The following is a 72,089-nucleotide window of genomic DNA, read 5'->3' as shown; positions in this document are numbered from 1 at the left end:
TCGCCCGTATCACTGTTATATCCACACCAAAATCAATTCGCGTGAAACAGGGTTTGTCCTCCAGGAAAATGTCAAGACATGGGTCTCTCATCGGTGAGTTTCTCATGACGGCGGGTGTCGCGACGGTGTAGCTCAGCACTCAAATGACCGCTCATTCTGGGGAGCTACGCATAAAAGTTCTGCTTTATCAGCAGCTGTGTCACGTGAGAGCTCACAATCCCTTTGGAAGTGACCCTGCCGCGCACATCGAAAACAAACTCCTGAATTAGGGTGTAAGCTTGCGCCAGTGAGCTGTTTAGATTGCGCCCTATAATTTTGCTCTATTGACGTAGTACCACGGCAGCTCGATTGCGCAAATCCCTGCCTGCCGCTGTCGAGGCTCTCTTCAAAATTAGCGGATAACTCTGCAATGTCCTTGGCCTTCAACCAGCCCTTCACTTCCTGCTGAGTGACCAGTGAGCGGAGATCATTTGGCATTAACTGCTTTAGTATATCAGCCATAAGCAACTCCTGAAAATTTCAAATGTCTCCACGTCTCTACTTTAAATGTAGTAAGCAAACATACTCTCTAGACGTGCCGTCACTTGGCTACAAAACTAGCCTGCTTCTCCTTTGATTTCCACAAATATACGGTGGTACTCACTCGGCATCATTCTCAGCTCCTTTAGCACTCTTGTTTGTAAATCTGAATTCAGCATTACCCCAGATTCTGCTTGATTGGCAACGAACGTACGCATTTTGTAATTTAAGAATGGTCACAAAATCGTGCCCTGTATTATCTCGTGTATGCTCAATGCCACAAAAAGAGCGTCAACATTCTTGAACTAGGCTGGAATCATAGGCTCATTAGTGGGCACAGGTGCTACGACTGTCTTTAGCTTTTTCGCATACCACACAACACTGCTCTGCTGGATCCGGTTGTCCAAATCTTCTGATGAAGTGCGTGATGACCTCATTTTTTCTAACTCGAGCTTGACCATCAACCCTTTGATCTCGAGCATCAACTTGCGGGTGCAGTACGAATCATTAACACTGTCACCTTCTATCTCCTTTCTATCTATGTCCACCATCTCCCACCATGTGGCTGAACGCAAGTGCATTCAATAAAAAGATTGGCAGCATATTCACGGAGTGAATGATGGAAAGTGGGGCGAAGCATTCGTCCGTCCATTCGTTCTTGCTTCCATCCGTCCACGCGTCCGTCTGTGTGACTGTCCATGCGTCCATCCGCCCGTCCGTGCGTGCGTCTGTTCGTGCGTCTGTCCCTGCGTCCGTTCATGCGTCCATCCATGCATCTGTCTGTGTGTCCGTTCTTTCATCTCTTCAACACTTCAAGTACCACCATCTCGCATATTTTTATGATATATTCCCCGTATAGAAGCACCGCCATCCAGCGGACATTTTAAGGACTAAACGAGAGGTGGCACACGCACACTATCTTACGGCTTGCGCTTCGGGTCTACTTCCCACCTTTAACTCCTCGAGTTCATGCCATATACTAGTTCACTGTATTCATGGCACTGTGGCCCAACGCTCGCTAAATCTTTCTAAAACTAAGGAGGTTACGCCCAGCTAGTAAAACGTAGCAACCTTTTCCTGTCAGATAGTGCTCAATGTACATGCCAATGCCTGCTAATGGAGAGACAAGAGAATTCGGCTTTTACTTTCTACGGCTTGCGCTTTGTATCTACTTCCCACCTTTAACCACCTCGAGTTCATGGTATATACTAGTTCATTGCATTCAAGGCACTGCGACTCAACGCTCGCTAAACCTTTCTAAAACTAAGGAGGTTACACCCAGAGAGTATAACGTAGCAACCGTTTCTGGTCAGATAGTGCTCAATGTACATGCCGATGACTGATAATGGAGAATGAGAGACAGGAGCAATCGGCTTTCAGTTAACGCGCACGCCGCGAACGTTTTATTGTTCAACAAAGCACAGGAGAAGTCTCCCACCGGCACTAATTTGCAGGTCAAAATGTTACACTTGTACACACTACGACTACGAGGGACGAAAGGGTGCCGCTTTAAGAAGCTTCGCCCCTAAAAAAAATGGGGGCCCCGACAGAGCACAGAACAGGCCTCACCTTGCAGTGATGCGTCGCCAGGTGGCCATGTCACTTGGAACTGCGCCCGTCTCGTTGCCAGCCCTGGTTGTAACGAACTCTTTCGGTGCTCCATGTGCTCGACCGGACGATCTCTGTCGTTGCCTGAAGTTAGCCTCGCCGATTGTCCCTCCTGGTCTGCTTTCGTTCGCTGACGCGTAGCGCTCTTCCCTGCCCAACTCCTAATTCAAAAATTGATCAGCAGGCTCATGAAGGGTGGAAATGCTGCTTTTCACAGACAACCAAAAGGTTCCAAAGCAGCGAGCGTCTTGATGCTGCTATATCGCAGTGTACCGGCAGGTCTGAAAAGCAGTGTGCGTCTTGTCAGTTTCCCTGACTTCAGCGTCTTCCTCGCCGCGGGCTCTCCAGTCCTCGTTGACGGCGCCAGTTAATTTCCTACTATTCGGTGAGCTTCTACGCTAACTAAGAAGCGAGGGCATTGAGGTTCGGAATGAGTCCCCTCGATGACTCGAGTGCTTGGTGGCAGTGCAAAGAAAGAGCTGCAGTCCGGTGAAGAGACGCTTTATTGCAGCCTCAGGCGTCTGCCCGAGTCCAAGCCAGGACCTCCACGCTTGACGTGATTTTTGCAAAACGCACTTCTGGGTAAGCTTTCCTCCTTTTCGTCCTAAACTGGGGCGACTTTGACGGCGCTGCCCGTGAACCCTGTGAACGAAGGAGTATCCTTTCTTTTCCGTGCACGGGCTTTCTGCGTTCGCCTTCGCGGAACCGATCGGCGTCGTATGTTGACGGGTCGAGAACTCCCTCCGTGCTCTGCAGCAGCTGCATTGGTTGCGCCACACGCAACAAGCCGCTAACGAGTGCCTCATACTAACTGAGCTTCTTATGCATTTTTTTAGAATGACTCTAAGGCGAAATTCATCTGCTTTTTTTCACTCAATGGGTTTGTCCTATGCCGCCTCCTGAGAAAACTCGGGAGCCTCATGTGGTTTTCCGCTGCCTCTGAGATCAGATTCAGGCTTCCTGTGCATCACCTGGTTTTGTTCTGGCTCCCTGATGAGCCCACTCATCATGAAGGCCGTTATTGCCATCATTAGAAATCACAGACATCAGCTATTTCGACGTCATGATAACATTATATGGTGACGTCATAACAAGAGGATCTCCGCACGACGTAGGTTGACGCCACTGACGCCGTACGCCGGTGGTGAAATTCAACGCTTATTTGACGTCGGACGTTCTCGCCTTTAAAATTCATATATCCTAGGCATAGACGGCGGACTATTGGGCCGCTAACTAATAGGCCGCTAACAAAGTAAGCAGCCTAGTAACAAGACACTTCACGTGGCGCACCCTAGCAGAAGAGAATCGAAGCTGGACTATGAAACATGGAGTCGATTCCTTTCCTGCACGTAGTAGCATAGCCTGAGGTTGGCATGCGTGCCAGACCTCAAAATTACAGTATATGTATTGTTATGCAGCTGCGCTTAATTCCACGCTGCTTACGACATAAGAGGAATTGCACGGGAAGAAGCGGCACTGCCGTTGCGATCACCAGTGCACCAGGTCGCACCTCTGCGCATGTACGTGGAGTGTACACAGACGCAATAAACCACCAGGCTCAAACGCAAACCATTCCCATGCGCACTGCTTGCAGCAAGTGAGCATACGACTTCATATTCGCTGTAGATAGAAAAATTCAGAAGTAAAGTTTTTGCGGCGTTTTGCACCTATAGCCATTTCGTGATTAGATTCACTGACCAGTAAGCTTTGTGTTTCGCTAAAAAATTACCTGTAAGATCTTGGTAGTCTGGTTTCTTTAAACGAATTTCCAAATAGCGAATATTTCACTTGAATAAACTTGATCTGCGGACCCGGGTGAATTCGTTAGATATATTCAATGAACTATTGCGCTCTGCAGTATCCGCATAGCTCGTGCGTGCCGCCCCCAATCTGACCATCTATTGGTGGTAGTGATAAATCGCTTGCACATGCAGCGCCACCGATAAAAAGCGGCCATGTAGATGACAAACTGACCCACGTGCGCTTTAATACCTGCGCAGAAGCATGAGACATAGAAGGTGTTTCCAGTGTTCATCCGGAGCCGAAGTCAGTAGAGTGCGATGATGAAATTGAGGCAGTTTCAAATGCTGCATGTATAACCGATACTGTAGGATATATTAGATAGTTCTAAGACTTCGTGTAACTGCAACAAGCTGAACCAGAGGCAGTGCATAGAAACGTAGAGACTTTCAACAGCTTTGCGTTTCCTTGTGATTAAGGGTGCGAGTCCGAATAAATGCACGGTATCTTATTCAAAACAAATTATGAAAATGAGTTTATATGCGAGAGTCCAATTATCTTGTTAGAAACAGTCCTAATCAGAGTTAACAGACAAGGACGCCGAGAGGCAGTGATGCATTATTGTGTGTTTGTTTTGATCAGGATTGAAAATCTATTTCCTAGTTTTCGTTCTATGTCTGCTCTGCCAAATTAAGTTCCGTGTTTCAGTGAATATTGAATTTAGTGATCTTTCAGGTAAGTGAACAACTTTTTCGAACCGCTTGAAGTTCACTCAAGTGAGAGTTCACCTAAATAAGAACACTCACATTCACTTTGCATTCACAATCATATATGCATTCACTCAAGACAACTCGAAGGCGAAAGTAATCTTTTTTTTCTCAATATGGAAGTAATGATGCCGGAATCCTTCGACAGCCTTCTGTACCGAAGTGGTTTCGCACTGTCTTCTGTATGAGCGGCACTTGACCTGGTTTTGCATTCCCTCTATGACTGAACCACCGAAGACGAAGCTACGACGTGATGTGAGGACGTCATAGTGTCAGGTCCTGTCACGTCACGTCATAGCGCAGTCATGCGCATCTTGTATTGCTGATAAAATGATGGCAACTTGTGACGTCATCAAAGCGTCATACGGTGAAGCAATATCGTGATAATTTTTTGCAACACGCGTCCCTGACACCGTGGTACGCAAGACGCCTCCGGCGCGAGACACCGACAGTCAAAAGCATCTCGGGATTCCACTGTACTATTTATTCAAGCCAACACTGGCTGAAGTAGCGCAACCTTATTTTAAAGATGAGATGTATTTATTTACAGGATGAAAAGATTAGAGATGCGTTGTACAGCGCAAACGACAGAATGGTCAGCCCCACAACTGCTCACTCTTCACACCCCTTCCCCTTCTGGTTTTCGTGGCTTCAGCGCATTTCTGCCACGTGACAATTTTGCCGGGTGCAGACGAAGCTCTCTGAGCGAGCCACGTAGACTGGTGGTGGCAATGCTTGAGCCGGGCATCGTACAATGGTTGGGTTGGACGTGATAGCCGGTTGTCAGAGGTCACTTTAGCAATGACAAACGTTACGTCATCTAAACGCTGCAATAAGACTTATGGTCTGGTATACTTGGGCAAAACCTTTGTGTATAGATCTTTTTCCCGCACAGGTGTCCAAAGCAAAACAAAATATCCCAGGGCAAATATTACAGGAATGTGTCGGGTGCCATAACAAGTTTTGGCAAGGTGTTGTGATAAAATAGTCTTCAGGTGAGCCAATCGACGAGCTTCCTCTCTTAATAGAATGTGCGGGGCTCCCAATATTGTAAACAGCCCGCCTGTTTTGGGCGAGCGATCTCTTGCACGACTTCTAGACCCAATCCCGTCCATGCACGTAGCTCATGGCAACGCCTTCCGGTGAAAATCCGGGCAATGGCTTACTGTGTCGACGGTATGGCAGAGCTCGGTCGTCCAGGGTGACGTACCCAGCACCTCCACCAAAAACCGTAACGCTGCGATGTGTTTATGTACACGATGAAAAGGTTTGACATGCGTTGTGCAGCGTAAAGAACAGGACAATCAGCCCCACAACTGCTTGCTCCTCACGCCCCCTTCTTTCCCTTCGTCTTCGTGGCTACAGTGAATTCCTGTTACATGACAACATTATTGAAGTCGACTAACTAGGTTAGCCATCTTAAATCGTAAAATCTAGCATATGGTGTGGATTATGACAGGTCCTATTCTCCAGATACTTGACTGAAGCTAGAGCGATTGTAGTAGAAGAAAAGTATTGTTATATTAGTCTTGTTTGCTATGCGTATCGGTGTCATGTACACAAAAACAGCACACCATGCGAGCTTTATGAGAGGAGAAACAAGAAACAGTTCAATTAGCTTGAAAATATTTTATGCATAGGTACATCAAGTTTAATAGTGAGTGTGATGATGTGGATTGTGTGGCACGTGACGGGGCGAAGAGGGAACGGCAGTTCTGCTCTGCGGTACGCCTTGGAGGCGAAGACGAGGAAAAGGAAGCGCGAGCGGGGCGTGCGGCTCGGGCAGTTGGAGCGTGACACAGTTCGAACGGCAGCTGCTGGTCGGCGGTTCGGGTCGCGACATCGCTCAACCAGGTGTCCGGCAGCCTTGCGGACCTGGTGAGCTGGCTTCCCGCTCTGTGGCCGGCGCTGACACGGGGACCAGCAGCATAGTCTGTTCGTGGCCTGAGGTCCTGGGGCCAGAGTGGTGGCACGAGGTGGCCGCGGCTCATGTTGGCGACGGGCCATTAACCTGCACTGCAGTGGCCTGGTGATCTACCGGCCTGCAGCACCACCATCACCACCACCACCACCTCACCACGGTCAAGGCAGCGTGACTGCACAAGGAACACCGGTGACGACCGACCTCGCCGCAGCGGCAACAGCCATAACGGCGAGTAGGACAGTTCGTGTGCCGAGGCGCGTAGGACGTTTGGCATGTAAATAAGGAACGCTATAGTGTGTTGTGTGTGAATTGTAAGAGTTATCGGTTGTGTTAAAGTCTGTGTTGTGTGTACAGAGTTACCTGACTGCCGGTTGATTTATTCCGGATCCTGGGCCCACATTACACCATAACAAACTTTCATAGCAAGTGTGTTAAGTTCGGTCACCCAATAACTAAAAAAGACACTTAATACAAGAAACTTGTTCATTGTAAACTTTATTTCTCCAAACACTGGTGGATGTAATCAATAATACATTGGTGCACAAATTGCAATACAGCGGTAATAGCATGCCTTCAAACAGTCAACAGTCATTTAAATGATTGATGAACAATATTGATATATAATTGCTTAGGGGCCAGCCTTTTCATTGCAATTTCGTCTGAGAAAGGTGATCTTGGGTCAAGCCGCTGCTGCCACTGCTACTATCGAAAGATGACAGACTGTCTCCACTTGATCTTTGTAGACCTGAAGTCATGCCTCCGTTTGTACCAGATGAAACTCCTGAATAACCATTGCCACCGCTTCTTGAGCTGTAGTAGTATCTCGTTGTACTGCTGGCACTGCCAGGACTCGCCGTAAAGCTGTTGCCTGAAGCAATGCCACTACTGGATGTGGTTCCACTAAGAGACGAGGTACTGGGTATGTATGCGCCAGTTGCCTGGTTTGTGCCTACTGAGCTAATAATTCGGCTAAAACCGGTGCTTGCAGCAGGGCCATGAACGATATAGTGCGAAGTGGATCCTCCAACTACTGGTATGCCACTTAGGCTGGAAGATCCCAGAAGTCCCATGGCTGGATTGCCAGAAACGTACGAAGCGTAACCAGACACACCCGGTATGATGGTAGACACGCCTGGATGATTGCGCCACACTTTCAGTTGCCAACGAGTTCCAGGAGCCTCATGACCTTCAACTATGTAGTGTGGGTGGGCGCCTATTTGAGAACTTCCCAGGATGTATGGATGTGAAGTAGTTGTACCCGACACGTATCCCGTAGTTATTGGAACACCAGCTGTGTAGGCAGCCGTAGTTATTGGTAACCCTGTTTGCCCGAGAGTACTTCCCAGTATTCCATTTGTTGAAGAGACAAACTGACCATTAACAAACGCAACAGGAGTGCTACTTACTGATGTTCCAGTGGGGAACAGGGGGTGAGGAGCTGAAGTTCCATAGAGTGGAACTGTGCCACTGGGCATTCCTGGTACATTTCTTAGTCCTAGTAGGGCTAGTGCCGACGATGGTTGAACCGTCTGCTCCATGACGTGTAAACCCGAGGTAACGGGAGTAATCGACGATGCTATCGTTGGTTGTACCCTGGATGAGTACGTATTTGAAATAACCTGCGTTTTGGGGGTAGGTTGACGCGTAAACGCTGAAGTGTACAGATTTGAAGGACCTACCGTTTTTGTGATTACTTCTTTCATTCCTACTGTCGTCTTTTCTGGTCCGACTGCTTTAAACAAGGTGTCAGCTATGCGAGGTTGCGTATTATACGTTTCCGGACTGCTGGCGTAATCTGGAGTAAGAAGATTGTGACGTGAGTTTACACGGCTTAACGGATCCTGTGTGCCTAGCAATAGCTTGTTGAGGGTGTCGTAAGGACCGCCTTCTGTAGGCTGGTGAAGACCTTGAAGAAAGGCTAGCGTTTTTGTGGTGGGGTCTAAAGTTGTTTTAGTTTTCGAAGTAAGCCCCATTGTTTCTGGACTTATTCCGGCTAATCGGGCTAAAAACTGACCTGCGATATCATTCGGATTGGTGATTGCGCTGCGAAGCAGGGAAATCATTTTAGTGGACCCATCTGTTTCACTATCTTTTCCATACACGTTGTCGAATAATGAACTAAATATCCCTCCTGGCCGCTGCTGAAGTATAAACTGCTTTACAATAGCGTTAACCACTGGAGACCGGGGATTTGCACGCAACAAATTCAGTAAAATGTCTGGATATGTGGCACCAGATCTTATCAACTGATCAAAGCTAGTTTTTGATGTAGCTGTATTCTTGAATAGATTGTATAAGGGGTTGCTTGTGCTTCCTAAAAGCGAAGAAAGTGGTCCGGTTTCATACAGGGCACCCCTATTGTACAAAAGTTCTCTGTTAGGACTTAGTGTGTATTGACGAGGATGTGTAAACGCCCTCATCAGCCTCTCGGTAAAAGTTGTAGAGCTTCCTGGCACAGAGAAGTCATTATAGCCTCTATTAGTAGCAGTTGAGAACGGGTCAATTAGTGACGAAAGTGTTCCGTCAGGTGCCATTACGTAACGCATGCCAGTATTTCCACTGTTTACTCCAGTAATAGTGCTCAGTATGCTTTTGGTCACTGAACTTCCATCGTAACCTGGAAAACCAGGGTACGACGATCCCGATGGAACACCATATGTACCTAAGAAAGAATAAGGCCCCAATCCTGGGGCGTATGGTGCGAAAGGTGCTAGCGGACTACTGCTATAGTAGGGCCATGCATTTCCCGAAAATGGTGCATGGGGAAAAGTCGACCATGGGCGGCCGGAGGTACTACCATATGCGCCAACATTTGAGCTGCTGTATGGGGAACGAAACCGTCCAGTGTAAGGGCTTCCGAAAGAGAATCCGTAGGGGTCACTACCAAAGAGTGAGACCAAACTGCTCCAAATTCCTGGCTGAACTGAGGACGATTGTGAGCCACTCTGGAGCAGAAGACGCTCTATGGGAGACGCCCCTGATGAACCTGACGTTTCACTTGCTATAAGGGAAGTCAGCAATTTTGTTTGGTTCGTTTTATGAGCAAGTTTACTGCTCAACAAAAGATTTTTCAAAGCTGTGACTCTCGCAATTTTTCGAATGATATCAATCAATGTTGTGGAACTTCTGCGCCCATAAATACCGCTACCAGCGGGTTGAACGGGGATGTTGTTAAGGAGTCTCTGCACGGGATCTGGAAGTACTGGGAGACTCGGGACCTGGTAACCAAGTTTAAAGTACAATACTTCAGGATCAATTGCTTGGATGTATGGAGGAAACATACCGGTCCGGCGGGCGAGCACCCACTTCCATCTTCGGTCAAGTCCCGTTGTTAATCCAGGCACTTCTACTTCCAGGCCACTTCCTGTGACACCAACTGACGGAACGGCGTGAGCTGGAGAAACAGTACCAGGGCGTAAATTGTTCACTCCCGTTATAACGGCCGAATGAATACTTGAAGTTCTGGAATTGATCCCAGATGAGGCTGGTACATTGTTCACGCCGACTATAGCCTGGCGAATGGTGGAAGGTACAGAGATTGGCGGAACCTGCCTTCCACTCGGCATAGTAGATCCAACAAATGTGTTCGGGTTGAGCCCTGCACTTGTCAATATGCTCGAATCGCCAGGTGCTCCCGGAATAGTAGTTCTTGGACCAAGGGGTTGTAATGTAACTGTACTGCCACTAGTTGGCTGAGTGGTTGAACTACCGGTGTTGGTTATTGATAGGACGTTATTCGTTGTCGTTGTTGTCGTAACACTTCCGGTGCCGCTTTGAGCAGGGTTCAACGCTCCTCTTCCCCCACCTGGAACATTAGGCACTTCATTTTCGTTTCCAGGTGATAAAGGTGTGCCATTGTTGACGTTTGATGGTGGTACAGGAGAGAGCGCGAAAGGGTCGATGTCATCGGGAAGATTTTTAGGACTAGGTGGAACAGTCCCCTTCAAGAAATCACTAGCAGCTGTAATGGATTTGACGCCGATCCCCTTGACGCCCTTTACCCCACCAGCAGCAGAAGGCGCACCCGTTTTTATGCCATCTTGACTCTTGGTGAGTAGGGGACCAGTAGTTGGAGCTCCGAATGTGTTCACTAGAAAGAAAATAGGCCAATTTTAAGTAGGCTGCATATAACCAAGACCTCTTCTGTAAATCTGAGAACTCCTCACTTAGAAGCAAAGGTAAAGGTTACAGTTTTGCCGCTGTATCATTCTAAAAACTGAGGCTTATCCGGGTAAATTCCTGACGCGTTTCTAACTAATGCAATTTTCAACTAATGAACAAAACCGATTTTTAGTAACCCACGAATCGTTATACATGTTGAGAGGATGAATTTGCACTAAGTGTGAACTACTTTGCTTCAATACTTATAGTCAAATGAAACAATTTAAAGTGGGCAAACAGCTGGTAAATGTACGAAGACTAGCCATATGTTGTTTGTAGATGGTTTGGGCAGCTCGACGTATTTGATTAGCATAGTTTGGGTCTAGGTCAACTACTAATTTGATTCGCTAAGGGACGTAAAGAGCAGAACACATTATACAATCTAAATGAATTTGATCCAATATGACGACAGATACGTGCCTATGAATGTAACGGCATCTTGCACTTGACAATATAGCATAGACCAAGTGAAGTATTACATCTTATTAGATCAATTATACGTTATTACGAGGCAGTCATCATCGTGTTACGTTTATTGCGAGACAAATTACATGGAGACTTTTGGCGGGCATTCGTCGTTGCCAGCAGCGTCTTTGTTGTCTCCACCGCCATGATCTGCTGGAATTCTAAATCAGTAGCATTGTCCATCACATCTTATGTTTTGCGTAAAAGTAAAGTCAAGAATATGTCGACGGGCGCGGCTGCAACAAAGAATAAAGGAGCTTGCCGTCTCTCTTTCGCATGAAGGGTGCATCATATCATAAACCCGCGCGTGAGCCCTCCCATCAACTGCTCTTCAAGCAGAGAGGAAACGCCGTTCATCGGGCAAAGGATTGTGAAGGGGTGCCATGGGGTGGAGGGGTGTCACGTTGCTTGAGCAGAATTCGTAAATATAATTAATAAGGGTGCAGACGCGAACGCTATCTCGGTAAATATGGCTAGATGACCCACATACACAATATGCTCTCACTGCCTATTTTGAGTTAAGGCAGCAGACAGCACGAATCCTGAAACGGCCGCGTTTGCTTTAACCAGTGTTTTGTAAAATCATGCGTCATCGCATTCAATTTTAGTGGATTTTAGCCAAACTTTGTATTATGTCCTAGTTTGTAGCTATCACATGTAGTGTTTTGTCTTTGTGGCAAAGTTTCCACTTTTTGTCTGTTACATGTCAGCCGAAGATTGTATTGATTATAAGCTTGTGGGAAAAAGCTGGCTGCTATACACCGATGACCACTTTGCACTTTTTCTGCAGTGCGCTAAAACGTTCAATGAGAAACTGATAATAATGCTCTCCATGCTTTTTTTGGAATAATAGTTTAATTTGTTTGCATAGATTGATAAAATAGACCCCTCACTCGGTTGTCCCTCTTTTAAGCAATTCAAGATTTTCAACATAATAAGCCAATAGACAGAGGCAGTACTGACTAACCATTATTTCTGTATTTGGTATTGTTTGTTGGAAGGCCACAGCGACTCCGTCATGTCAAATACCAGAAAATTCGGAAATACGTTTGTTGTGAAAATGGCCCCATAACCTCCATGCTTCTTTACAGAAGCTTGCCACCGCCTTCAATTGGTAATGTGCAGTGCACTGTATTAAAAAAGAGGATCTAGTTTTATAACAGTGTTTATCTAAATGCATAGGTTTTTGCTTAAAGAATCTAGAACTTGCTAATAGGTGGACGTTTTCTCTCCGCAATATTACCAAGCGAGTCACTGTGAGCAGGAATTGGTGACATCCAAAAACTCAGTGCATCATGTGCCGAGAAAAAAGACAAATATTCACGGGCATCAAAACAAAAAATTAGCATCCTTCAGAAGTGTTTTCGAGCAGAGCATGTTAGCATGAAGTATATAAATAGACGGCCAGTCAGAGAAAATACCAGTTAGTTGCACAAATTTGCCTGAAGCATCAAGAAGTAATATCATACAAATGAAGGACGCTCCGATAAATTTCTGGTTAGATTAGTTTCCGAAAGCGTTAGTAGAACCTTTAGACACACAAAAATGAGCAATTGTGAAATGAACTAATTGCCCTTCAAAAGAAAAAAAAATTCGTGCAGACTCACTGCTTCATCGTTTTCAAGCAAGTTTTTTCAAAGCGAAACAAGCGAGACAGAATTTCGCGAAACGAAAAAAAAAAAACAAGACACGATGGTTACTCACACATTTATGTTATTACGCTCAGTTATGCGACAGGTCATCATCATTATGCTTTTACGAACACGTTAGTGTTAAAAAGTTCTTCAAATTGCTGGTCTGCATTGATGACATGAGCGCAAATTCGTGGTTGATAATACTCGATTTGTAATAAAGAGAAAGTCAGAGGCCAACTCGTTCAAGCATGTACCCTGGTGTTGAAATTCAGTTACTAAACTGATGCGAAAGAATATGACGCCTATAGTGTTAGCTTTATATGTCTGTACTTGTACATTTATGTATAATTATCAGGCCCACAGGTGCACCCAGAGGACTCTTGAAAATCATCACTGACTGTGTCGTATTGCTGATTGCTCACCACCTGTACAAAAGTGTCTCAATGTAATTGTTTGTTAGAATTCACAAAGAGTTCATAAACAAATTGTGAATCTTAAAAACAGCAGCAAAAATGGCTTATAAAAGGAAGTCGTTATGCTTGTGTATTTAAAAACACAAAGAAAGATTTGAAATAGCTGGTTTTCATCTGTCATTGCGCACTAACTATAGAAGAATGGCATGAGTTCCGTTGTTCCTCACAAAATTTTCATACATAAATAACCAACTGTGGCGTACAAAAATACCGAAGCAGTACGTTATATATGACCGCTATTTCTGTGGTCAACTCACGAGCTGCCTTTGCATCAGTGAAGACTCGAGGGCCTACAGTGTATCAAGTTATGTCCTGAGGAATATGTTATGAAAACATTTTATATACTCGTATTCAGACTTCTGATTGCATCATTGTGTTGTTTTATTTTCTCTAGTAAAGCGTTCTCGGTTTATCTGGCATTGTTTTTCAATATCACAACTCATACAACCCCAGATCATAAGATGACGTAGTACTCAGACAACCAGAATGTGACCACCACACTTCAATCGCATATTGGTTCAGTTACTTTTTACCGCTTTCATGCAGTACGTCTTGCGTGTGGCATCGGTCAGACCTAATTGGTTGGGTAAAAAAAATTGTTTCTTAGTAGACGAATATTTACCAAATACTGGTGGTGCATCTAAAGATATATCTAATGCGTTAACGTGTGCTATTTAAATGGGCAGCAAGAAACTGTAGTGTATTTTTTAGTTATATTAGGAAGTTTGCATTCTTAAGAGTGTTATGTTGAGTCGTGTGGAACGCTCTTGTCTCTACAGCTGTAAGATAAAAGAAAACATGGGAAATAGCAGTGACTTCTACTGTATGGATGATGAGAACCGGTGTCTTTAATATCTGTGTAGTCATTTTGGCGATATCACGTGCAAATCTAATTCATACTACGTGGAAACTGGAGCCACATAAATTGATTTTTTTGCAATTTAAGCGTTGCCTGCTAAAGCAATGTTAGCATTGAGCTGCAATTTAATGATAGCAAACAAGAAAATAGTGTTTGTTTTTATCTAGTCTTTGATCTTTTAAGTTTTAAGTTTAAGTTTTAAACGTGAGGGCGTGAGCGAGTGACACTTTAACACCTTATTTCCGGCTTTAAAGGTGGTAATGTATTCTTTTTCTGTTCACACTGCGCTATAATCAAGTTAGCCGCTTACCTAACAGCACTAGGAGCGGGAGATACCAAGGTACGGAAGCCATAGCCCGTCTGGCTTGAGGCGTCTCTTCGCACTGCAGCTTAGCGTGAGCGCAGGCCCTTATGGGTAACTGAATCACGCACGCGCCACGCAGATCATGACCTTGAGGACCATTATCGTCAATTTTGGAAGTGCATTGTCTGGAGCTCACCTCCAAAGAAAACAACTTGTTCTGAAATGTCAGTAATCTGGCGTCAGTACGCCCCGCTCACTCCCGCCAATGTCCTTGCCTGTGGCATACAAAGATCCATCACAAAGACGTCTCCGAGCTGCTTTTGTCTGGAAGAGCAGTTTCACTAAATTGTCTTGCTTTCTTTTGTGTTTCGTTGAATAGGTAACCACCCTTCACATGCTGTGGTAACTCTGTGTGAATGCTCCGCATCGTGGAGTTTATCTTTCTCTTCAGGCGGGATTTGACGAAAGGAAGCCCCGACACCAAGCTGCAGTTGCGTCAGAACGAGCGTATGGCAGACATATAAACGCCATGAAATATCAGCACTATACGCAATGTTAAGTCTAGTCTACGCATTCGCGATGTTCCTTGCCTTGTCGGGCAAGTATGCGCAAACGAAGCTTGCTAGGTGCAAGCCTGACGTCGCATTTTTTGTAGTCGTTCATCCATTTTTCTGGCGTTGCGCAATACTTCCTCGCCACTGTTTTTTTTTCATGACTGCGCAAAATCGGTGTCTTTCATTTTCCGGTGGGGACCTCTGTTGGCTTGGTAGTGCGTTTTGCAAGACACCGGAGAAACACTAAATATTGCCAGAACCCCACGTCTTCATGATGAAGAGGCGTTTCGCGACTTTTCCGCTGAGGTAAGGGCTCATGCGCCATGTCATCATGGACGAGAAGGATTGGAATTTCATTCCCGTGTTTAGCATGGCAACATTGTTATCAAGCAGCAATGACGGTCATTCGCTCATATCCAGGCGACAGTAATACATGTCAACGTGAAAGCCCAAGTCACCTCGATAGCACTGCAGGAAGACTCGTCCAGTGGCTCTGCCTTTGTTTTCAATATTTTCTTCTAGGGAGAAGCACCTTGGAGTCGAGCCTTGTCCTTCTGATGTGCGTGGCTTGCACACGCTGCGAGCACCGACCGCGAGTGTGCCGACCGTAGGGGGGAACGGTGAAAGTTAAGACTGCCGTATGCGAAACGACTGATCGTCGAGCAGCCCATGAACATTGTGGAATCAATAATTATTAGGAAAATCGGTGGTCTAGTGGCTAAGGTACTCGGCTGCTGACCCGCTGGGCGCGGGTTCAAATCCCGGCTGCGGCGGCTGCATTTCCGATGGAGGCGGAAATGTTGTAGGCCCGTGTACTCAGATTTGGGTGCACGTTAAAGAACCCCAGGTGGTCTAAATTTCCGGAGCCCTCCACTACGGCGTCTCTCATAATCATATAGTGGTTTTGGGACGTTAAACCCCACATATCAATCAATCAATTATTAGAAAAATGAAACACAAATTACGCTTGGCACTGGTACACTTTTGAGAGCCTCATTTGTGCACGCTGGCGTTCATGCACCATAGAAGACACAGGGTCTTTGTTGCTCACAACTAGACGACCTTTTTGCATAGGAACTTATTTAGCAGTTTAAAAAGTTGACAAAGAAAAGGGGGAACTCTCCAGATTCGCCTTAAAGGTCCACTCACCACCCCACGTTCATAGACGAGGGGGCGGTTTTTTCCTCTCCTTCGCTTCGCACACGTGATGCGTCCTGCTCGCACCTTGGTTCTTAAAAGCACGTGAGCAATATTAGCACTAAGCGCGAGAGCTTATCAAGATTTCGCTCTTCTTGTCCATCTGCTGTTATTGCCACGTGAGCAGTTGTAAACGCACAAAATTAAGTGTGACCGCCTGATCGTGCAGCATATTTGGCGAGACCAGGAAGAGCTTATGAGCGGCTACATGGCGAAGCAGTGCAGAGGACAAATCAGATCTGATATTTTCCACGAAACAATCGAGAGCATATATACTATACACGTCACGGGAACTTCTACAAACGTCAAAGTGCCCAAAAAGGACAAGTGTCATGAAATACTATTGCACTCGTTATTTTTTGTATTTCGAGAGCCTGGTGAGTGGCCCTTTAGGAGTTAGAGTCGATAGCGATATCCTGTTCATACTGCGTCCGTCAACAACTCAGTCCATACTTTTTATTGCGATAGCAATTCTATGGACGGTCTCCGCTGGATTTTGCCGCTGGTGTCAGCATGGATATCGCCGTCGCCGCCGTCAATCACCGTATATGAATACGTACCTATATATATATATATATATATATATATATATATATATATATATATATATATATATATATATATATATATATATATATATATATATATATATGTATATATATATATATATATATATATATATATATATATATATATATATATGCGTTTGTGTGTGTGTGTAATATATGTATGTAAACGCAAGAAAAAAATTGGCGCGAAAAAGACTCCGGCGCACGGAGTCGAAAGTGGGACCTCTAAATTGTGACTGCGAGGCGTTAACGACTGAGCCATGGAGGATCACGTCCTTGAACGTTCAAACTGCAAGCTATTTATATCTACCGCTTACCGCCGTTGACGGGCATCTCGGGGAAAAATATCGCGTCTTTAGCATTATTAGCAAGGTGGCACAGTGAGTGCGCGTCACCACAACGTCACGGCGCTGTGGCCCACGCTCTCGTCCCACACGCGTACTTTGCCCCGTGGAGAGAAGAGGGTGGTCGCGAACTCGCGCGCCCCCATCTATGTCTTGGCTGGCTTTCGGCTTTCACTGGAACGATTCTGTTGTAGTTACCGCGCGCACAAAGGTCACTGCAATCGTTGCACAGTCTCTGCTTCGAAAAGGGCGTGATTTTCAGAAACAGCGAAGTAACTACTGAGTCGCTTATATTCGCGTTTATCTCTACCTGTGCGTACGTTACGTGCGTATTTGTGTGTGAGCCTATAATTTGTTGCTATCGCGTTCATTTCTTCGTCTTTGCGACAAAGTTGAGACTTTTTATTCTGTGATGTAAATCAAGAAGTTTAACTGCAATTGAAAGTGCCTTGTGTCAAAGGAGCTTTCATGTAAGGCGGCATTCCGTGTAATGGATAGCATAATTTAAACCACGGGAAATCATGCGCATGAAATGTTTTCGAACTAGCTATGCACCAACTACGTGGTTTCAAGGAAATACGAGCAGTAACATATGTCCCATTGTAATGGGTAAACAGCTTGAAACCATGATTTTGGTATGACAATACCAAGTTTTGCTGCCCGATGGATAGGCACGCTTGTACCACTTAATATTACATGTAATATTGTGAAGCCTACTTCTATACAGGACAGGTCTGTTTGTAGAAAATGAAAGTTATTCTCACTGCGTTTTGAAGAAAATTCACTTTATTTACAGACTCATGGCTGTAAGGCAGAACACGTGCTTTTTACGTAAATGGCCTGGTTTTGATCCTCATTCGCAGCAGGAAGCTTTTATTATTTATTGTTTGGCATATTTCTTGATTGTTCTGTCATTGAAATGATGAGAATTTTTTGCTCCAAACCATGAAGCTGACGCCATATCTTCTGTGGAACAAGTTCTTTGACACTGTCGCATTATTATTAGACGCACTATTAAAACCTATCTGACCTAGACCACGGTGTACACCATGGCTCAGCCACAAGCTGCAGTGCATGCTCACGGTTTCTAAGAGGAGTGGTCTACCTATTAGATACGGCTCTATTGCCATTACCACACCGCCTGAAGCCTATCTCCAATTGATTATTGCTCAATATTTTGAATCCTACACCCATTATTAAACTACGCCATATTTCTTCACATATCCTAATCTGAGCATGCACTTCGTTCATCTGCCGTCGGCACCTTCCAACTTTATATATATATATATATATATATATATATATATATATATACTGAAGAAGTTTTTCCAATGATCCTAACGTACTTGGGAAGAGAAGAAACACAACTTAGCGGTTGTAATAATTTCATTACTAATGGTTTCGACCAGGGTGCCAGGGTGAACCGGTCCACCGGTCTAAACCGTTGGTAATAAAATTAAGACAACCGCTTATATATATATATATATATATATATATATATATATATATATATATATATATATATATATATATATATATATATATATATATATATATATATATATATATATATATATCTCTGGGGCTTCATTGTAACTTGAACGTCATTTCTGGGCGTCCCTTTTCTAATCATGGTGTCGTCGATTTTATAGACAACTTTTTGTTTAATTGGTCAATGGTGCATTTAAAGCGTTCGCTTTTTTCCCTTCATTTGACCGCTGGTGTTCATGTTCACTATCGCAGTACCAGAGAGTATCTATGGAAGATCAATGTGGCAAGCTCTAGATTTGCAAGTAACGAGGAACATTGAACGAAGCAGTCTTTAGGCGCATCAGATACGGAAGAATTAAACAAAACGAAACGATCTTTAGAACGCATGAGTAGCGTATTCTGATGCAGACACCACATCTTTGTTTTTAAAATACGATCGGGGCCCTGATTGCCTAATGATTTGTTTTTCTGGGGGGACAAATCATGTTTCCTGAACACCTCGGTGATAGCTCTGGTTAGTGTGCGTGTTATCTTTACCAACGTATTTCTATGAGCTGGGAAGTGTAAGCGTTGGTAGTACCTTCACATTTTGATAGTGCCCAATGCTCTCAAGACTCATCTTTTGTGTGAACAATACGCTTTACATACTACGCAAAACGTAGACTAGCTCGTAGTCTATACATAGGTTGCAGGCATCGTCATATATACATTGTTTAGTCATCCTCTAGACGGCCGGGCCATTCCACTGCCATACGGTTATGCCTTTATGCTACTGGGGATTACACTATCACCGTGGGAGCACCATCACGTTTTTCTTGTTGTTATTTGGTCTCGTTGTGTACGTTCTTATTTCGGCATCGGGACATGCTCATCATTCGTCTCGTAATACTATTTCAACATAGCCATTTTGTCATCCCAATATAGTCACCCTCCGAAACTCTAGCGCGGCTGTTTCATTTTATGTTATGCGCTGGGCTCTATCATGCTATGCCCGCCAAAATGGTGTACACAGCCGTTACACGTGCGAACGGCTGACGACTCAAAAGTTGAATTCAATTAGAATAAAAATGGACGCACCGCTTACTAAAACGATGCAGACGGTGCCAACAGGGTGCGGAAGTTTTCGGCACCTGTTTCGTGGTGCAGATGCTAAGCATTAGCAGCGCCAATGCTAAAACGTGAATCTAATGTGGAGGTGCAAGCCTTTCGTCTGCTGCGGCGCGCGCACCAGGAAGCGGTCGTGAGTTATTTCAGTTTTGTGTCCGAAAATTTGCACGTGATTCCTTACCGTGGAAGAACTCCAATTTTCATGGAATCGGTTGAATCTGACAGTGAAGACGAGGAGCTCAACGCAGTGTAGTGCCCAATTGTCTCGCTGCAGCGATCGCAACCGCAACCTAGATGCTACGAGGAAGTTATGCATGACCATTTACTTTAACTACAAATTCGAGCGCCTGTTTCCACTGTAAAGAGGGACGTTTGAAACACTTTTGGGGCGCTTCAAGTCATCACCCTTTTTTTCCTAGGCCATGGGAAGACGCTCCCCAATCCCTGTGAAGGAAACTTGCCTGTTTACTCTCAGCTATTCGGTACGCAGAATGACATGTATATATTCGCTGATACGTTTGATGTCTCCGAGTAATCCGTGTCTTTGTGATTGAATATAGTTCTTTACTTTCTATTTAGCATCAGTGATGAAGTGGCTGCTAGGCCCAGCGATGTAGAGTGAACAAAAATCCAAGTAGGCTTTGCTGCTAGGAGTGACGGTAAAGGTCTGATAATTACTATTGGGTGTATCGACGGTTGCCGCATAGAGATTCCGCAGCAGAGTGAATAGCCGGCATCCCACTACAATGGAAAAAAAATACGTTCAATCATTCATAAAGGAATCTGCGATGCAAACAGGTGTTTCACTGACATTTTCAATGGTTACCCTTGCAGCGGACACCACGCATGTGCACTGAGAAAGAGCCCTTTCTGCGGCACTGAAGAATCTAAATTGCGTCGGCGATTGTTTACTAGGGGAAGCAGCGTAACCGCTTCTCCCATTGGGTCTGCCTCCACACAAAGATAACAGGGTCACGTTTGAGCGCTACAAGCAAAATTTTAACAAAAGGCTCAGCCAGCAACGCGTAGCTATAGAGCATGCCTTTGGCATTTCGAAGCAGCGCTTTAGATGGGTATATCTTGTGGACGCAGACACCACTGATCAGTGTCGCCTCATTGACACAGCAGCGTGTGTGCTACAGAACCTATGTAGCAGAAGTCGCGACACATTGAGCAACTTCGAGGGTTTACTGAGGGAAGACGAAATTGAAAATGACAACGCTGGAGCCATCACAGGCACTGCAGCTCTTAGATGTGTAAACGACGACGCAAGAAAATTGCCGAAACGCCGTGCTGGAATTCACATTAGGTGTTTCATATGCTTCAGTGAAATACCTCCCAAGAACATTGCTCACTGAGGCTATTAAATGTTTTGCATACTTGGGTGAAGTACTATTGCCGACACGCAGTGCGGAGACTTCCGATTAGGCGTTTCACATGCTACGGCAGACGACTTTGCAAAAACATTAGTAACGCGCAGTCATGAGACTTCTTAGTGTCCGAAACATTTGTGTGAACTGCTATGCAATAACATTGCCAACACACAGAGTCAGGACTTGAAATTGTGTGTTTCGCACGCTTTGTTCCTTCGATTTTCACCTTCCTATTTGATTTATACCAATGCCAATGCCATAAAACGAGACTTGTTGAGAAGAGGAAGTTTATTTTTTCGCTTTATACGTTGTCACAAAACTTTACAGCAGGGCCATTTTCTTTTCATGTCAAGCAGACCTATTTTTTTCGATCTCTTCAAGTTTCTGCAGAAACTGCACCAAAGGCGAATCTTGTCCCCTTACACTTCTGCACTACCGCTGTTTCCTGAGAACTAGACTTCTGGCTGGCAAAGGCGGCAGCTTGCACTGGAGTCTCTGGTTCTCTGTGAAGAATATACTCAATAGTAGTGGCGCTTTTGCTTTTCTTTGATGACCGAACCTCCTTGTCTTCTTGAACCATTTTGCGCCCTTGTATGCAGTCAAAATAGCGATAACGTGATGTAGTTTATCCATGATGTCTGCCATCCTTCTGAAAATTGAATTTATCACAGCATTAGTACGTATATGGCGAAGTGCCTTCCGCCACCACTGCCACTCGTACTTATAAGAACGTTTAGAAGAGAAGAGAGGATTGCAATGATGTGATCAGTCGAACAAGAAAAGTGGCTTGAGCCAAAATTATCTCAAGAAGAAAGAGAAGCCCTGTTAAACACCAGCCTTGACATCATTATCTTTCAATTATATTTTATGTTAAGTAAGGAGAAAGGCAATAAGGATTCAATCAGTTTGAGTGGTTAATGCATTCTGAACCGGCAAATAGTGCAACAAATTATTTCTGGGCTGATGTAAACAAACAAAGTTGTGCTACTATTGTATAATTCATTACAAACAAATTGTGGGCGGAGGACACGACTTGCACGAACCATAAGTGCACCCTACAGCAACGCAATCACGTGTCTACAGTTCCCATAAGAAGGATGACCACAATAGCTGAAGCTGCAGACTTGCTAAATGTGTACCCTCCGACTTTCCTAACACTTTGAAGTATTGTGACTTTAAGCGAATTTTTGCATGTAGTGCAAAAAAATAGAGAAAGGGACAGATGCACGCTTGCTAACCAAATTTGTGTGCACAAGCCCTGCCACGTTCAGGACAAAAATTAAAGTTTTCACAGTGTTTTTAAACTCACAATATTTTTTTGTGGTAGCATGTAGGTTGCTTTGCATGATAATGTTTTTGGGGGTACATTGGTGTTCATGTAGGGAATACTTTTTGTGCAGAAAAAAGTTGAGTAAGGAAGCAGGCTGCTTCAATGATCTGTTTGGAGTGAAAAAAAAACACCACTTAAGGGAAGTGCGTACTACTGTGCAGGTTATTAGTTTTTAAATCCAAAGCATTTCTTAGCAATATTCGGTGACTTTGAGCGTATCTATCTTTCTATCTGGCCACCTACGACTTTAGGCTCTCTCGGCCGTTTGAATAAATGTATCAATACGAAACTTGGTATGGCATAACACGACTGTATGAAGAGCATATTTCACTAGTCATAACATGAAAATCATAAAACGTGTGTCATTATTGTCATACTCTACATTTCATGGTCTTGCTGCTCTTGCGGTGGTTTCGTTTACATGACATGTTGCAAAACTTGCATGGTATGACCCGATTGCATGGCAAACACAAGAAACAGACCTTAATATGAAGATCATGACATGCGTGTCATGTAACAACATGTCTACATGCCACGCTCATAATGCGCTCTCAGCTTTTCGCCAGCGTCACATATACGGAGTCTGGTATTACGGTACGTGAATGGATGACGAAAGTATCTGATTGTTGCAAACATGATAATCATGAGATGCCTGTCATGTGAAAACATGACTACATGCCACGCTTATGATGCGGTGGCGGCCGTTTCGCTTGCTTCACCTATACCAAATTTGGTATTACGTGACGCGAACGGACGAAAAAGGCAAATGACACATCCAAACATGATAATCATGACATGCGTGTCATATAACAGCATAGGTACATGCCCCACTTATGAGGCACTTGGGGCCGTTTTGCTAGCTTCACATATGCCAGATAGCGTATTACGTGACGCCAATGGATGACGAAGGTATAGGACTGGTGCAAACATAATAATCACGTGATGCGTGTCATGTGAGAACATGACTACATGCCACAATCAAAGCGCCAATACATTCTGACGTGATCCGGAGCGTATGCGTGCCGGCGTTCGTTTCGTCGCAACCCACCGGCGTTGCCACGGCAGGCACCGTTCCTGCCATATATTTATGGGCACGCGCCGCGCTGCGTTGCTTTGACATATTCGCGTTTCAGCGCGTCCGGCGTCTCCCCGTCTCGAAAAGATGCAAACGCAGTGCTGTCATGGTAACGCATCAGCGTCAAATGGAGCTTGTCGCATTTCGCCCCGGTTGCCGTCGGGCCAGCCAGCAGACGCTGGTCGCGCCGGCCGCGCCTGGCGTCAGAGTATTGAGTGCTCGCGCTTTGTTAACGTAGCGTCGCTGTTCCCAGCGTGCGCGCGCGGTAACTTTACGTGGGAGTATACTGGGTCCTTCATAATGCACTCGTGACCGTGTAGCTAGCTCCACATATACTAAATTGGGCATCGCGTAATGTGAATAGATGACAAAAGTGAAAGGCACACCCGAACATGATAATCATGACACGGAAGTCGTGTACGGCATAATTTACCTCCACCTCGTAACATTGTGGTGGTTTGAAAGTGATAAACCAACCTTCCTCATTCGTGCTTCGCATATCATCGATTCCGACTGTACGTGGGATGTGCCAATTTATTTTCTACGCATGAAATAAAAGTTGGCCATGAACAGAATTAGGCTCTTAGAAGGAAGATATAATCAGTACTGAAAACTTACTATTCAAACCTACACTCCTAATTTCCGCTGCCAGACTTTCGAATATTTCATTGGGCTCTTTTGTAAGCCCTTACAAAATGATTTCCACTTATTTTTTTTACCTGCAGCACACTCAAGCTGCACTCGAACTTCCCACTGAGGGCATCCGTGAAGTATAGAAACAGCTCCTCTTTGTTCCTATGTGCTGAACAAAATAAACAAAATATTGCACACATGCTTTTTACGAACCTGCTAATCACCACCTCACTTCAGTCCTCCTTTTTTGGCAATGTTTCTGAAGATCTCCTTAAATTAAAAAAATCTGGTCCTTTGACCCCTTCGAGTCGTCGCGACGCGCACAACCCGGAGAAAGCACAGCAGCTGCAGTGCCGCACGCCTGCGTAGTCAGGTCAGCATGGCTTTGCGATGTTGGCTGCGTCGTAGACGTAGCCGGCATAAGATGCTCGTTTGTCGGGTAAGAATCGGCAAGACGACGTGACGCACAGACTACCCGCACTTGTCTCCATCTCGAAAAGGCAAAAACGACAACCACAAAAGAACAAACAAAAAACAAAGGGTAATGAAGATTTGTTCTCGTCGTGTTAGTGAGCAGACAGATGGTCCAGCATGCTGTTCCAAAATTACCTGTGGTAGTACCTCCATACTCTTCCACGATGGGAAAATTTTGGTCTGGACGTCATCGAAGTATATACACACCGGCATATCACTGTTCTCGTCTGCTGGTCACGTTGTCTGCCACGCATGCGCCACAAGTGGGGTGCGTGCACCCAAAATGCTGCCCCCCTGTCCTAGGAGCTTCAAGGGTTCGCGGCACGGCGGGAGCATGTTACCTGCACCCAGCACAATTGAGGATGGTGGTGCAGGGGTTACCGCTGTACCTGCGGGAATCGAGGAACGAGGTGCAGTGCGCCGTGAATAAGTGCAGAAGGTGCAGAGAACCTATAAGTTGAATCGGATAGACCTGAAGTTGATGGATTAGATTGCGGCAGTGGTGGACGCATTTCGATGAAGACGGAACTGTACTGTGCAATGTTGGTGAACATTCAATAACACCACAAAATAAAAATTTCCGAGGCTCACCCCCACGGTGTCCCTCATAACTATATTGTGGTTTGGTGGCGTAAAACCTCTTATATGGTATTTACTATGAAGTTACGAAGGTCTACAAAAACTCACACACATCTCTTCGTAAAAAAACCTGGACAGTATGTGAAGCAGACATGGGTCGACTTAACATTCTTCAAGAGGTGCGTTTTATTATTCACCGTAGACGTTCATATTTGCGCACACAGATGCAATGCGAACCCTCGTCTCCAGCGCACTCATGCTTATGTCTTTATTCATACAACCATGTGTGAGAGAAAAAGCCTGCTGCACCGGGGTGTCAAGACGGCTGCAGTGCAGGCCGGGAAAGGTCCAGAGCAATAGTGTCCCATGCTGTCATATCTAAGATTTGGGAATGAAAAAATGGGCATGCTGGGCCACATGGGCTGCGCTAAGTTCGCGCCCAGTTTGCGCCTAAATATTGGCGACAAACGGATAAGCGTAACCCTAAACAAAGTCTGCGAAAAGTCACCACATCTCGGTGGCTTAACAACTAAATAAATGACATTTTATGTGTGTGATTCTACAAACACCATATTGCTGTGAAGATAAAAGATTATGGGGCTGCTTAGTTTTTATGAATGAGCAAACTGGCCCTATAGTTTAGTAACTTATCGAGAAAAATGTCAAGTTTATCAAAACGTTTGTGAGAGTCATAAAACGATACTTATATTCGTGTTTTTTCTGCCCATAACCATGTCGTAAAATACGTTCAAATTCACAAATAATTTTTCGTGACACCACACTAAAATTGGCAAAGGGTCTCTTAAATACGCCATTCCCATAACAAATCTTGTAGGTTTGTAGGTCGCTGTCGTAGCACAGCATTATTGAGAAAGATAGAAAAAGTTCCTATAGCGTTCAATAAAACAAGCTCCTATTGTTCGCTGACATGGAGCGCTTCACAATAAAGTGATCAGTCTTAAACCAATAATGGCACAATAGAGCTTCATTCTCAGGCAGCTGTGCTTAGGTGAGCAGAAAAGACATGCAGTGACGGCAATGTTTCATCATTTGCGGCGACATGTATATTGATAATATTGTGTGAGCAGATGTTGTGCTAAACTTTGTGCGTGCTTTTTCTACGCTATCAGTAACTTATTATTTATTTCTATTCACATGTGTCACTTACATATCAGTTGTAGGAAACGTCGCAGTGAATGTTTCACGGCTCACCTGGGTAAATATCCGGCGACAACGTCATTGCTCGACGTACTCGCATGCGTATTATTTTATGTGCATGCGCACTTAGGATACCGATGTCCCCACTTACTTGAACAGTGCAGCAGCCAGTTGTGCATCCAGTTTGTCTTTCGAGAAGCTCACGAAAAACAGTACACTGGGAATTACTTCACTTGTCAATAAACGTATCGCTAAAAAAATTTGTCTACTTTTTATGTCGCCAGGTAGGCTTTGCACCCGTAACGAAAGCGACGATCGTGAAACGTTAAGTCAAAAACGAATATTTCATTCAAGAACCCTACCATGACCGCAGGCGTTATGCTTCGCATACTCAGGAATTCTCGGTCAGCGCTCTTCGCATTGATGATATGTCTGGAAAGGAACAACCCTCTTTGTGAAACTACCGCCGTGGTTTGCGTTTTTACCGAATTAGGCACTTGTTTCTTTTTGTTACACTGAGCCACCGAATTTTTTTAGGTGCGGCGGAAACAACACGTCGAGAATCGCAAATTATTCTGCCACAGTCAACTATAGTTTTCGCATCGACTAGATTTTGTTCGAGACAAAATTTTTCGTATAATACGACTTTTTAATTACCAGTTTTAGGGAAGTAATGGAAACAAGCGGGGTTGTCATAGATGTCTGGGTTGTCTGCGCGAAAATTAAGTGTGTCGATAGACGGAAGTCTAAGTCTTGACTCATTTATTCAGAACACGGGTTATAAAGTACGAACTGTCACACGTGAACTTCAAAGCACTGTAACGAAAGAATTCCCGGCTGAAATGCTACTAATAAGACTGCAGAACCCACAACTGAAATTAAAATACTGCTTGATCTTGCAGGTGTAAGTAAGAAATCTTTTAAGAAATTCAGCTGACTATGCAGAAAATGATCTCTCTCAATTACTGAAAAAAAAACTAATAGAAGTAAGGTTGGCTCAGCTCATCATTCAGAGCTGAACTTGTCGTAGTGGCTTTTCAGGCCCAGTCGATGGTTTTAGGTGCGTTCACAGAGCTTTGCCGGAGGGTGACTCCTCCCACGCTGAATGCGGTTTGTTCTCATCACTATGGGTGTCCTCCTCACCTAGACGCGACGGACGCTGTTAGACTTTTTTTTTTGTCAGTGGTGGAGTCCCTTACTATCAGGGGCATTCACCTCGCTACTGCACGCAGCGCATGTTGGAGCCTGTAAATATAGGTGTGTGTTGGTTTGCATTCGTGCCAGTCCATAATATGTCATTAGTTTAACTTCAGGTTGGTTGGTGTGGTCCCTGTTTTTGAGCTTCGGGGATGACAGCTCCTCTGATTGGTCTGTCTTTGTTAGCAGCGTACGTTGACTAATCGAATATCCGTTGCTTATATAGTGTGTAGTAGTGGGAGGAACACGGTCAGCGCATTCATCCCCAATATTCCAGAGCTTGGAGTGTACCAAGTGAGGCCCTGTTTTGATACGACTCGTGAGGGCACAATTTTATTGACAGTACAATCGGCATCAAAGGAAACGTAGATAGTGCAAGCATTGAGAAAGGTCTTTTGCACGCCGTCTAGTCCTCACCATAGACAGGCGCACCCATTCGTCTTAACAGAAATTCGCGATGCTACCATAGAGCGATAATACCCCTTCAGCTGTTCGGATTAGAACGTTTCAAAGCAAGAAAACAATAAGAAAAATAAATAAAACTGAACAAGTGCTCAGCATGTCGAAGCCGTCCACCATTATTGTCACACCAGAACTGGAACCGAGGGGAAATATTGCACAACGGTGTCATAGCGCATTTCTGGCAAAACAAGTATGTGCTCCTGTCAGTAATGATTACTGGACTATGAGTATTATAGCGTCGATAACGTTCATAATGCTTGGCGTTGTTCGTGTTTCTTTTTAACTTGACACCGGTAAGTGGTAGTGTGCTGTGTAATTCTGGCATGCAGCATGTGTGTGCGTCAGGATGAATTGATTATTAAACATACGTGGTTTGACGTCCCAAAACCATGATATGCGAGGTTGGAGGAATAACCAAGTCGTTTATATGTATTGTTGATGGCCAGAGTGGTTGCAGCCGCCGAAGCTGAAATCGTGGAAGAGGTGCATGTCGTTGCTGCCATCAAAAGCTTTTGCATATATTTGTGTACATGTGGGGCATACTGGCAGTGGTACCTGACGGACAGTCGCCTGTGCAATTCGATGTGGTGCACCAGCTGTAAAGCTTGCACGGATTTAGTGGCGTGCCTGCACAGCCTCTAAATATGTCCCGAAATAAAGTGCCTGCTTTGGAGTGATTCCAGTTCCTAGATTGCGGCGTTAACCGCCATTTATCTCGAAATAGGTGTCGCAAAAAAACAAAGCAGTGGGGTAGACATTTCCGTACTTTTCTGAGTGACTGACGTTGTAGGAATCGAGGAAGCTCGTCGTATGCTTCTGATAATTTATATATATATATATATATATATATATATATATATATATATATATATATATATATATATATATATATATATATATATATATATATATATATATATATATATATATATATATATATATATATATATATATATATATATATATATATATATATATATATATATATATATATATATATATATATATATATATATTACGTTACGGGAAGGAGACTGACTCAGAGGGGTAGTCACCGATGTATTTTCAGCCGGTTAGGCGAGCAGCGCCAGCCACACAGATTAGCTCGTGCCAGTCTATCTGCTTTCTCTTCTTCAGCTCCATGCACTGGCACGTAGCATGATCCCCGGCGGCGGAGGCACCGTCCCGGTGCTTTAAAGGTCGTTATCTGACGCATTATTGTAGGGCTTGATCCGCGAGACGTGTATGATATCACTAGGCCGCATAGTATATGACGATAGACAGTTGGGGCTGATCGCGTAGGTGACAGGTGTTACTTGACGCAATATACGGTATGGTCCCGTGTAATGAGACAGAAGTTTTTCGGATAGGCCCAGCTGACGATGAGGGGACCAGAGTAAAACGAGGGTACCGGGAGCGAAATGTACGTCTCTATGTTCCGCATCGTACCGACGGCATTGGTTGGTTTGCGACGCCATCAGCCGAGCGCGAGCGAGCTGACGGGCATGATCGGCTCGCGCAATCGCGTCGCGGGCGTACTCGCTGGTGGACGAGGTGTGAGCTGAGATGACTGTGTCCAGTGGTAAAGGCGGCTCTCTTCCGTACAATAAGTAGAACGGCGAAAAGCCCGCTGTGTCGTGACGGGATGAATTATAATACGCGAAAGTTGCGTAGGGTAAGGCAAGGTCCCAGTCTTGGTGGTTGGGCGACACGTATATAGTGAGCATATTTGTTAAAGTGCGGTTAAATCGTTCCGTGAGGCCGTTTGTTTGAGGGTGGTAAGCGGTTGTCAGTGTGTGTTGCGTGGAACAAGAACGCAGAATTTCGGCGATGACTTGGGATAGAAATGCACGGCCACGGTCTGTGAGAAGCTGTCTCGGAGCACCGTGAATCAATATAACGTCCCGTAACAAGAAGTCAGCGACGTCGGTTGCACAGCTGGTCGGTAGAGCTCGCGTAATAGCGTAGCGTAGACTGTAATAACGGCTATCCATTTGTTTCCCAATGTGGACGTGGGAAAAGGACCAAGCAGGTCTAACCCAACACGGTAAAATGGTTCCGCGGGTATGTCAATTGGTTGAAGATGGCCAGCGGGTATCAGCGACGGTGTCTTACGACGTTGGCATAGGTCACACGTGGCAACGTATCGTCGTACCGAACGAGCAAGGCCTGGCCAGAAAAAACGGCGCCGGACGCGCTCGTACGTGCGGGATACACCAAGGTGTCCAGCCGTGGGAGCGTCGTGAAGTTCGGTGAGAACACAGCGGCGCAAACGCTTAGGCACAACAATGAGAAGGTCGGCCCCGTCTAGTCGGAAATTGTGACGGTATAGCACACCCTTTTGAATGACAAAGTAGCGGACGGAAGCATCATTTGTGGAGGATTCCATACGGCTGATGATGTCAAGCAGCTCTGGATCACGCTTCTGTTCTTCCCCAACATTAGAAAGTCGGACACTGACAAGATAGAGTTCTCCGTGGGCTCGTCAGTGTCCTCAGAATCGTCGACAGGGTACCGGGAGAGGCAATCAGCATCACAGTGTAGGTGGCTAGATTTGTAGGCCACCGAATAGGAAAACTCTTGCAGGCGCAAAGCCCAGCGACCAAGACGGCCTGATGAATCTTTCAGAGAGTTGAGCCAGCAGAGCGCGTGGTGGTCGGTAACTACCGAGAATGGGCGTCCGTATAGATAAGGTCCAAATTTCGCCACCACCCATACAAGAGCCAAGCACTCACGCTCTGTTATCGAATAGTTACGTTTAGGGGCGGATAGGAGGCGGCTGGCCTATGAAATAACGCAATCATGGCCATGTTGTTTCTGAGCCAGCACGGCACTAATGCCATGCCCACTTGCATCTGTACGGATTTCCATAGGGGCAGCAGGGTTGAAGTGTGCCAGAATTAGAGGGGTAGTGAGAAGAGCGACGAGAGTCGAGAACGCAGAAGCCTCTTCGGAGCCCCATGAAAACGGGACTTCTTTCTTGAGGAGCAGCGTAAGCGGCCTCGCTATGTGCGCAAAATTTTTCACGAAGCGTCGGAAGTAGGAGCATAGTCTGATAAAGCTACGTACATACTTCGCAGATCGTGGTACAGGAAAGCTTTTGACGGCGCTTATTTTTGCCGGGTCTGGTTGTACACCGTTGGCGTCTACTAAATGGCCAAGCACTGTGATTTGATGGCGTCCAAAGTGACATTTGGACGAGTTGAGCTGCAGGCCAGCGCGACGGAAGATTCCCAGGATGGCTGAGAGGCGCTCTATGTAAGTTTCAAATGTTGGTGAAAAGACGATGACGTCGTCCAAGTAGCACAAACAGGTGGACCATTTGGATCCTCTGAGCAGGGAGTCCATCATTCGTTCGAAGGTGGCTGGAGCAATACAAAGGCCGAAGGGCATGACCTTGAACTGATTTAGGCCATCGGGGGTGATGAATGCCGTCTTATCACGGTCTATTTGATCTACCTCTATCTGCCAGTAGCCGGAACGAAGGTCTATGGAGGAAAAATAGTGGGACCCACAGAGGCAATCAAGCGCATCATCTATTCGTGGCAAGGGGTAGACGTCTTTTTTGGTAATTTTGTTTAGGTGTCGATAATCCACACAGAAACGCGATGTACCGTCTTTCTTGTAGACTAGCACTACAGGAGAAGCCCAAAGACTGCAGGATGGCTCAATGATGTCCTTGGCGAGCATTTTGTCGACCTCACTTTGGATGATTTGACGCTCAGCCGCCGACACCCGATATGGACGCCTATGAATAGGATGCTCCTTATCAGTGTTTATGCGGTGGCTCATACCTGTAGCTTTCCCCAATGGATGGCCGCTGGTGTCAAAAACGTCGATGTAGGACAGCAGAACCCGGTGGAGCTCATCAGTCTGCTGCGGCGTTAAGTTGGAAGCGATCATCGAAGTAATAGCGCAGTCGGAGCAAGTGACAGATTGATGTTGAGCATGGGGGTCAGAAGGGGCGGCCATCGCGGAAACATCTACCGTATTATCTTCTAAGGTGCAGAGCAACGCCGAAGAGATCCTCTGTGGCAAAACTTGAGGTGTCAAGGTAAAGTTGACAACTGGGAGGCACGTAGAATTTCCTGCGACGGACAGAATGGTGTGCGGTAATGTAATGCCACGGCTTATGAGAACATCGGTGATAGTGGTCAGAACATAGTCACCGTCGGGAACTGGTGGTATTGAGAAGAGCTCTATGTAGGTCAGTGTCTGTGGAGGGAGGCGCGCGTGTCCCGTTGTGCAGAGGCGACTCGGCCGTTGTGTAAGAGGTTCTGTTGCGGGCAAGTGTAGACGGAGCGTACTGGACGAACAGTCTATGAGGGCGGAATGCGCGGACAGGAAGTCGAGGCCTAAGATTACGTCGTGGGGGCATTTATCAAGGACGGTGAAGAGAACAACTGTGTGTCGATTCGCAATGCTCACACGAGCGGAGCACATTCCAACGATAGATGCTATTCCACAATCCGCAACACGGACGAACTGAGTGGTTGCAGGTGTGAGAACCTTCTTAAGCTTGCGGCGAAAATCACTCGTCATCACGGAAAGTTGGCGCCGGTGTCGACAAGAGCAGTGACATGTACGCCGTCTACTTTAATGTCTATGAGGTTCAGTTTTGTCGGTATCGTCAAAAGGGAATTTTTGGTCAGTCCGAGCGATGCAGCGCCACCTTTGGGGTCTGCAACGCTTAGTTATCCGTCGGGGAACTTCGTGGGAAGGCGGGGGAAGATGGTCGGCGGGGCTGTGGAGAACGACACTGGCGACGTCGGGGGGATGGAGAGCGGGAGTAGCGGTGTTCAGAAGCAGGTTCCTGGGCAAAATGGTCGCGGCTGGTCTCGTGGCGATAGGTAGGCCGTGCATAGAAGGGACGAGAGGACGGTTGTGCAGGAGGACCCCAGCGACTTCTGCAATGGCGAGAAATCTGCCTGATTCTGTGACAGGAGAAGCATAGCGGCTTGTCATCGTGTGTTCGCCATGCGGACGGATTACGGAACGTTGAGGGAGAGCTGGTCGGGAAGGGACGTGCAGGCGTGTATCGGGGCTGGTAGTCGGTGCGGGGAAGCGGTGAGATAGAGTGAATTCCCAAGCTGGCGATTTCCTGCCGGACGACTGCTTGAATGAGAGGCAACGTAATTGGCGGAGAGGGGTCAGGGGACGTTGGTCCCACCTTAGCTAGAGCAGTCGCTTCAAGCTCGCGCCTGATGATTCGCGTCAATTTGTCACAGGTGTCTGGTGGATGATATGTGTCGAGACACGAGGACGTCGCAGTGGTGTTCGGGAGGCACTGGAACTGATGGGAGATGCGTCTGCTTTTAGCTTGTTGGAACCGGCGGCATTCTTGATTGATTGCATCAACAGATGACACATTGTTGAATACCAACAAGTTGAACGCATCGTCGGCGATACCCTTTAGGATATGCGCAACTTTTTCAGTTTTAGACATATTTTCGTCAGCTTGGCGGCATAGTGAAAGGACAGCCTAAATATAACCGATGTAGGGCTCCGTGGAAGATTGTGCGCGAGTCGACAACTCATTTTTCGCAGCTTCACGACGACCAGAGATGTTGCCAAAAAGCTCACGGATCTTTGCCTTGAAGCTGCAGCTATCGGAAAAAAACGAATGGTGGGCATGGTGGAAACCACCACCCACCATTATAGTGGAATAATGTAGTGGGTGAATGGTGGGAAACGCCCACCATGGCGCATGGTGGGTATGGTGAGTTCTGCAGTGCCGGCAAAGCTTGAGCGCGAAATGACGTCAGAATCCCCGTGACGAGCTGCCACAAAAAATAAAAAGAATTCTATAAAAACGGTATAAAAAACTCCCGTCCCGTAAAAAAAAAAACAAGGCGCCACGGAGGATCGAACGTGCAACCTGCAGATTCCCATTCGAAGACGCTAACCACTGCGCCACACCAACACGACGTCAATTGTTTGTTAAATACTTATTTGGCATACAACCTAATGCTCAACTTATGTTTGTCGTGTACACAACATAGACAAGATATACACCTGCTACTAAAAATTGCACATTTATTAAACACAAGCAACTGCGGCCTGTAACAATTGCCACTATGGTAATGGCACTAGTGCTATTTTTTTTTACAATTCACAACTTCAAGAAAAAAAAACCAAGTGGACTGGGGAGAAGCAACAGTTTACCGGCGGGGTCTTCCAAGTTTAACAACCGTTTCGCGCTCGTTCTAAAGGGCGACATCTGCTCACGCTTTATGACGCTTCTAGGCTCATTCCATAGATACGCCCGCCTAATTTATTTGATTGAGTATTGGGATGCTTTTCGCGCAATGTCGAGGGCGGTCGCGCCAGCGCAACGCTGTAGCTCTTTCACTACAGCAACATATACATAACGGCCTGGCCAAAACGAATGCAGTGTGCCGGAAACATTACGCTATCATATTGGTTCACCAAGCACACGAATTGCCATTGATTGATTGATATGTGGGGTTCAACGTCTCAAAACCACCATATGATTATGAGAGACGCCGGAGTGGAGGGCTCCGGGAATTTCGACTACCTGGGGTTCTTTACCGTGCACCCAAATCTGAGTACACGGGCCTACATCATTTCCGCCTCCATCGGAAATGCAGCCGCCGCAGCCGGGATTTGATCCCGCGACCTGCGGGTCAGCAGCCGAGTACCTTAGCCACTAGACGACCGTGGCGGGTCCACACGAATCGCCATGTCTGAGTTCTCGTACAAGAGCTAGAGAAGTGCCGGCGAGTGCGACCGGCGGCTGTCGGTGAGAAGACAATTATGTTCTCTGGGAGTGCTTTATTCGCGTCGCTTCGATGTTTGTTGCTTCTTGAGAGGACACCATACACAATGAAAAATGCTTCATTTAGGTTAATTGATGCCATATGGCTGCGCTGTATTGTCATACTTAATCGTCGTAATCGTGTATTCTGAAACCCGGAAGCACGGATAACATAATTGTACGGACTCGGTCACTAGGCCTAACCTTTGGTGGAAATCATGGTGGTAGAACATGTAGTGTACAGATCCCAGCTTGGTACACTATATAAATTGCCCGCCATTATAAGCCCACCCATCATCTGCTTACTGCTTACCAGCATTATCGCGATGGTGGGCAGAGCTTCTCAGCTTGGTACACCATGTGGCCCACCATAACAAGCAGCACCCATCATCTGCTTAGTGCTTCCCAGCATTATCGCAATGGTGGGAAGAGTTTCTCAGCTTGGTACACCATGTAGCCCACCATAATAAGCGCCACCCACCATATGCTTAGGGCTTCCCAGCGTTATCGCGATGGTGAGAAGAGTTTCTCTGCTTGGTACACCATGTAGCCCACCATAATAAGCGCCACCCACCATATGCTTAGGGCTTCCCAGCATTATCGCAATGGTGGGCAGAGTGTCCCATTATTGCCCACTGTCTAGCTTCTGCTTTCCACCATCATTTCCACTTTACCCATCATCTGTACACCATACCACCCAGTATGTCCCGGCATAACCACCATATTTTCTACTACGTCCCTTCATAGCCATCATAATTTCCACCATGCCCACTATTATTTCCACTACGCCCACTATGTTTTCCAGTATCCACCATGGCAATTTTTCCAATAGGGTGTCCTAGCCTGTTATGTCATGCTCGTGGTTATCAAACCAAACACGAGGGGTTCCGTCGAGATAAAAGATGACGTTTGTGAGCACAAGAGTGGGATCCCACCTGTAAGTGGCGCTGATGCGCTCGTAGAGGCGTAGCCACTGGTCGACGTCGGAACCCTCGCTGCCCGAGAACCCGCCGAGGTCTTTGAGCGCGGGAAGCGTCACGAAAGTTGTCGCGGGCGCTGGGTTGACAGGTTGGGCAGAAGGAGGAGCGACCGGAGAGGATGTAGCCGAGTCTTGAGTTGTCATGTTGTAAGCCGCGAGGGAGCGTCCGCTTCGAAGTTCCGTGGCAAGGACGGGGATCGCACAACTCAACCAAATATGTTACGGGAAGCAGACTGACTCAGAGGGGTAGTCACCGATGTATTTTCAGCCGGTTAGGCGAGCAGCGCCAGCCACACAGATTAGCTCGTGCCAGTCTATCTGCTTTCTCTTCTTCAGCTCCATGCACTGGCACGTAGCATGACCCCCGGCGGCGGAGGCACCGTCCCGGTGCTTTAAAGGTCGTTATCTGACGCATTATTGTAGGGCTTGATCCGCGAGACGTGTATGATATCACTGGGCCACAGAGTAGATGACGATGGACAGATGGGGCTGATCGCGTAGGTGACAGGTGTTACTTGACGCAATATACGGTAGGGTCCCGTGTAATGAGACAGAAGTTTTTCGGATAGGCCCAGCTGACGATGAGGGGACCAGAGTAAAACGAGGGTACCGGGAGCGAAATGTACGTCTCTATGTTCCGCATCGTACCGACGGCATTGGTTGGTTTGCGACGCCATCAGCCGAGCGCGAGCGAGCTGACGGGCATGATCGGCTCGCGCAATCGCGTCGCGGGCGTACTCGCTGGTGGACGAGGTGTGAGCTGAGATGACTGTGTCCAGTGGTAAAGGCGGCTCTCTTCCGTACAATAAGTAGAATGGCGAAAAGCCCGCTGTGTCGTGACGGGATGAATTATAATACGCGAAAGTTGCGTAGGGTAAGGCAAGGTCCCAGTCTTGGTGCTTGGGCGACACGTATATAGTGAGCATATTTGTTAAAGTGCGGTTAAATCGTTCCGTGAGGCCGTTTGTTTGAGGGTGGTAAGCGGTTGTCAGTGTGTGTTGCGTGGAACAAGAACGCAGAATGTCGGCGATGACTTGGGATAGAAATGTACGGCCACGGTCTGTGAGAAGCTGTCTCGGAGCACCGTGAATCAATATAACGTCCCGTAACAAGAAGTCAGCGACGTCGGTTGCACAGCTGGTCGGTAGAGCTCGCGTAATAGCGTAGCGTAGTCTGTAATAACGGCTATCCATTTGTTTCCCAATGTGGACGTGGGAAAAGGACCAAGAAGGTCTAACCCAACACGGTAAAATGGTTCCGCGGGTATGTCAATTGGTTGAAGATGGCCAGCGGGTATCAGCGACGGTGTCTTACGACGTTGGCATAGGTCACACGTGGCAACGTATCGGCGTACCGAACGAGCAAGGCCTGGCCAGAAAAAACGGCGCCGGACGCGCTCGTACGTGCGGGATACACCAAGGTGTCCAGCCGTGGGAGCGTCGTGAAGTTCGGTGAGAACACAGCGACGCAAATGCTTAGGCACAACAATGAAAAGGTCGGGCCCGTCTAGTCGGAAATTGTGACGGTATAGCACACCCTTTTGAATGACAAAGTAGCGGACGGAAGCATCATTTGTGGAGGATTCCATACGGCTGATGATGTCAAGCAGCTCTGGATCACGCTTCTGTTCTTCCCCAATATTAAGGAAGTCGGAAACTGACAAGATAGAGTTCTCCGTGGGCTCGTCAGTGTCCTCAGGATCGTCGACAGGGTACCGGGAGAGGCAATCAGCATCACGGTGTAGGTGGCTAGATTTGTAGGCCACCGAATAGGAAAACTCTTGCAGGTGCAAAGGCCAGCGACCAAGACGGCCTGATGAATCTTTCAGAGAGTTGAGCCAGCAGAATGCGTGGTGGTCGGTAACTACCGAGAATGGGCGTCCGTATAGATAAGGTCCAAATTTCGCCACCACCCATACAAGAGCCAAGCACTCACGCTCTGTTATCGAATAGTTACGTTTAGGGGCGGATAGGAGGTGGCTGGCATATGAAATAACGCAATCATGGCCATGTTGTTTCTGAGCCAGCACGGCACTAATGCGATGCTTACTTGCATCTGTACGGATTTCCGTAGGGGCAGCAGGGTTGAAGTGTGCCAGAATCGGAGGGGTAGTGAGAAGAGCGACGAGAGTCGAGAACGCAGAAGCCTCTTCGGAGCCCCATGAAAACGGGACTTCTTTCTTGAGGAGCTGCGTAAGCGGCCTCGCTATGTGCGCAAAATTTTTCACGAAGCGTCGGAAGTAGGAGCATAGTCCGATAAAGCTACGTACATACTTCGCAGATCGTGGTACAGGAAAGTTTTTGACGGCGCTTATTTTTGCCGGGTCTGGTTGTACACCGTTGGCGTCTACTAAATGGCCAAGCACTGTGATTTGATGGCGTCCAAAGTGACATTTGGACGAGTTGAGCTGCAGGCCAGCGCGACGGAAGATTCCCAGGATGGCTGAGAGGCGCTCTATGTAAGTTTCAAATGTTGGTGAAAAGACGATGACGTCGTCCAAGTAGCACAAACAGGTGGACCATTTGGATCCTCTGAGCAGGGAGTCCATCATTCGTTCGAACGTGGCTGGAGCAATACAAAGGCCGAAAGGCATGACCTTGAACTGATTTAGGCCATCGGGGGTGATGAATGCCGTCTTATCACGGTCTATTTGATCTACCTCTATCTGCCAGTAGCCGGAACGAAGGTCTAAGGAGGAAAAATAGTGGGACCCACAGAGGCAATCAAGCGCATCATCTATTCGGGGCAAGGGGTAGACGTCTTTTTTGGTAATTTTGTTTAGGTGTCGATAATCCACACAGAAACGCGATGTACCGTCTTTCTTGCAGACTAGCACTACAGGAGAAGCCCAAAGACTGCAGGATGGCTCAATGATGTCCTTGGCGAGCATTTTGTCGACCTCACTTTGGATGATTTGACGCTCAGCCGCCGACACCCGATATGGACGCCTATGAATAGGATGCTCCTTATCAGTGTTTATGCGGTGGCTCATACCTGTAGCTTTCCCCAATGGATGGCCGCTGGTGTCAAAAACGTCGATGTAGGACAGCAGAACCCGGTGGAGCTCATCAGTCTGCTGCGGCGTTAAGTTGGAAGCGATCATCGAAGTAATAGCGCAGTCGGAGCAAGTGACAGATTGATGTTGAGCATGGGGGTCAGAAGGGGCGGCCATCGCGGAAACATCTACCGTATTGTCTTCTAAGGTGCTGAGCGACGCCGAAGAGATCCTTTGTGGCAAAACTTGAGGTGTCAAGGTAAAGTTGACAACTGGGAGGCACGTAGAATTTCCTGCGACGGACAGAATGGTGTGCGGTAATGTAATGCCACGGCTTATGAGAACATCGGTGATAGTGGTCAGAACATAGTCACCGTCGGGAACTGGTGGTATTGAGACGAGCTCTATGTAGGTCAGCGTCTGTGGAGGGAGGCGCGCGTGTACCGTTGTGCAGAGGTGACTCGGCCTTTGTGTAAGAGGTTCTGTTGCGGGCAAGTGTAGACGGAGCGTACTGGTCGAACAGTCTATGAGGGCAGAATGCGCGGACAGGAAGTCGAGGCCTAAGATTACGTCGTGAGGGCATTTATCAAGGACGGTGAAGAGAACAACTGTGCGTCGATTCGCAATGCTCACACGAGCGGAGCACATTCCAACGATAGATGCTATTCCACAATCCGCAACACGGACGAACTGAGTGGTTGCAGGTGTGAGAACCTTCTTAAGCTTGCGGCGAAAATCACTCGTCATCACGGAAAGTTGGGCGCCGGTGTCGACAAGAGCAGTGACATGTACGCCGTCGACTTTTACGTCTATGAGGTTCCGTTTTGTCGGTATCGTCAAAAGGGAATTTTTGGTCAGTCCGAGCGATGCAGCGCCACCTTTAGGGTCTGCAACGCTTAGTTATCCGTTGGGGAACTTCGTGGGAAGGTGGGGGAAGATGGTCGGCGGGGCTGTGGTGAACGAGACTGGCGACGTCGGGGGGATGGAGAGCGGGAGTAGCGGTGTTCAGAAGCAGGTTCCTGGGCAAAATGGTCGGGGCTGGTCTCGTGGCGATAGGCAGGCCGTGCATAGAAGGGACGAGAGGACGGTTGTGCAGGAGGACCCCAGCGACTTCTGCTATGGCGAGAAATGTGCCCGATTCTGTGACAGGAGAAGCATAGCGGCTTGTCATCGTGTGTTCGCCATGCGGACGGATTACGGAACGTTGAGGGAGAGCTGGTCGGGAAGGGACGTGCAGGCGTGTATCGGGGCTGGTAGTCGGTGCGGGGAAGCGGTGAGATAGAGTGAATTCCCAAGCTGGCGATTTCCTGCCGGACGACTGCTTGAATGAGAGGCAACGTAATTGGCGGAGAAAGGTCAGGGGACGTTGGTCCCACCTTAGCTGGAGCAGTCGCTTCAAGCTCCCGCCTGACGATTCGCGTCAAGTTGTCACAGGTGTCTGGTGGATGACATGTGTCGAGACACGAGGACGTCGCAGTGGTGTTCGGGAGGCGCTGGAACTGATGGGAGATGCGTCTGCTTTTAGCTTGTTGGAACCGGCGGCATTCTTGATTGATTGCATCAACAGATGACACATTGTTGAATACCAACAAGTTGAACGCATCGTCGGTGATACCCTTTAGGATATGCGCAACTTTTTCAGTTTTAGACATATTTTCGTCAGCTTGGCGGCATAGTGAAAGGACAGCCTAAATATAACCGATGTAGGGCTCCGTGGAAGATTGTGCGCGAGTCGACAACTCATTTTTCGCAGCTTCACGACGACCAGAGATGTTGCCAAAAAGCTCACGGATCTTTGCCTTGAAGCTGCAGCTATCGGAAAAAAACGAATGGTGGGCATGGTGGAAATCACCACCCACCATTATAGTGGAATAATGTAGTGGGTGAATGGTGGGAAACGCCCACCATGGCGCATGGTGGACGAGCGGCCACAAAAAATAAAAAGAATTCTATAAAAACGGTCTAAAAAACTCCCATCCCGTAAAAAAAAAACAAAGAGCCACGGAGGATCGAACGTGCAACCTGCAGATTCCCATTCGAAGACGCTAACCACTGCGCCACACCAACACGACGTCAATTGTGTGTTAAATACTTATTTGGCATACAACCTAATGCTCAACTTAAGTTATGTTTGTCGTGTACACAACATAGACAAGATATACACCTGCTACTAAAAATCGCACATTTATTAAACACAAGCAACTGCGGCCTGTAACGATTGCCACTATGTTAATGGCACTAGTGCTATTTTTTTTTTTACAATTCACAACTTCAAGAAAAAAAAAAACCAAGTGGACTGGGGAGAAGCAAGAGTTTACCGGCGGGGTCTGCCAAGTTTAACAACCGTTTCGCGCTCGTTCTAAAGGGCGACATCTGCTCACGCTTTATGACGCTTCTAGGCTCATTCCATAGATACGCCCGCCTAATTTATTTGATTGAGTACTGGGATGCTTTTCGCGCAATGTAGAGGGCGGTCGCGCCAACGCAACGCTGTAGCTCTTTCACTACAGCAACAACTACATAACGGCTTGGCCAAAACGAATGCAGTGTGCCGGAAACATTACGCTATCATATTGGTTCACCAAGCACACGAATTGCCATTGATTGATTGATATGTGGGGTTTAACGTCTCAAAACCACCATATGATTATGAGAGACGCCGGAGTGGAGGGCTCCGGGAATTTCGACCACCTGGGGTTCTTTAACGTGCACCCAAATCTGAGTACACGGGCCTACATCATTTCCGCCTCCATCGGAAATGCAGCCGCCGCAGCCGGGATTTGATCCCGCGACCTGCGGGTCAGCAGCCGAGTACCTTAGCCACTAGACGACCGTGGCGGGTCCACACGAATCGCCATGTCTGAGTTCTCGTACAAGAGCTAGAGAAGTGCCGGCGAGTGCGACCGGCGGCTGTCGGTGAGAAGACAATTATGTTCTCTGGGAGTGCTTTAATCGCGTCGCATTGATGTTTGTTGCTTCTTGAGAGGACACCATACACAATGAAAAATGCTTCATTTAGGTTAATTGATGCCATATGGCTGCGCTGTATTGTCATACTTAATCGTCGTAATCGTGTATTCTGAAACTCGGAAGCACGGATAACATAATTGTATGGACTCGGTCACTAGGCCTAACCTTTGGTGGAAATCATGGTGGTAGAACATGTAGTGTACAGATCCCAGCTTGGTACACTATATAAATTGTCCGCCATTATAAGCCCACCCATCATCTGCTTACTGCTTACCAGCATTATCGCGATGGTGGGCAGAGCTTCTCAGCTTGGTACACCATGTGGCCCACCATAACAAGCAGCACCCATCATCTGCTTAGTGCTTCCCAGCATTATCGCAATGGTGGGAAGAGTTTCTCAGCTTGGTACACCATGTAGCCCACCATAATAAGCGCCACCCACCATATGCTTAGGGCTTCCCAGCATTATCGCAATGGTGGGCAGAGTGTCCCATTATTGCCCACTGTCTAGCTTCTGCTTTCCACCATCATTTCCACTTTACCCATCATCTGTACACCATACCACCCAGTATGTCCCGGCATAACCACCATATTTTTACTACGTCCCTTCATAGCCATCATAATTTCCACCATGCCCACTATTATTTCCACTACGCCCACCATGTTTTCCAGTATCCACCATGGCAATTTTTCCGATAGGATGTCCTAGCTTGTTATGTCATGCTCGTGGTTATCAAACCAAACACGAGGGGTTCCGTCGAGATAAAAGATGACGTTTGCGAGCATAAGAGTGGGATCCCACCTGTAAGTGGCGCTGATGCGTTCGTAGAGGCGTAGCCACTGGTCGACGTCGGAACCCTCGCTGCCCGAGAACACGCCGAGGTCTTTGAGCGCGGGAAGCGTCACGAAAGTTGTCGCGGGCGCTGGGTTGACAGGTCGGGCAGAAGGAGGAGCGACCGGAGAGGATGTAGCCGAGTCTTGAGTTGTCATGTTGTAAGCCGCGAGAGAGCGTCCGCTTCGAAGTTCCGTGGCAAGGACGGGGATCGCACAACTCAACCAAATATGTTACGGGAGGGAGACTGAGTCAGAGGGGTAGTCACTGATGTATTTTCAGCCGGTTAGGCGAGCAGCGCTAGCCACACAGATTAGCTCGTGCCAGTCTATCTGCTTTCTCTTCTTCAGCTCCATGCACTGGCACGTAGAAATATATACTGTACTGTGACAGGGAAGGTTTATCCTCAGAAAGCGGGTGTAGTAAAGGCAGTACAGAGCGAACACTATTGCAGGCCAACCGAGCAGATCGAGAGTCGAACCCACAACAACCATACTGTCGTCTTCCTCCTTTTGGATGTCACCTCAGCGCTTGTGGCGGAGGGACCGCTGCATACACTTGACAGTACTGCGGCTGGTAAGAGACAGTCTTGGTGCCTGGAAAATAGGCGAGTCACCTTAATAGGGCTTAAGATGAGAAAAGTGGACTACTTCAGTTCTGGGTGTAGCAGCCGATAAGTTTTTTGTCTCGGAAATCTCGTAGGTCACACGTGTGACCTGATGAAGGACTCGATAGGGCCTAACGTATCGCGATAATAGTTTCTCGCAGGGCACAACACGCCTACAACGAAGCCTCAGGAGAACAAGAGAGCCCATAGAAAAAAATGGCCCAAATCTACACGTTGCACTGTAAATGTCATCGAAAGACGATAGTCTTGGGTCTGGAGAGAGTGTACAAAACGTTCATTCGATGTTCTGCGCAAGAAAATCGGTGAATGGTTTTCTAAAGGCGCTGCGTTTAAGTGCCTCGAGCGTGTAGGGGAGGCGAACAAGCGCATCAAGGTACTTTAGGCACGAGCGCAATCTGGCAGTTATCTTGGAAAACGAAGACATGCGCGACGGCGGAGAACGATGTGTGCCAGTCTCGGTGGTGATCAGGTGTAGAATGCAAAGCGACGGGCAGGTGCCACCACCGTGTCGTCGTAGCAAAGCGCTGGAAACACCTTCTGGGGCATCGTGTTGCACTGTCAGTGCAGCGCGATAAACGCTACAGTCTTTAGAGTTACTTGTGTGTGCCTCTTCCAGTATAAAGGCTGACATACAAAACATAGACATGTTGTTATGGCGCCTCAGATATGCGCAATATTTGCTTGACAATCGCACATTTACAATCGCACATTTGTGAACGCTAAACCTTGAGCAATATTGATGGGCGCTGCGAATGGGATTGGCAGTTTGGTGCCGTTTGAGGTATTGTTAGGGCGGACAAAGAGACAATTGTACAGACAGACAGACACACAGACCAACATTTTTCTGTCGAAGGTCCCCAAGAAAGACTATCGTCTTTAAAAACGGCATCCCTCTGTCGACAGACGTGAAAGAGACTTGTGCGCACTCCGCCCTGACTATAACTGAGCGTGGGCTAAGGGCATGGATTACGGCCTCTTGATTAACGAAGTGGCCTTGTGGGCATAAATTACGGCCTTTTCAGCGTACAAAATGGAAGATGGTTGGTCAGACGAAAGAATTCATTGATTGATATGTAGGGTTTAGCGTCCCAAAACCACCGTATGATTATGAGAGATGCCGTGGTGGAGGGCTCCGGAAATTTCAACCACCGGGGGTTCTTTAACATGCACCCAACTCTGAGCAAACGGGCCTGCAACGTTTCCACCTCCATCCGAAATGCAGCCGCCACAGCCGGGATTCAAACCCACAACCTGCGGGTCAGCAGCCGAGTACCTCAGCCACTAGACCACAACGGTGGGGCGGTCAGACGAAAGAAGGGCGTCGAAGGGTAGTAAGAGATTACGGCTGAAGATTTGATAAAACAGTGAGTAGCCGGCTGTTTCATGACGCGATGAGTTGTAGGCGAAGGGGAAGAACAGCAGAGCTATGTCTCAATCAGTGTGGTCTCTGGATACGTACGTAGAAAGGATGTCTGTCAATGTACCCTTGAGGCGCTCCATAAGGCCGTTACTCCGAGGGTGGTGAGATGTAGTGAATTTGTGACGGGTAGCACAAAAGGGGCCGATGATCTGTCTCTATAATAAATTTGCGACCATAAACAAAGAGAAAAAATTTTTCTCATTCAAGCTGATTGCAATGGCTTCTTTTACTATGTGCGAATACACATGTGCTCGCCGTGCGTCATACCACGTGAAGCATAAGCTATCGGCCACCAGTTATCCTCATAATGCTGCAGAATGGTGCTGCCAGTATACTTTTCGATGCATCCGTTGTTAATTAAGTTGCCCTCGCTAGGTTAAAGATAGCGAGAACCGGCGCCGTATGCAGCATGTGGCATAACGCTTTCCACTCGCTAGCGTGGTTGTCAGCGCATTGAAACACCAGGTCTTTTGTGATGGGAATGCGCAGAAGCTTTGTGCTTTCTTCCTGTTTTGCAAGTAGTTTCTGGAGACATTCACGACGCCAAGCATTTTGTGGACTGCTTCCTTGAATGTTGGAAGCAGTATTTGATTGAGGGATGTGTGATTGAGGGAGGCCGGATGAAATAGCAAGTTAGAACGTCACCGAAAAAATCTATATAGACTGATTGATATGTGGGGTTTAAAGTACAAAAACCACCCTATGAATATGAGAGACGCTGTAGTACATGGTTTCGAAAACTTCTACCACATGCCGATGTTTGCGTGCACCCAAGTCTGAGCACATGGGCCTACAAAATTTTCCCCTCAATTGAAAATGTAGCCACCGAGATTCAATCCCTTGACCACCAGGTCAGCAGCTCACTACCGTAGCCTCTAGACCAGCAAAAGTGTATTTCAGTTGGCTAAAACTTTCCCTTGTTTAAACTTCAGGCCTGCCTTGGAAGACTGTTGCAAAGTAGTTCGAAGGCAGGCATCGTGTTTGCTGCGGGTACTCCTCAATATAGAATGGCATCGATGTGTACAGCTGTACCTGTGATATTGCCAAGAAGGTTGCTCAGCATATTTTGGAACACTTCTGGTGCGGACGTAATTCCAAACGGAAGCTTCGAAAATTGCTACCGGCCAAAGGTGCTCCGAAAGTGCATTTTTAATTTTGGATGTGGCCTCGTGCTGTGGGGTTTGGTGAAAATATGAGGCGCATCGAGGCGCAAAAATTACCTTGCCCCAAATACATACGCATCGATACCTTCGCGCCTACACGTCTGGTAACGCTCGCGCTTTAAGCTTTTGTTAATCTTCCTTGTATTCATGCGAACACGCAACCTTCCATCCTTTTTTCGAACGACAACAAGAGCGATTACCCAGTCTGTTGGCTCCTGGACCTTTTAGATAATTGCCGCTTGCTCCATACGCCACAACTCCTTTTGCAGAGGCTGTCTTAGCGCCAGGGGCACTCGTCAGGACAGTTGCACCACAGGCGTGCCCACTTTTTTTAACTTGGATCTTATACTTGCGAGCAAGCCACCTAGTGGCACAGGACAACAGCGGGAACTCGTTTAAAGTGTCGTTCAACTCTTTGATGTTCATGACGCCCACTGAGCGAGACACTAGCCCTACATTTTGCTTACAAGTAGTCCCAGAATGACAGTTTTTCTTTTTTTTGACAACGAAGAAGTCGATATCGCTGGCCCGGCCGTTTCTGACAACGCTCAACTTAGCCACGCTGATATGCTTAGTCATGCTCGCCATAGGCGCGAAGGACCGAAGTGCTGGGGTTCATGCTTCTTTTTGCTCTGCATCTTTGATAGACTGAATTAGGCAGCACGTTCTAAGAGCATGTGTCTATTTTAAACAGGGCAAATTGACCACCCGTATGCGCATTGATTATTCATCCTGCCTCGCTCCCCAAAGCGTGGACACTGCACTACCCACTATTGCGTTAATGCTGGGAAGCAGTAAGCAGATGATAGGTTGGCTTATAATGGCGGACAATATATGTGGTGTACCAAGCTGGGCTCTGTGTACTACCATCATGATTTCCACGAAAGGTTAGGCCTACCGACCAAGCCCGTACAATCGTGTTATCCGCGCTTCTGAGTTTCAGAATACACAATTTCAACGAGTAAGAATGACAATACAGCACAGCCATGGCATCAATTAACCTAAATAAAACATTTTTTATTGTCTACAGTGTCCACGCACGAAGCAACAAACATCGATGCGATGCGATTCCAGCACTTCCAGAGAACGTACGTCTACCCTCCCCGACAGACACCGGTCGCACTCGCCGGCACTTCTCTGGCTCTCATGCTAGAACACAGACTTGGCAATTCGTATGCTTGCTGAACCAATATAATAACATAATGTTTCTGGCACACTGCATTAATTTTGGCAAAGCCGTTATGTAGTTGTTGCTAACGACAGAGCTACAGCAGTGCACTGGCACGACTGCATTCTACGTTGTGGGAAAAGCATACCAATACTCAATCAATTAGGTGGGTGTACCTATAGAATGAGCCCAGAGGCATGATAAAACCTGCGCAGATGTCACCCTTGGGGACAAGCAACAACGGACGTTAAACTTGGCAGACCCCGCCGGTAAACTGTACCTGCTCCTCAGTCCACTTAGCTTTTTTTCTGCGGTTGTGAATTGTTACAAAAGATAGCGCTGGTGCCATTATGGCAGTGGCAATAGTTACAGACCGCAGTTGATTGTGTTTATTAAATGTGCCAATTTTTTTTAGCAGGTGCAAATATCGTCTACATCGTGTACGCGACAAACAAAACTGAAGTTGAACCGTCAGTTCGTAAGTGAACTAGCTATTTAACATGCTTCACGTTGTTGTAGAGCAATTGTTAGTGACTTCAAATGAGAATCCGCAGGTTCCACGTTCGGTGGTAGCCTGTTTTTACATCAATTTTTATACAATTTTTTTTTGTGGCAGCTCGTCGCGGTGATTTTGGCACCATTTCACGCTCAAGCGCTGCCGGCACTGCAGCATCCCCCATATCCCACCATACACCATGGTGGACGTTTTCCAGCATTCACCCACTACATTATTCCACTATTATGGTGGGTGGTGGTTTACACCACACCACCATTCGTTTTTGTTTTCAACAGGGTGACGCTCAAAATACTGAAATCGTCGTCATCGCGCACATCGTGCACCTGAGGACTTTTCTTGTAGTACACCACAAAGCAGTTCGTTGTTTTGAGCAAAAAAAAAAAAACACCTTTTTCTAAAAGCAGGGCTACTTCAAAGTTCGTGGAACCTGTTGCATCACCTGCATTTCGCCCCAGCTGAATGAGGAAGTCGCTTCGCTGTCGCCACTTGGCTTTACGGCTGTGCCTTTGCTTGGTGGAACTTCTGCAGTTTTACACAACTGTACTGCCTTTGACACTTTAAAAGCCTTCTCACCAATCATCTCTCTCGTAATATGAACTCGTTAGCGCCAAAAACAATTTGGTCGTGGATCACTAAGTCGAGCTGTAGCCCAAAGTCGCACTTGCGGATTTGTCTCAGTAATAGCTTGAAGAATTCTCCCTGAGCTCGAGTCGTTGAACGAAATAGTTATCGTTCATGAATCTCATTCTGCTGTGCTTGGCAGTACTCTTGAAATTTCTTGACAACTGCGGCATAGTTTTGCTTTTTCTCGCCCTCCCTAAATGTGAAATTGTTAAATACCCCCAGTGCTTCATACCCTGCAGCACTCAGCAGCAGAGCTGTCTTCGCGGCTTCCAACCTCGGCGCGTTTTGAGATTCCGTCGTGGTAAGAAACAGGTCAAAGTTCTGTGTGAAACAGTCCCAGTTTTTTTCGAAATGTTGCCGGCTAGGAGCAGAGGATCCCGAAGCTTCCCCAGTTTTATCTTCTCGCTTTCCCGCATTTTACTGACGAGTCAAGTTCTTACCCCAGAACATTGATTTCAGTCACTTCTGAAACTAAATATCAGAGGTGAGTGTGACCGAACAAAATATGTTTATTGAGATAAGGCTTCGGCTTATAAAGAGATACCATGGCTGATACGCATGCGCTCAGTTGCAGTTGCGCATACACGCTCGATACAATTAAAGGAATAGTAGCGAAAAAGCACTTGAGTTATGCCCGAATCAAAGCATTAGCTTGGTAAATATTGAGGGCGGGCGGAAATAAAAATATCCCTCTAAAACGAATTGTGCAAATGTGAAATATGCTAGGCAGTTCTCCCTGCAGGAAAAACCGTACAAATGTCCTGGCGTCAAGTACGTCTGAATCCATGGAAGCACCTGCATTTGGATTTAGCCGAGGAAAAGGACGTTTCTCCTCGCTATAGAGACCTATTCCAAATGAATTGAAACTCAGATAATGAGTGTAACAAGCACGGCGAACACTGTTGAATTAGTGCGTTGTTGGTTCGCGGTACATATCCTTCCTCTGGAGGTAGTGAGGGACAACAAACAACCCACAGTTTCGCACAGTTTAGTTCAAGCTGAGTTCAAGTATTTTCATGCAGTTAACGTTGTGAGGCACACGCTAGTGACGCCATACTACCTGTTGTCTAGAGGTGCAGCAGAGCACGCTATTAACACAACTAAAGAAAAGCACTGTTCAAACGGGTGCTAGAAGATTCAAAAGAGACCAAAAAAAGAGAACGTTGCAACAAAGGTCAGAAAACTTCGCATTATGTTATACTGAACTACACCTCAAACTTTCACGTAAAGAACACTTGCTTCAATATTTGGGCGAAGAGAGCGGCGGACGACGTAACAAATACGAAGAGTGCTCAAACATAAATGAATAAAAATCACAGCATATCCATGGAACGAATGATGATGAGTGGACCGAAGCGTTCGTTGATCCGTCCATGCGTCCGTTCGTTCGTACGTGTGCCCGTTCATGTGTCCGTTTGTGCGTCCATCCATCCGCCCGTTCATTCGTGCGTCCATGCGTCCGCCCGTCTGTTTGCCCAAGCGTTCATCCGTTCATTTAGTGAACACATCAAGGACCACCATCTCGCTTCTTTCTATCATATATTCGTCATATACAAGTACCGTCAGCCAGTGGATAATCCAAGGACTAAACGAGAGTACGTACCACATTTACTCTGTCAGCGCATTGTTAACAGCGAGAGCGAGATAACGACGTCGTGCTACGTTTTTCTGTAACATGTGAAGATACGCATATGTGGGCAAGGGCGGGTATGTGCCTTTGGTAGGCGGGTACGCGGCACAGGTTACGCAGAACGACAACGGGGGACGCACAAGCGACGCCATAAGGAGCTTCGCCCCTAAAAAATCACAGCATATCTACGGAGTGAATGATGATGAGTGGGGCAAAGCTTTGAATGATTTTATCTGCAAGGCGTGAATAATCCGCTGGTCACGTCTGTCACTCCGTCCGTCCGTCTCTCTGCCTGTATGTATGTATGTATGTATGTATGTATGTATGTATGTATGTATGTATGTATGTATGTATGTATGTATGTATGTATGTATGTATGTATGTATGTATGTATGTATGTATGTATGTATGTATGTATGTATGTATGTATGTATGTATGTATGTATGTATGTATGTATGTATGTATGTATGTATGTATGTATGTATGTATGTATGTATGTAAGTGAATGCATACATACTAGGTGGCTACTACATACAGGGGACGCACGACCCAAGCCTTGAGGATCTTTACCCCTAAAAACTGCTAACAGGCACTGAGGTTTACCTTGAAGCTTAGCTCTTTGTGATCAAGTACCGGTACTTCTGTGCAGGAACCAGTTTTGAACTAGTGGCCTACAGATGTGACGTGTGTGAAATCGTCTTCAACGTATTTAGTGAATATGCGAAACACATTGCGGCTGGTTCATGCGGACCACCTGCGACCATGGGACATTGAACTAACAGCACAACAGGACCCATCACTGGAAGTGAAATTACCACATGCATTGCACATCACCACTACTACGCTGACGACCAACCAAAACTCAGAGCCATCGCTATCAACGGCACTCTCACTCCCGACAATTATGAGCAGCCGGTTTCCTTAGAATGGACAGCAAGGCAACGGCGCCCACCAGAGTGCATGACTTCTTATAGTTTCTAAAATTGTGCCTGAAGAAAGTATTTTGGCTTCATTGGTGTTGTCTATGTGCGTGTTCTCAAGCTATATGCTGGCTGCGTATGCGTCAAGAGATAGCTTGTGTATATAGACTGTTCAGAGTATCACTGTTCCGTACTACTTGCGTTGAGGCTGCCAGTCTGCGACTCAAGAATAAAGGCGTTTTCATATTATACCAAGTGTAATCACAAACTTTACTTATCTGATGCATACCTATATTTCAACCCGCCTAGACACCTCTCACCTGATGTTTGCACTAATACATTTTTTACTATATTCTATGGTTATCCGAGAGCAAGAGGTTATTTGAAAGGTTCAAGTCGCTGAGACCTTCTTCGGTGAGCGTCATTCTTTTTTGTTGCCGATATTAGCGTTTGATTGCTTCTTCAATGCGTGTTGTCAACAACAGCGCAGAAATATTTTTTGTTCAATTCATTTCACAATCGCAATTTGTTTCTCATTCCTTGTGGAGGAACTTCGTAGCTGTAGAATATTTGTAGATTGGAGCCGTAATGCACATGTAAATCTCAATGACTTCTTCCCTACGCACTGCTTTCAGAACAGGTGACCCTGAGGTGAATGCCTTTTTGTAGTTGACCGTATAAAAGAGTTAGTGGTACTGAGCACATTTCTCCATTACATGATTGATTGTCCAGCTGAGATACATAGTTCCTCGAGGAAGCCAGCATGAGAATTAACCTAACATATGCAGGTAGCGTCACAACTACGCGGTGGCAGTGGCGACCGGCTCTAAATGAAAAAAAGCAAACAAAATGACAGCTGATAAAAACGCAAGTTGTGAAAAAGGAGTCCCGTTTGGCTACATCAGAGCCTCGCTGAAGCATTGAGGGAAAATTACAGTCCCACTACAAATCGTGTGGTTTTCCAGAGTTTAAATACTCCATAAGGCACCTCCGTGTGTGGGTGAAGAGAGGAGTGTCCTCAAAAAGGGCTGCAGAGGTTTTGTATTTTATTGTCATCAACCTCAGCTCCTATCTTATTGTGCTGGGAAACCAGGTGCTTCTTATTGCGGTTATTGATTTATCTGCGCGTTAAAGAGCCTTAGGGGGCCGAAACTTTCGAAGCACTCCATTGCGGTATATCTCATAATCATATTGTCGTATTGGGTCTTTGAACTCCCACAGTTATTGTTAATTCTGTAGAAGAATAGAAAATTTCGCGAATACGGCCCAGTGAGAATCTGTTTTTTAGATCTGTAAGACCTTTTTGATATTAGCTTTTGTTTGTTACATATGATTATATTTAGCTTATTTCGCCATTACTTGCGGCCGGGCGCTGTTGCTACCGCCGAGAGGTAGAGCCACGTAATGGTGTCCCTCGGTCATACGAATGCTTACTTTTGAAACATTTTAAACTCAGCAGCATCTTTTAATCTAATAAAACTTAGATTTGATAAACATTCGAGCAGTATTGAAAGTGAAGTGATGGTTCTGTACCTTCTCAGCCCTTTGTGCGTGCCTTTTTTGTGACATTTTTGTTTTTCCGGTTGGTGATTCTGGTGAGGTGTTGACAAATTAAGTGGTGTATCATAACTTTCTTAAAAGTAAATTTTACTCTGCTTACTCTTATTTTATAATTGCACCATGGCGTTGAACCAACTTTTATGCTTTCCTCTCCAACTGCTTTATCATGACATATAATTATGTGAAGATGGTGTCGTCATTTTCTTCTTCCCATAATCATTATGATCTTTGTCAAGGGCAATCCTAAAGTGCAGGTTCCGTTCTCCAAATAATATTTATGTTTGACTGCCAATAATCAAATTGGTTCTTGTTTTCTCCCAGCTGAGGTTGATACTCATGCACACTAGCCAGTGATCACTACATTTTAGCTCTCCTAATGTTTCTACTTTCTGTATCTTGGCTGCTTTATGCACAATATGAAGCCTATATTTTGTTTACTTTGTTTTTCATACATTTTCCAAGTCGACAAGATATTTATATTCTCTCTCAACTAGGTACGTCGTGCTCCTGGAAGAAAGCAAACAAATATCTTTTTGCAACATTTCAACCGTCATGTCCCATTCATACTCTATCTCGCCAGCAGGCATATTACCTCGACATAAGGGTGTTATCTTTAATGACGTTAGTTGGCCGTCATAAACACATAAGCAGGCACAAGCGAGCGTCTTCGAATGCAAAATCTTGTGGGCTGAAGAGCTATATTTATTCAAAACGTTGGTAAATGCACTGTCGTAACGTAAGCTGTCTAGAAAAAAAAACTAACAAGTTTAATTCTTCTACTTCCTTCTCGACTGTCTGTCTGCTTTTCGAGTGTAATGCAGACAGCCCATCCGCCTTACAGCCTCTGACTTATACTTTTATTACCCCTTTCTTATAAGATATGATTGGTGTTTTGAAGGCTCTGCAGTTTCACTGCGTCAATTCACTTTCTGCTATGCTGGGGTTAGGGTGCTCATTGCGCTAATTGACAAGGGAAGACATTCGGCTTGTTGCCACAACAACAGCATACTTCCTAAACCTACTAGTGAGATATGTCGCATGAAGGAAGGACAGGCCACGCAAATGGTGTTACCGACAATTTCATCTATTTTTTCATGAGATTCGTGAGTCCATTAGCTCAGATATAAACTCGTGAGTCAGCCCAGAATTCTTTTGAGGGTGTTTCAATGCTCTTTCACAACAATGTTTTATATACTTGGTGCTTTTCTTGGCTCCTTTTGATATATTACCTTTGAATAGAACTTATGAGTGATTTTTAAGCAAATAAGGTTATTTTGTTGACAGCAATGACAGAATAAGAATACTTCATCAGGAACACACATTCAAGACTTAGCGGGTGGTATTTCAAAGCACCTGCAACGTAATGCATGCCTCTGTTCAATTATTATTGAAATTTTATATGCACGGCACTACTTGGAAAGGCGTCTAAATATGAGTGTAAACGTCAATCCCCGTAAGGCTGGTAATATTACTGAATATGAGTTGATAGGATCATGGGTCGTTAAAAAAAAAGTAGAGCTCGTTCAGACTCACTAAAGCAGTATATCGCGTGCTGTGATCTCGCATGAACTCAGACTCACTAAAAATTCGTGGGTCGAACTCACTCAGCCTCACATTCACGGAAATATTTTTCAACCAGACTCACTTACACCCATGCCTAGATTTGAGCCTGATTTGAGTTACAGTGAGTCGAATTATGAGAAAGATTGTCAATCTACGGCTGTATACAACTTTAATCAGTTACGTGTACTTTGAAGGGCACGTTTTTTCTTGTTTGACTCAATATTAAAGATATCTTGAGCTACACATTTAATAAATCAGTTACAAAAGTTTTGCAATACTTGGCAATGACATGGTGCCTTTTATAATAAAAAAAGTACTTGCCCGTACTGTCTTATTATTGTGTATATCAGCAGTGACGAATAAACCATGCGATATCACAAAAGATGTTTAATCTAAATCAACAATTGGTCCTAACCTTTATGATCTAATTATGCGCTAGTGGGTTCAAAACTTACAATACATACAAACGCTAACTTACAAATGCTAACTTACACTTCGCAGCTTCGTTAAATGAGGTGGAGAGGCAGCCTTCCATATTATGCGTTGTGCTGCCGCTGGCTCCCTAAATCAATAGCTTCCACGAATTTCTATACAAATTATCTGCAACCTACCTAACACGCATCTGTAGCTTTAAACTGCACTTTTAAGGTGCTGCTGAACAATATTCATCCACTTGGGCTTCTTCACCAGCAGCATTTGCATGCTCATCTGTTGTGCCACTCGTGGTAGACGTCAGTGCTGCAAATTCCGTTGCTTGTGTTTCCTCCTGAACGCGTGTGTCATCGGGACCTGTGCTCCCAGCTGTTTGAATTTCAGCGATAGAGCTCCCTGAAGTTGTCACTGCGTCCTCAACAAAAACAGTTGTAGAGGGAACGCCCGGCGCATCAGGCGTCTTGTTTGCGCCGACGCACTTGCCATTTAGGCACTCTCCGTTAGGCACTGACAGGGTCTGAAATCAATATTTGTTTATTAATAACAGTGCATGTTATAGATCGTGCAACTACCACTTTCATGCGCATGCTCGTAGTAAACTGAAAAAGCGCTAGTAAATTGGCTTAGTATAAAATATGAAATTCCCGTGGATAGATATATAGAGTAAAGGAAAGCACTCTATGTCATTTTGGATCGCTCACCACTGCTCCTAGCTTGGTCATTATGTCACCCTGAGGCCACCGTTAAAATCACGCACCTCATCAAAATTTAGCATGTACAGTGCTCTCGTGCTCAGTGATCATTTAAAATACGAAGATTTTTGTACAAAGATGAGGTACCAGAACGTGAACGATATCATGTATATTATATATGTCGATGTAGACATCACTAATGAAGCAAGAGGTTGCTTAGAATAAACAAATCACAATACTTCAAGTATCAATTTTACATCAAATTTTACGAAGCACGCTCATATTGTGGAGATATGCTTATACATTAGGTTTGCGCCATTTTCGCAGGCCACGCAAGTACTCGCTGCAAATATAACAAAGTAGTCCAATGCGGCAAATAATTTCACCCAAAAGCCGCACGATGAAAGAAACCTGATACAAAAAAAAGGTTTTCCTCGACATGTTTGTAGGGTAAAACCACAAAGTAAATCAACTGCGATTTGCCACATGAAAGCCTTATGTCCAAAAATGTTTTCTCGGGCAGCGTTAGAGTCCGAGAATACCGTTACTGGGTCGTCGCACCGCAGTCAAAGCTAGCCAGGCGTCCAGCAAATGCGAGCATGACGGTAACGTAATTGGTAACACTATACATATGGGTATTATGTAAAGCAGGTGCCCGTGTCATTAAAGGTATTTGGTTCCTCCGTGCACTCTTCTCGAGGTTACTTGCTTCCGGAATACTGGAACGAACCTGCGCGTGCTGGTGTGTACAGAACGTCAACAACATTCGGGAAATACTTTACGTTTACGGTCTTATTTCGCTAATTGACACTGAATGGGAGTATTCGTGAATTTCGCTTCAGGGATCCTCATCTGCCAACCTGCACAAGCTCAAGTGCGAGCTCCAGTTGCTACTTATTTGTCTGTGCTGCGTTACTTTAGTAAACGTGAGTGGGGTGGATAGGTGGTCTCATCTGGGAGGGTCGCGATGAAAAAGGCAAAAACAAAATCATTATTGCTAAACATGATGCATACTTCCCTGCCGGTGTAAATTCCTAGCAGCAGCGTAATTAAGAATAAATTGTCCACTCTGTGTTTTTGCCGTAGAAAATATTAGGCAAGAACAACCATGTCTGTAATTATGATTGTCCGAAGTATCACAAGGTTCCTACGCCGTTGTCCGGTAACCCGTTATTCTATACACACTTCGTATACCGAGTTACCCTGCGTTATGTCTGTTTTTGCCCACAATTTTCTGAATTTCTCGTTTATTGAATAGAGTGTAAATTCATTTATTACTATTTATCAGTAGTGTGTCCACTAAACACGCATCATTATGCACGCATGTGATTGTTCATGCATAGGGAGCTAAACAACTGCTAAAGTATGCTTTCTGGTAGCACTGGAAACGCAATCCGCGTACCAGTAAAACAGTGAAAAATTAAAAAGGCATACAGATGTGGTAAGAAATCCTCTATTCCACATTATATTGTCTATTATTTGTTACCGCATAGATACACTAGCCACTTGAATAATCAAAAATGTAGGAGAAAAATCTCGAATTGCGTTTGGCCATGGTTCAAGTGTGAGAGAGCAAAAGTTTTTTTGCCAAATAAAGGAAGCATAGCGTGGATTTTTGGCTGCTACTTCGACATCAGTCAAGTTATGTATTCGTTAGCGAATCAGAAAAGCAATCTCACCGAGCACGCTGTTCCGTCATCTTCGTTCTCGAATACAATGAAACCTCCGGCACAAAGATATTGACATGGCTGGTAGATACGTCTCCAGATGAACTAAAAAGAAATAATAAAAACAGATGTGGCAACTATGCTGTGCAACTTGAGGAAGTGCGTCGCATTGTAACGTAGCGTTTCCTGTTCGTAATGTTCCCACTACTGCCGATGTTCCCAAAACGCCGATTACGTTATTGTTGGCGGTTAACTTATTATTTATTATTAGTATTTTATTTGCATACACAGATACACAAGGGCACAGAGAAAAGAGGGAGAGAGCAAGCTGGCAACTGCCACCTGGAGGGGCACAACGCCTGCTCACTCTTTCGGGAGGAGGGAAGAAACAGATGAAACAAAGAATAGAGGGGAGAAATAGGAAAGAAGCTGAGGAAGGAAAAAACTGACAAAGACTTCATTGAGTATGAGTAAAAATAAACATAAATAAAAATATAAAAAAAGAAAAAAAAAGACCATCTATAAACGGGTGGCCAGGTTCGTTTGGTTCATAAATGTAAGGAGAGCTCAGTGGGCCTGGTCACGTCGGGAAGCACTACCACTCGGAAAGAGGTAGTCGTCTAGCGTTGCGAACTTAAGTCCTAGAAAATTATATTCCTTAATCAGCAAAGACCGCTGCGTAGCAAATGTGAAACAGTGCACTATGATATGCTCAAGTGTTTCGTAGGAGCCACAAGCTGCGCACAACGGGCTGTCCACACGTTTTTGACGGTGTAATCATTCACGCACCAGCACAGAGCCCACTCTTAGTTTGTACAACAGCGTTCAGGAACTACGAAGCAAGCCACGGCCACGAAAACCGAGAGGGAACGATTTATTCGCCACACGTTGGTCAGGATACTGCTTTAAGAAGTGTCGGCGTATAAGGAGACGAGTGTTGTCCATCGTACATAATAATTGATACGTGGGGTTTAACGTCCCAAAACCACTATATGATGATGAGAGACGCCGTAGTGGAGGGCTCCGGAAATTTTGACCACCTGGGGTTCTTTAACGTGGACCCAAATCTGAGCACACGGGCCTACAACATTTCCGCCTCCATCGTAAATGCAGCCGCCGCAGCCGGGATTCGAACCCGCGCCCTGCGGGTCAGCAGCCGAGTACCTTAGCCACTAGACCACCACGGCAGGGCGTCCATCGTACATAGAATTTCCAGACAGTCACAGTCATCATTGTTGCATGACGAAGGAAGGCGATCCGCTTCTTCATTGCCCGCAAAACCCACGTGCTAAGGTACCCACTGTGCAGCTAGGCATACCCCACGTGACCGAATACTGTTAATGGATTCCATGATGCTGTTCAGAATAGGGCTGTTGTCTCCTTGCTGGTGAGCCTGCTAAGGGCACCACGATAGTCGGTGAGGATGACAACCTTCGATGCTGGCAACCTTTCTTGTACGCACTTAAGGGCGATATCAATCGCTGCTAGCTCGGCCGTCACCGGCGATAAGGGGCGTGCTATTTTAAACAACCGCCTGATATCGGTTGAAGGGCAGAAGAAAGCTGCAGATGCGCTCAGGCCATCGCTGCGTACAGTAGCGTCCGTAAATACTTTTAAATACTCTTCGAAGTTTTCAAATAAACGTGGATAGGCTAATGGTATAGTTCCGAAACCGGTTGGTTACACTTTTTGCGTATTCCTGGAATTGACAGATTGGTAGGGAAGGCACATGGCCTGTGCTATGTCGATGTTGGCAACTCAATAGTTTCACCGGAATTGCCAGTAATATCATCGAACAAAGCCGCCATTTTACTTATTCGAGAAAGTGGGCGCTGTAACAGCCTGTTAAGGAGTGTCTTGCTATGTGGGGCTCGGTTCAGGCACTCAATATGATGTAGTGCTCTTTGGTCAGCTTGCGGCCTTACCGGCAACTGGTGTGCTTCAGTCAGTAGTAGGACGGATTGTGCTTCACGAGGTAAGCCAAACAGTACTCGGAGGACAACATGATGATCCCGTTCCAGCTGAGACATTAAAGCAGGCGGTACATTCAAGACAGGCAAGGTATACATCACGCAAAAAAGTACGGCTGATTGATAAACCTGTAGTGCCGTCTTCTGATCAATGCTCTTACCCTTAGCAGTCAAGGCGGCTACATTGTTGAAAAGGGACAGCGATGTTCACCTCATATTTTTAACAGCAGGGCGCCAAGAAAGGCGATCATCGATGATTACACCCACGTAGTGATGTTGGTGTACCCACTGTATCGGTGTGTCTCTGAGGTAAAGTCTGCTAAGGCTTCGACGAGCGCGTTGCCTTGGATGATATAAGATCACAGCTGACTTCGCAGGTGAAACCTGCAGGCCAACTTCCACCAAGTATTCTGAAGTAGCATTCAGAGCTCGCTGCAATGTACCACAAAGACGTGGACCACGGTATGACGGACCACGGACCCAGAGTGCGATGTCATCAGCATAAATCGCTATGCCTATAGGAAAGTCACATTCTTGCGGTAATCTGGCGGGAAGTCCCGCAAGTACGCTGTTTAAGAGAAGCGATGACAAGACGCTGCCTTGGGGGACACCACATTTAACAGTGCGAGGTTGACTGTGTACTTCTTCAATGTGCACTTTCATTCTGCGCACAGATAGAAAATGACAGACAAAATGTAACAGACGACCTGAAATTGTTCCATTCATCAGTGCACAAATTATCGCGTTATGTGGCACCGAGTCAAACGCTTGCTGTATGTCAAGAAATAGAACATACGCTGAATGTCTGTTTGCTCGAGCAGATTCAAGCGATAATACAATATCTGCTATGCTGTCGAGGGCTGAAGAGTGGCGACAAAATACACTCATGACATTAGGGATGAAAGTGAGTTCCTGTAATCTGGCATCCAGACGAAACAGCACCATAAGTTCTATCAGCTTCATTCCATTAGAAGTAAGTGATGTTGCCCGGTATGACTTCAGGAGTTGTGCAGGGGGACAAGGCTTTAAAATGGGTGTCACCACAGATGATTTTCATTTAGCAGGAATCAGACTCGCTTTCCACACTTCGTTGTATTCGTCCAGAATACATTCATGAAAGACTTCATTAATGTTTCGCAAGGCTTGGTACGTAACACCACCTTCGCCTGGGGCAGTGCGACAATTAAAGAGTCTAAATGCATGAAGCAGCTCGGCCAGGGTAAATTATGCCTCATCTATATCGCACGGAGGTCCATATAAAATATTTAATACAGAGTGGTGACTGGCGTTGTCTTTTGACATAGGACAGGTGAAAATAGAAGCAAAATCTTGCACAAGAATTTTCGGAGGCCGTCCAGTCATGATGCACAATGCCGTAGTTGGGCTCTTGCAGACACTCAGGTGTTCGGAATGCCTTCACTATGCGCCATACACTCTCAAAACCACTCGCCATATGCAACGAGCTAGACAATGTGGTCCAGCTTCTTCGACGAAGTTGTTTTGTGTGGCGCCTACTGGATGCATCGAAGCGGTTATAACGTGTCCAATCAAAGCTTTTTTTGGAACTCTGCGCCCTCCTGTAAGCACGTCGTCGACAAGCACGTAGACTCAAGAGATATTTTGTTGGAATGATGCAGCGAAATGCTTTTTAGAGTGAGCTTTCTGATAAATTTGACGCTCTTGTCTTATACAGAAACTAGAAATTGGCTAACGCTTTTAAAGTGAGAATAGGCATATTCACTCTCCTATGCGCCACAATATATGCGCACGTAGTGAGAAGCACGACATCTGAAAAAACGAACAGAAATGTATACCTCTGATAAGAGCATTTTATGGGACACTCAGCCACATTGGCTGAAAAGAGACCGACTGGTTTCTGCATTGACTTACTTGCTTTTCCAACACTGTCGCCATCTCCGCTTCCCTAGGCGCATATCTGTACTCTCAGGCACTACTTTAGTACCCTATAGAACGTGTTTTACTGATAAGCTCATATCTCACAGAGTAAATATATATAATGGGTAAAACCGGCGAGAAATGGTGGGCACTGACCGACTAGACTGTGCGCCAGTAGATCGGTAAATATCATACGAAAATAAAAATATTAGAATGTTTCATAGCCAGACAATGTGAAATTCTTAACCGACATGGGAACTATGTAGGTGTGCACAAGTAGCCCATTTTTTCAGCTTTGTCGTGTTTTGGTCAGTGGGACAGATTCCAAATGCGATGGCCATAATGTCAATCCGTTTCTTGGTCATTTCTTGAGCGGAAGTTAGTTATTATATGTTTATTAGAGTCACTTCACCTGTAGACGGGTGCAGCCATGGGGTCACCAGGACGTGGTGTTGGTTTAGTTGGCTTATGGTGAAGGAATATTAAGGAAGAAACTTACATTGATGAAAAACACTGTTTTGTCCCGACGCTCCATTGACCTCTAACGCTCTAGCCTCTCCTGACGATTGATCATGCCCCCTTCTTTTTTCACCTATGCCATGAGATTATCAGTTCCAATCAAATTCGAAGGAAGAAACTAACAGGACAGGGCTTCTAGTAGAGCGTAAGCATGACGTGGACTTGTGTTGTAGGGTGACATCCTAGCATGAATGGGTGTATAATTTCAATTTTTTTCAATTTTCAAAATTTGTTTTATTGTTTTCTTGTACAAGACACAAGAAACAAAAGGATGTTGGGGCTAAAGGCATATAGCCTGACAGAGGACCCAACACCCTTGTACACAGTTCGTACATCAAAAAATAAAAATAAAAAACAGCTTTCACGGCATCCAGACTTTCATGAACAAAAGAAGCAACAGAGCAAAGAATAGCTGACAAAAATATCATGTTATATTGAATCTGACGGATTATACAAATCTTGTAACATACTTACTACATAACATACTTAAATAACAATCACTCAGCAAGGAATCAGACTCGAACATTAGAGACATGTGATACATACCATTATATTTTATAGTTTATAAAATACATGCAGTACGAGATTTCCATCGCCCGACTACTACCATTGCTAACATCAGTATTTTTTAGGATCCATCAAAAAGTATGTTTTTCTGCAGTAGCACTTCTTTACCTTGTACTTTAAATGCTTTTTCTGTACAGTCAAAATTTGCCTTATGTTCTAATTTGTTTAATATTTAAGTTGTTTAATGGGTAAAAGTTTGTTTACCATAATTTGTTCTTGTTCGTTTTGGATGGCGTAAGATTTGGCGGATCGGATAAGTGTGTTGTCTAGCCCCTTCATTGGGCTCATACAGTTTTCTGCTGTATATGATTTGCAATATTTTCATATAATAGACTTGATCGGCACGAAGCATATGATATCTTTGAAATAAAGGTGCTGTCCTAAAGTTTGCGTAATTTTCTTGGTGTTTGCAGTATATGCGGAGAACCCTTTTTTGGAAAAGTACAAGTTTCTTGTAGTTAGTTTTGGTAGTTGTTCCCCACACCAGAGCTCCATAGCACAGCTTAGAATAAAAAAGGCAGTTGTATAGCTGTTGTTTCAGCCATAGGAGAATCAGTTTAGAAATTCTGTACATAATACCAATGCTTTTTGATAAGTCTACACATAGTTGGCTAATCATATAGGATTCTCGCTTCTTAGGATAAACTTGTTCTACTGAAAATGTGGTTTACTTTCCTTCTGTCCACGTTTGCTGTGCTATGATCACAATAAGTCATTCTGACATCAACGGTAGGTATTAGTCACCTTCCATGGCATTCTTCATCACTGAGTGCCCTGAGTAATGATATCAGTCATGCAGTTTGTGCAGAAAGTATGCACACTTGATGCCACATTGTGTAGTCCGTGCTTTTTGTCGACCACTTGGACCTTATACTCTATTATTGTCTTGCAAAATTGCCTTACATTTGAAACTTATTGTCAACATTGAAGTTTATGCCATTAGAGCGCGAAAGAAAAGCAACGTACGAACGCACCCATTGGTACGACATTAGTCTCGTTAGATATGGTAGCCTCACAGCTCCCCAGCATTCTTTTATAATTGACATCATATACTGCCAAGCGCAGCAGTGCTTAAACTTACTTAGAAGAGCAGTCTAGGAAATTTGGTTGCCACGCGAGTTGATGTATGTCATATCTTTCTTTAGTATTGTCTTTTGTGCTGTTAATTAAGTACAATGCAGTATAGCTTGACGCTGGGCTTAACTGGTAGACGTTACAGGTGGAACACAAAGAAATACCGTGAGGTGTTTTAAAGCTCACATCGTAGCTTTGCAACATAATGCAGTGCTAAACTAGCGCATATAGATTTTGGGGAGTCAGAGAAGAGAATTTTGTAATGCGCCCATATTTTACAATGTGGTTCGTTGTAATAATTGCAAAAAAATACCGGAAACTTGCACCATAATGAGGTATTTAGGCTGCTATACATGTGCAATTTTTTATTGAACTGAATGCGCTGCAGCGTGATTAGCCTAGTAGTGGTGGCAAACAAGCTGTTCTTTTTTTTATTTGTGCTGCACGAACTGCATAATTCTACACGGCTGAATAATTTACGAAGTATTGTTACTGGGTTCACCTCTGAATAAATGATCTACGAGGTAAGATACTAGCTGTCAATACTGGCGAGCAATTAAAACATTACGACGTTGAGAGTGTTTTGTGCAACTCAGAGGAAAAGGAGAGAAAGGCAGGTGTTGAAAATACTTGTTACCGTGCGTGACAGCGAGTGCTTTTTTTTTCTCTTACTTTCGCTAAACACTGAAAAAACCATGTGATACCAACTAGCCTAAACTGCTATCCTTGTGAAGAAATGCCATGTTTTGACATTCAATAGTGTGGTGCACTATCCAATGAGAAATTTATTCGCAACCTCAACGGTTTTTCAAGGAAGATGTGTTATAATTACTCAAAGGCTAAGAAGTACCTCATGCTTTACTTGTGCGCCAACATCTCTTTATATATCATTTTAATAAAAAAGCCTAACGTCCTGTGACGTACCATTGTCTTATATACATAGTGACGGTAGTGAAGAATGCACTCCTCATTCTAGCCTTCACATCTTTTCCGCCAAAGGTTGTTTTCTGGTTTGTCAGGGAAACCTTTCCACCTGCTCTGGCTTAATATCACCCCTAGCGCTTGCCATGACAGCCGCCATTGGGCCTTTATTATTGAGCTTCGCATTCTATACCTTGAAAAAAAAAAGGCTCTCTCGCCGTACATGATAAACGGTTCAAGCCAACTTCCTGTGCTTTATTTTTTACTAGTGTGTTTATTTTTATTTCATTAGCGCTGCACAAAAGCAGCACGTCAAGTAATTTATATGGCCAAAAGTCAATAAATGAAATTTTGAAATGTTACTTTCCGCCTCTTTAATTTACGGATATTACGTACCTCGCCCAGATTGGTGCGCTAAGCGTGACTATTGTATTGAGTTTTGCATTGCATGTCAGAAGCCCCATGTTTACAGGGCACTGCAGCGTACGGGCCATGTTGATAATGAATCGAGCCTCATTTACCGTTCTTTTATTTAGGTGTGTTATACAACAGATAGCACTAAGCAAAGCCTATGCGAACAAGCAGAGGTTTTTCACAACAACGAGAACAAAAAAATAGTAGCATTTTATCGTTGCGTACTTGTTCTTAACGAATGGTGTGCTTTGGTTGAATTAGGCAGATCTAAGAGCAACATTAAGATTTGACTCAAGGAGCTGCGCGCCCAAGGAGGGTTACTTACGACGATGCACTGTATATGCAAGGTCACTAATTAAGTAGCCCTGATTTGCATGCTCTAGAGCAAGAAACTAAAAAAAAGAATCTTAATTAGGAACCTCCTTGGTATTGTTTGCGTGAGAGCAGACCTCAAAGTGCGAGAGTGCCTGTATTTTAGCCAATACACAAACAAAAACGTCTACAACACTGACGGGAAATAAAGGACACCTGTGCACTGGGTCAGCTACAGCGGACCTTAACCTTCAATAATTTGAGCTTATAGCTCAAAGGAGTATCGGGATCCTAATAATACTCACAAATTTGTAATCCATAGCTGGTTCACACTTTTCTATCCCTGCGTCCATTGATGAAACAACGGGCGGATCTGCAAAAACAAAATTTCACAAATAAAACATGGATAACAGAAGGCATGCCTTCATTTGAAATTGTAGTAAACATATAGTGCCAAAACGACCCAGTCACACTTTCCTGATGCTCCTGAGCTCACAATATAGTGAAGAAAAATTGTGCACCAGATGAAGTCTGATAGAAAGGGAGAAATTACTAACGGTGATTACTATACTCATTCAAAACGAGAGTGAAGGTGTACGTTATCAATGCGCGATCTTTGCACGAAATAAACATCAAGGGCATGTGCTTACGTGCAGTTCCCTGCTACTTTTTATTGAAGTGGTGTTGTTAAACTTTCAGTTACCATAAACAGGCACGCACCATCTTCATCTTATTCTGCTTCGCGACCAGAATACACGGGACAAATTTTACGGGTTGGGACGTAATTGCTTTGTGGGCGGTAGAACAAGTATTGATGGAAAATGAATTGCAAGAAAAAAGTACAGAAGTTCTTCACGAGAAGTTTTCTTGGTAATTGGGAAAACGAAACGGGGTACTCGTAATCTCACGACAAGTCTTGTAACAAAGTGTCCCACCATGCAGGTTAGCAGGACATAACATAGTGTTAGGGTGTAGCATAGCAACGAGTGCGGAAAGGAATGTTAGGAGATTGAGAGCAAGAAGGAGGAGGAGGAAGAGTAAAGTGGAACAAAGAAAGAAAGAGCGAAAGAGAAAGAATCAGTAAGAAAGAGGCGTTAATTAAGAGAAAGAGAAAGCGGAAGCCAAACGTAAGGAGTATGAGAAAGAAAGAAAAACGGCAAGACGAAAGAAGTAGAAAAATAACAGAAGAGACAAATATTAAGCGACCGGAATGGCGCCTAAAGCGAAGAAAAAAAACTTGAAATAAAAATGATGAAAAAGAAAAAGATAGAAAGAAACAAAGATAAAATAGGAAGATCTTCAAGCTCCTAACTTCTTGCAGGTGTGGCACCACTACTGCAAAGTTGCTTTATTATTTTTTACATTTTCATAATTTTTTAGTGGTTTTCATGTCATTGTCCTTATTTGCCACAATGATGGCGTCGACAACTGCGACAGTAAACTTTATTTATTCTTGTGTTTCATCGTGCATAGCCTGTATTTTGCAAAAAGTGTTTTTGTACCGAACTACTTTTTGTTGATTTTAGAGGTGAAAGCGGAATGGTATCAAGTTAGCCTACGTACCTAATGCAATAAGCCTCAACGTAATTTGAAAATAAATGTGAAACCTTTACAATGGGCAATTACCACAGCTAAAGATGATCTTTGTAGAAGCACAAGGGGTGGTTTCAACACACACACACAGGCATGCACACACTGTGGTAAAACAGAGACTAGGGAAGTGTGTGCTTTGTCGTTTATTTTTAACAATTGACGGGAACAATTTTATATTTGTCGTAGCTCTTTGGGGCCGATTTGTCAAAGTGCGCGGGATTCACCGTGTTACAGAAAAGGTGCGACTCTGTGCGTGTTCTAGCAGTGGCCTCGAGAAAAGCGCTCGAGTGATGGAGTCCGCTCGGCAAACCGCACCATTGGGGATCGAACATCTTGCCAGGTACCCACGAAAAATAGTTCTGATCCAGCTTGCCTGGACCTCTTCTTGGCGTCAACAATCCTGGATTGCTTCTGGGTTGGGCATAGCCGTGTGTGTAGAGGCGTTTCTCGCAGCTGGCTGTTGTTCCTGTAGCGGTGCGACGCGCTGTCCAGGTAGCTGTGCTGGTTCTGTCCGTCGGGATCGAATCCCGGCTGCGGCGGCTGCATTTCCGATGGAGGCGGAAATGTAGGCCCGTATGCTCATATTTGGGTGCACGTTAAAGAACCCCAGGTGGTCGAAATTTCCGAACTCCTCCACTACGGCATCTCTCATAATCATATGGTGGTTTTGGGACGTTAAGCCCCACATATCAATCAATGGTTCTGTCCGTGGCGGCCGTCATGACGTTATTTCTATACGGTGGCTTCAGGCATGAGACCAGGCATCAACTGCCATGCTGGGATGCCCGTGGCAATTTTATGCGGGGCCGGTCAACGTCCCGGTACATACTCGGGAAGTATGACGCGGCCCGCCTCCTAACGCCGAGAGAACCCGGTTGGTCGCAGCATTGGCGCTCCAAGGGAGTGCGGTTTGAGTGGACGAACCTTAACTCCCCTTCCACATAAGACCGAGAACGCGTATACGCGTATACATATATATGTGTTCATGTAGTGATCAGTCTCGTAGCTGTGGACGTGCATAGAAAATGATATCTTTTTGTCCTAGAGCTCTCGCTGTGATCGTCTGGCTATAGCCTGGGCCCACAGTTGTCCCCTTCCCCCCTAACACACTCTCAACAAAGTTCGATTGCCTCGATGAACTGTATTTATTAGAACATACATTGGAAATAAAATTTGCGTCTTGAGATATCAGGCAGCGCTTGGGCTGCTACAGAGTTTCTATTCGGTTATCATGTTTAACAGTTGCAAAAACTTCGCGTTTCACTGCTCGGTACGTATGTGAAAAAAAAAAACAAAACAATAATATCACCCAAAGTTTCGGATTTTTTTTCACAAAACAAAAACTCCCCATAAGCGATCTTGTTGCCAGTATGGTTTTAGAAAACGTTCACTTCTGTACAAAGTTGATAGCACTTCATGTACGGATGCGGTACACGTAAGAATCCATGATGTGGCATTATTTGATAGAATAGTTAATCGTCAAGGGTTTAGGAAAGTCTTGGTAAATATTTTTTGTTTAAGCAAGGAAAACATTTTTTAAAGTTGGCTGCTGCGTACGCTGCATTCAATTTTGTTGCAATTCCGTTGCAGACTATGTGTTCCTCTACGCAGCTGACACTCGTCTCAGGAGTCGGCAACATGCGAAATGTATGTCAGCGGCTCGTGGGTTCTTGGAATTCTTGTGGAATTAATGTGAAGGCTACCATTAATGAATTCGTGTTTAAACGATAGCTTGCTTAGCAGGTCCATTGGGAAGTATAGACGTCCGGAGGCAGCGTACGGTGTCGTTGGCATAGTGTCCTAAACAGCCAAAGCCATTGGTCAGCTGCCGGTTAGTAATAAGTTCACGTGCTACGTGACGCCAAACAGGCTCATAAAGAGTGTGCCACACTTGCCGCCATGGCTACTAGTGGCGCTGACTGACACTCCCACGTTTAAATTGACATAGATACCCAATAAAGTGGCTGTGGGGATAGCTGTCGTGGTAGCTCAGTGGTAGAACTTCGAACGCGTTAGCATCGAACGCGTTATTCGAAGGTCGCAGGTGGATCCTGCATACGGAAAGTTTCCTTTTCACTCACTTTTCTTTCTTCTGGTATATATATATAGATATATATATATATATATATATATATATATATATATATATATATATATATATATATATAATATATATATATATATATATATATATATATATATATATATATATATATATATATATATATATATATATATATATATATATATATATATATATATATATATATACAGACTTAGGGTAGCGCGCCCCGCCGCGGTGGTCTAGTGGCTAAGGTACTCGGCTGCTGACCCGCAGGTCGCGGGTTCGATTCCCGGCTGCGGCGGCTGCATTTTAGATGGAGGCGGAAATGTTGTAGGCCCGTGTACTCAGATTTGGGTGCATGTTAAAGAACCCCAGGTGGTCAAAATTTCCGGAGCCCTCCACTACGGCGTCTCTCATAATCAAATGGTGGTTTTGGGACGTTAAACCCTACAAATCAATCAATAGCCCTGCCGCGGTGATATAGTATAGTAGCTTAGGTACTCGGCTGCTGACCCGCAGGTCGCGGGATTGAATCTCGGCTGCGGCGGCTGCATTTTCGATGGAGGCGGAAATGTTGTAGACCCACGTGCTCAGATTTGTGGGCACGTTCAATAACCACTGGTAGTCGAACCTTTAACTATGGTGCCTCTGATAATCATATGGTGGTTTTGGAACGTTGAACCCCACATATCAGTTAATCAATCAAATAATAAATCAAGCATACATTAATCAATCAACTATTTAGGGTAGTGTCAGCTGGAGATGAAGGCAGGCGCGAACGTTAATTCGTTCATTCGGGGTGTTATTGCGTATATGTGATGCTTCTTTTGTGCTGCAGGGTAAGGTTATAATATGAAATGCAAACACCAAAAAGAGAGTTTTGGTTTCTAAAAAGTTGAAAAGATTCTCTGGCAACATTCGAAAATGGTTTCAATGAAATTCTGCGATAAGATTGCCCACTTAAGCTTGAGACAACGGCCACTTTACTCATACACTCGCTAAAAAGCAAACATGGCCTTACGTAGTAATATGAGATGTATAATGCTTTATGTGCACCAACGAGCACAGTTCTTAAAATGAGAAATTGCAGATAATCACACATAGTTGATAGATGGCTGCATAATTTGCAAGTATTTGAAGTTGCTTGAATTTACTTTATTTGGATATTATCGTTATAAAAAGTGTATCACGTTTTTCGATGCTCGTGTTTTGCGGTGCATCAATATTTTTGCTCTGGAAAGCTGTAAATATCAGTAATAAAAAAAGGACATATCCTGTGCGGAATAATATTGCTTGTAAGGATAAAACAATGAACGTGGGGTGTTGCTGGATGCTATAGTTTGACAAGCTGGTTTGCCCTCATGACAGCAGCCTTGGTGGCTGCGGTCATGAGGGCAAATTATAATTATTGGTCGAAATACGGCTCGCGACACCGCGTGTTCCCAAATTTTGCACTAAGATGGTAAGAGTACAAAGCAGTCATCGTCGTCGTAGTAGTAGTAATGGCCTATTGTTTTGGCGGAGATAGAATAGTAGTGGCAGTGATAGCCGTAGGAGTAGCTGCAGTTGAAATGTTGGGTTTTGTGATCAATTGGTTGAAAGAATAAACTCTCAGGTAGCATTTTCGCGAAGCGACATCTCTTTTTAAGCAATCATTATTCAGAAAACTTAGTGTACTGTTGCGTAGTCTGTTACAGTTATTGCATGGGTGTCTGGTTTCAGATATTCTTCACACCGTCAATTAGGCGATATACAAATCAACAAATTATGACCAAAGCCTATATATAGAGTTCATATATTACGAAAAGCATTTTATTCATTCGAAGCTCCAGCAGTCATGCAGCCATTAGAAAATCGTCGTGGGGTGGAACTGTGTGCGAATCTGCTAGAATCAATCTGCAACGTTCGAACAGCTCCCATAGTCCCACATAAAGGTACCAATACCAATGCACTAAAAATGCATGTAAGTCAGGAAGATGAATATGGTTGATTACATTCACCCCGACCCTAAACAAGTTTTCAGAGCCTTCGAATATGAACAGCAAAGTACTAGAGGTAATGAATAATGTATTATTAACATACGCTGTTGACATTATCTGACTGTGGAACTGAAGGTAAAATGACAAAGAACTGTCAGGGCAAAGCCAATAATTTGCCCACTGAAGGGCAAAAATTTCATGAAATATTCTCCAAAAGTAGCATGTTGAGCGAAATGCAGACAAAAACGAACAGGCTTCGCGTCAATGACAAAAAATGCTTCTAAATAAGTTTTTATGCAAACTTCTGTTTTTAGATAGTTGCACAGCCGCTGCGTACGAGCATGTTATCATCCCAAAGAACAACAATCATGACAATAGAGGTAAAACTGCTTCGCATAAATTAGCCCATCTCATCTCCTGTACCCAAAGACGTGAGTTTGAATATTACTGGCATAAGTTGAAAGTTTGGTTATTGTCCAAGTGCACATGTTTACAAGAAATCATCTGTGTCCTTGAATAAAGAGTTGATGAAAAAGAGCGAAGACGTACCGCTGTCTTGGGACATGACGACTGCAAAACTCAAAAAGGCCATGAGCATTTTCAAACATATTTGCATTTTACTGCACCTATGTAAAATTCTCTGCCTCGGCAATCCTTCAAACTTCCTTGAGTAGCTTGAGCCGACGCGACCGCACGCCAACTCTTTCGCAAAGAAGTTCGTCACGAGTTTTGTGCCCTTCCCAACAAATGAAGGTTGAGATGTTCGAGCTCGTCACATGACTTTTTATTACAGTACTGTAATCTTCGAAGCACTAGTGAACACATTGCGCAACATACAGAAGCACATCACGCCATTCAGTCTGACCGTCGTGGAATCGTCATTTATTATGAGAGGGTGAGCGCTTAAGCAGACAGTGCTACTAACGCTTAGAGATAGCAGACGAAGGACACGTGCACCAGGTTTTCATTTGCACAAGATTAGGTCGCACTCGGATCTCATGGTTCTGTCTTAGCCTGTGCCAACTCTTCGGAGATTAGCTTTTTTGTTTGTCCTCTGAGGTAAAATATATTATTATATTGGGATGGCACAGCACTGTTCACTCCTGCAGACATATTTACAATATTTTAGTCTGCCAAAGTGTTATATTTAGCGAGGAATGAGCTCAGTTAGTTCAACCCAACACAAAAAGAATGTAGTGTAAAAATGCTATGACAGTCTAAAACCTGGCCATCATCGCAAACAAAGCAATTGTAGCCATAGCGAAATAGACTTTTCTGCATATAAAGTGATGTTGAGGGGAATATTGAAAAGAATCAACTTTGCACTTGGTTGTCTATATGGAAGCTGTTTATGTGTGAAAATTGCAGCCTTTTAGCAACTTCGCTTGAGACAAACAAAGACGAAGCAAGCAGGATAAACAAACGAGTACGATTAGCGCTCGTTTGTTTATACTACTTGCATCGTACTTGTTTGTCTTGCGCCATGTCACTAAAAGGTGAATTTGTTCCAGCAAGGTCGGCTTGCAGTTTTGCCTCAGGTTAGTTGTAGGCAGTCACAACTCAAGGCATGCTGCTTTTAGCAATGGAGCTATATAAGCTCTTCCTAATTTGCCTGTCGGCAAGAGAAAATGTTCATCATTATTAACCGGCACTTGCTGTCCTCATCTTTTTCTTCATAGAAAGCGCAATCTTCATTTCCTGGTTTCCTCCCAGAACACTTGTGGGAATTTACCCGCCGCGGGCTACAATCAGCTAATGGCAGTGAGAACTATTACAGACAGAGAGGGAAAGAAATATGAAACAAAAGGAAGAGGAAAAGATACAAAGTTACAAAGAAACTGAAAAGACCTCGGCGAAAAACATTTATTTGCGAGGTGTGAACCAGTGTTTTTCCGAACCAAAGCTGTGCATCGTAACGACTCCGCTATTCAGACATTATAGAAGAGGTAAGCTTAGTGTTGTAGGGCGTAATAGAGCAGTATGGTGGGGAAAAAGTGAGGCTGAGGAGGAGAGATGTTGGGGTGTTGAGGAGACAAAGGAGTGCGAAAGGGTGAAGCTTAGCCTGGGGATAATAAAGAAAAAAGAAATAGAAATTGGAAAAAGGAAAAGAATCAAGGAAAGCAACAGAAAAATAAGAAGAGATGAAATAAATAAAGAGGAAGCAAGCAAGAAAGCGAGCGAGAGAGAAAGGAAATGAAGAAGGACAATACAAGAGGAACAAAGAGAGAGAGCAACAAACAAAA

The 72,089-nt window shown here is 45.2% G+C and overlaps 1 protein-coding gene and 1 long non-coding RNA gene across 2 annotated transcripts; both read right to left on the bottom strand.

Moving 5' to 3' along the window:
• Positions 1 to 21,359: 21,359 nt before the first annotated feature.
• LOC142803364 (uncharacterized) lies at positions 21,360 to 24,511 on the bottom strand. The gene is made up of 2 exons (XR_012894077.1): positions 24,341 to 24,511; positions 21,360 to 21,738 (listed from the first exon to the last, which is right to left on the bottom strand). It is a non-coding gene; the product is annotated as an uncharacterized LOC142803364 (long non-coding RNA).
• Positions 24,512 to 54,117: 29,606 nt separating this feature from the next.
• On the bottom strand, positions 54,118 to 70,590 carry LOC119171097 (uncharacterized). The gene is made up of 4 exons (XM_037422187.2): positions 70,396 to 70,590; positions 64,515 to 64,582; positions 56,549 to 56,641; positions 54,118 to 54,694 (listed from the first exon to the last, which is right to left on the bottom strand). The coding sequence occupies exons 1-4, from the start codon at positions 70,460 to 70,462 to the stop codon at positions 54,389 to 54,391; spliced, it is 534 nt and encodes a 177-aa protein (XP_037278084.2). The 5' UTR covers positions 70,463 to 70,590; the 3' UTR covers positions 54,118 to 54,388.
• Between the last annotated feature and the right edge of the window lie 1,499 nt (positions 70,591 to 72,089).

Source organism: Rhipicephalus microplus, chromosome 3, assembly GCF_043290135.1.
Source record: "Rhipicephalus microplus isolate Deutch F79 chromosome 3, USDA_Rmic, whole genome shotgun sequence".
Lineage (NCBI taxonomy): Eukaryota > Metazoa > Arthropoda > Arachnida > Ixodida > Ixodidae > Rhipicephalus > Rhipicephalus microplus.
This window is presented reverse-complemented; position numbering and strand designations above follow the sequence as displayed.

Coding starts and splice junctions, on each gene's coding strand:
- LOC119171097 (XM_037422187.2), bottom strand. CDS start 70,462: ATGCAAATATGTTTGAAAATGCTCATGGCCTTTTTGAGTTTTGCAGTC. Junction 64,583..70,395: donor CGTCATGTCCCAAGACAGCG/GTACGTCTTCGC, acceptor TTGTTTTTGCAG/ATCCGCCCGTTGTTTCATCA. Junction 54,695..56,548: donor ATGACGGAACAGCGTGCTCG/GTGAGATTGCTT, acceptor TATTGATTTCAG/ACCCTGTCAGTGCCTAACGG.